Source organism: Neofelis nebulosa, chromosome 3 (assembly GCF_028018385.1).
Source record: "Neofelis nebulosa isolate mNeoNeb1 chromosome 3, mNeoNeb1.pri, whole genome shotgun sequence".
Lineage (NCBI taxonomy): Eukaryota > Metazoa > Chordata > Mammalia > Carnivora > Felidae > Neofelis > Neofelis nebulosa.
Window position 1 is genome coordinate 983857 of NC_080784.1, and position 71400 is coordinate 1055256.

The following is a 71400-nucleotide window of genomic DNA, read 5'->3' on the forward strand; positions in this document are numbered from 1 at the left end:
GTCTTATTTATATCTCACTGATTACTAAATGTTGCTAATACAGTTGTGTTTCATAGACATGTCCCTGTCAATTAGTTTTCCTCCTTGGCTCATTTTTCATGTAATTTTACATATTTCATATTCTGTAGTTTTATCACGCACACAGTCATTTACACAAACGTGCACTTTGATCTATTTTAGTTATAATTTTTATACATTGAAATATAAATCTTCATGTTATCACCTTTATCTTCCCCTGTTCTGTTATTATAAAAATATTCTGTTGATTTTAGTCTGAGTATTATATCATTTAATATACTTACACGTTATATTTTCTTGATGAACTCATCTCTGTGTCGACACATAATAGTCTTGTTTCTTGTTACAGCTTTTGAGTTAAAGTCCATTTTATCTGATAAAAGTATAGCTACCTCTGCTGTCTCAGGATTTCCATTGACATGGACTATGTTTTTCTGTTTCACCACTTTGAGTCTGTGTGTGTCTTTAAAACTGAAGTGAGGGGCGCCTGGGTGGCTCAGTCGGTTAAGCGGCCGACTTCAGCTCAGGTCATGATCTCGCGGTCCGCAAGTTCAAGCCCCGCGTCAGGCTCTGTGCTGACAGCTCAGAGCCTGGAGCCTGTTTCAGATTCTGTGTCTCCCTCTCTCTGACCCTCCCCCATTCATGCTCTGTCTCTCTGTCTCAAAAATAAATAAATGTTAAAAAAAAAAAAAAACTGAAGTGAATCTTTTGTAGGTAGCATATATTTGGATATTTTTTTAATGTTTATGTTGAAAGAGTGTGTGTGAGCACGAGTGGAGGAGGGGCAGAGAGAGAGGGAGAGAGAAAGAATCCCAACAGGCTCCATGCTGTCAGCACATAGCCCAATGTGGGGCTCCATCCGATGACCTCGTGACCTGAGCCCAAACCAAGAGTCAGATGGTTAACCGACTGGGCCACCCAGGCGCCCCTGGGAATTGTTTTTAATCCAGTCAGCCAGTATATGCCTTTTTATTGTAGAATTTAATCCACTCACATTTTAAATAATTATTATAGGCAAGGTTTACTAATGCCATCTTATTAGATCTTTTCTGGATGTTCTGCAGTTCTCTTGTTCCTTTCTTCCTGTCTTTGTGTACTGATGATTTTCTGTAGTGGTATGCTTTGATTCCTGCCTTTTTATCTTGTGTATTTATTGTTGCTGTGTGGTTACTGTAAGACTTACATAAAACATCATTTAGATGTAAGTCTAATGTAAGCTGATAAGCAACTTAACTTTCCCCCTCATGTTTTGTTTTCAGTATCATAATTTCTTTTCATATTGTGTGTCCTTAAAAAGTTATGGTAGCTATTGTTATTTTCAGAACTTTTGTCCTTTAACCTGTATGCTGGAAGTAAGTGGTTAGTGAGTCACTGTATAACTGTATAACTGTATACAGTTAGAATTCTGTATTGTAGAGTTCTGCATTTAACTACATTATGTGCTTTTTTGCTTGTTTGTTTTTTGTTACTAGTGTCCTTTCCGTTTCAACTCCCTTCAGCGTTTCTTGTAGGGAAGTTCATGGGTGATGCATTGCCTCAGCTTTTGTATATCTGGGAATGTCTTTCTCTCTCCTTCATTTAGAAAGAAACCTTTGCTAGGTGAAATGTTAAGTTTGGCAGGTTTTTTTCCCCTCAGTACTTTGCGTATGTTAGTCTACCCCCTCCTGGCCTACAAGGTTTCTGCTGAGAAACTCTCACAGTCTTGCTGGGGCAGGGGCTGCCCCATTCAGTGATAAACTTCTTTTCTTGCTGCCTTCAATATTCTCTCTTTGCCTTTGATGTTTGGCGTCTTACTATAGGAGGTCTTAGAAATTTCTTTGGTTAGAATTTTTTTTTTTTTTAGGGATTTATGAGCTTCATGAACTTGGATGTCCTATTCTCTCCCTAGATTTGGGAAATTCTCTGTCATTATTTTCTTAAATAAGCTGTGTGCCACTTTCTCCAACTCTTACTGTGGGACTTACATAAAGTCTTAATGGTACCCTGTGTTAATATATTCTTTCTTTACTCTTTTTCATTATTTTTGTTTGGTCTCCTCTCATTGGGTGATTTCAAATGACCTCTCTTCTACTCACAGATTCTTTCTTTTGCTAGATCCAGTCTGTTATTGCTGTACCCCATTGCATTTTTTATTTCGTTTATTGTATTCTTCTCCAACGTTTGTTTAGTTCTTAAAATTTCTGTCACTTTAACTTCCCAATTTGTTCATGTACTGATTTCTTCATTCTGTTGAATTGTTCTGTGTTTTCTTGTAGCTCACTGAGATTCCTTCAAACAACTGTTTTGAAGTCTTCTAATGGGAAACTTGCACATTTCCATTTCTTTGTGGTTGTTGCTGGAAAACTATTGTGTGACTTTGGGAGTTTCATGTTTCCTTCATTTTTTATGTTCTTTTACATCTTGTATTTGCTATATCCTTTCTCATACCTTTTCTGTGTATAGTCCTGCACTGCATTTCTTGTCCCCTGTTGTGGGAGCGGGGGTGGAATTCCTGATTGTATGCCTTCTCTTGATACTGCAAAGCCAGGTCACGTGCAGAGAGCCTCCCTGTTGCTTTCCCTAGTATGGTGCTAAATGCTTTAGTTTTGTGTTGACTCACAACCCCATAGAGTTGGGCCAGTCTTGTCTGCTTGTCACTAGTCATCTGCAAGTGCTCACTCTGGACACAGTTGGGAGTGCACTCAAGGTAGTTAACCACATGGTTTGGAGTTGTGTACTGAGCACTGGGGGGAACTCTTATATCAACTGGGGTGTCTAGAAGTGCAGTGTCCCTGGCAGCTTGTGGACATGCTTCCTGATAGAGTCTGCTATGGAGTTAGTAGGGTCCACACCTCTTTGAAGTCTTCAAAGAGCTCCATGTGCTCTTCTCACAGGTGCTTCCCAGTTCCAAGTCATGCAGCACATCCCAGTACTGTAGAAAGAACTGGGTTTCTTTGGCAGCATCCCACACAGCTAGAGGAGCACGTCACTCACATGCTGTCCCTTTCCCCCATGGGAGAAGACATGGGCCAGGATGGCCTCTTGGCCACTGAGATGTGCCATCCTGGGGAAGGGTGAAACTTTGGGCTCTTGTCCTTTTTAATGCACCTAGTCTTCTTTTTTCTTGCTCCAACAGTGTGCTGGAGCTTCTCCACTGGACTCCTGGATTTCCACACAGGCCCTCTCATCCATGGATGATTGTCCAATCAGTGTTCTTTAAGAGGAAGACAATAGAAAATTATTCTGGCATATTGATGAAGTCTGTTTTCTCAGAAAGTGATATCTCATAACAACAAAATAGGGAGTCCTTTCACAGGAAGGCAAAAAAAGAGGGTACGAAGGAAAGTTTTTATGTTTGCATAAAATTATAAGTAAAAGATCCAGAAAACCCTGAAAAGTCTGCTACAGAAATGACTTTATGCAATCCATTAATCATGTTGAATGTTGAGCTTACTGTTTATTAAGTCCGAAGATCCCATAAGGAGAGGAAGGATGGTGCTGAATATTAGAGTAACTGGTTAAACAAGGTTTTACTGATTTATATAAAAAATCTAATATCCTTACACCCTGTATATTGAAATGATGCAAAATTGTTTAACAAGGACTGAAGAATATTTCCAGTATATTATACTGAAAAACACTGAGTGCTTTTCATGTGACACAATAAATTTTGAGGAAGAAGTAATTTAGAACAATTTTTAAAATGTAATGATTATGGCATCCACCCCCTTTGTCCCCTGTGCTGCTGTTGTTTAAGGCCTGCTTCTATTCTGTCCTCTTCTATCTCTGTTCTTCCCATTTTTACCTATTTTCATTTATCCCACTGATTCTTGTCCATATCACTTATTTTTTTTTTAATGTTTATTTATTTTTGAGAGAGGCAGAGCACGAGTGGGGGAGGGACAGAGAGAGAGAGAGGGAGACAGAATCCAAAGCAGGCTCCAGGTTGCTGTGCTGTCAGCACAGAGCCCGATGTGGGGCTTGAACCCACGAACTGCGAGATCATGACCTGAGCCAAAGTCGAACACCCAACTGACTGAGCCACCCAGCTGCCCCATCCAGATCACTTATTTTGCTCCCATTATATCTTCATGAGTTCATTGGACCCACTCTCCCCCACCACCCAACCTTTATTTTACTCTCTTTCATTCCACCTCACTTTCTCTGACTTATTCTGTCTCACTTGTTTTCCCTCTTTGATATGTTTTTTCTTCCTTATCCTCACATGCAACTCAGACATCTGTATGGATGTACTAAAGATGCCCACCTCCTGGGAAGAGTTCACTTTCCAGTGAAACACTGGGAATGTAAACACACCATGCCAGGCACAGCAAGGAAGGTGAAGTTTGGGACAGGACATGGGATGTCAGGAGAGGTTGGTGACCTCCCCTGTCCAAGGCTCAGGGACCTCCTTTAAGGTAGACTGAAGGGAGGGCCTAAGAAGCAGCCGGGTGCAGCTCCCAAGAAAAAAGGGGTCTCAGGAGAGGACTAGGGTCTGCAGAATCCTAAGACTGGGGTTGGCATGGCATCTGGGGGGTGGTCTTAAGTGCCAACAGGTTTGATGGGTGGTGAAGGGCAATAATCCATTTCCCTTAATTGTGACCTGACATTGATTGGGACAGGAGTCCATGAAAAGCTGAAAGGCAGAAAGTGCAGACAGGGATAGCTTCCCATTACTTCTTAACCAGAAACAAAATGAGTCCTACCTGGCAGCAGAATGACCAGTATCCTGAGCCTCTCAGGATGATGTGGGCCTCTCTGATGATGGTATGGACAGGTACATGGACTGTGATGTCTGCAGGGACCCCTGCAACCAGATGTGGAGAATGGGTGGGGAGGGGGCCAATGGATGCAGGATTTGAATCTCAAAGACAGGAGCACCTGGTCCACCCCACTAGAGTGGCACCTTTGCTCCAGGAAATCTGCTTCTAGCTCAGCAGGAAACTGTAGGGCAGGTGGTGTTGGTCAAAGAGGGGTGTGGCCAAAGATCCCTCCTCACCCAGGAAGGGGCAGGGACTGTGAGGCTTGGGTCAGGTGGTGCTGGGCCTTGAGAAACAAATGGCCAGTGTCAGCAGTCCATGCCTCATCTACCCTACTCAGGTGTTTCTGTACCTCCCCCTCCTTCCTCTAACACATATCACCTCACATTTTCACCTTGGGATTGTTGCCTCAAAGTGGCCTTGGTCCTTTCCCCTGGTGGAGAGTTTAGGATCTTTGATCCCTCAACCTATAGGCTTTCCACCACATATCTTCATAACTCAGTCCCCAACGTTGTGTCCAAACTCAACAACCCTCCCACTCACAGCCCCCATCACAAGTGCACACAGGTTTCCCCAGCTCTGAACCATTCAGATCCTGGATTCTAGTTTTTCACTGGTCAGGATCTGGCCTTCCCTTCACCACGGCCCCAGTAAGTTTCACAGGCCTGCTGCCACAATGCTAGTTTCACTTTGTTTAAGCAAAATATTGAGGCTTCTGCTTCCAGGTAATATGTGTGAGTAGAGAGACAAGACACACAAGAGGAAATTAAAGATTCAAATAAAAGTTATATTGTTCCAAATTCAGAGATTTGTGGAATCAGAGAGGGCTGTAAGAACCACAATTCCAGGAAGAGAAGAGGTCATCTGATTTCCACACCTGGGTGAATTTGCTTAGTACACACAGTGAAACTCATAGGCAGAAGTTCACTACCAGGGAATAACAAGTAGATCGATATGTAAACATGTGGGCTGGCATAGGCTGATTGAAATATAGAGAATGTCCAATACTGTGATCCTTTTCCCCATAGATTTTTTAGGTGGGGACACAGAGGAAAAGAAAGCATTTTAGCTTCTCAGTTGATAGTACTTAAGAAGGTGTCTTCAATAAGTTTAGAAGAATGACCTGAAAGGCATGGATGTTTGAATAAAATCAAAGCTGTAACCTAACCTGAGTGTAAAGTTTATTTTGAGAGAGAGCGAGCGAGCGAGCATGAATAGGGGAGGAGCAGAAGAGAGAGAATCCAACCAGGCTCCATGCAGTCAGCACAAAGCCCGATGTGGGGCTCAAACTCACAAACTGAGATTATGACCTGAGCTGAAACTGAGTTGCATGCTTAACCAGCTGAGCCACCCAGGTGCCCCGTTTTTATGACTATTTCAATTCCTGAATGGAAGAAATGATGTAAGAGAATAATAAACTTCTCTAGGTAAAACAATATCAACTTCAGCCCCTTCCTTTTTTTAAGACCACGTGTGAAATCAATCAAACAAACAAAAAAACAACAAAAAGATCACTGCAAAACAGGAAAGGTAATGGAAAAATAAAAAAGACAAAATGAACAAATCCACATGTATCTTGAGACTGGAGTTAGGAAAATTTTATATTACACTAAAAAGAAGTTATAAGAAATATGAAAAGATGGAGAAATTTAGTAGTTCTAGGTTTCAGAAATTATGTCCTCCGACATTAATGGAGTTTAATAGACTTTACACACTGAAAACAAAAGTCAGTTTGAGGACACAACAATAATATATAATATTCAATCCAAAGAACAGAAATAAAGTGGGGGATTGAAAAGGGCATTGCATACTCCCTCATAATAATATTATAAATTAATAATAAGCATCTACATTCTCTTTTTTGCCACTGTGAAGCAGGATTACTAATCATGTTCAAATGAGTACTAATGACTTGGCCTTCTCTTGTTATCCTGGCAGTAGAGAAGCACCAACTACTTTCCTAGCTTTCTGCATTTGCATGTGGGAGGTGCTGGGACTCCCAGGTCTCATTCTTACTTGGTGATTTGTGGATTTGCAGCTGTTGTGATGGGGATATAGGCAAGGTCAGATTGTCTTTGCTTCTGCTTTCAGCTTTGCCAGTGTTTTTTGTCACTACAGAGATTATTGTAAGTATATGAGGCACTCAGGATACTCCAAAATGTCTTCAGCCACTTTCATGTCCTACTTCTCACTGAACAAAACCCTTTGGCAACAAAATTCTCGTCTTCCCGGTAATGATTCTTTCCCACTTATTTCTTGTTTTAGCAGATACACATCACTGAGTTTTCTTCTGCATGCAAGTGTGTTGCTCAATTGAATGAGTACAAAGTGATTACTGATCTAGAATCTTTCCTGTGCAATTTATTTAAAGGATAAATGAAAAGTATTTCTACATTGATTACTGACATAGATTTATCTCTGACATGTGACTTCTCCACTTTAACAGAACTGTGGATGAAAATTCTTCCACACTCACTTCATTTACATTCTCCCAGGTCATATATTGACTCCCAGGTCAGTCCATTATCGAAAGGCTTTGTCATACAGATGGCCCATATATGGATTCTCTCCCATTTTGGATTAACTTCAGTTGAGTGAAGTCATAAGGATGAATAAAGGCTCTCCCATACATATTACAAAGTGTTTCTTAGGTGTTTGGGCCCTCAAGTGTGTTTATAGTTTGAAGCTATAGGTGGCGAATCTTCTGCATTTATTACCTTTACATGTGTTTTCTCGTGTTGTCTAAGGTTAAAATATTTACTGAAGGCTTTCCCACATACATAACATTTATATGGTTTTTCTCCAGTGTGGATTCTCTTATGCAGTCTAAAGTTATAGCTTCTATTGAAGGCTTTCCCACATACATTGCATTCGTATGGTTTCTCACCAGTGTGAGTTCTCTCATGTCGTCTAAGGACAGAAGAGTGATTGAAAGCTTTCCCACATAGGTGACATTCATATGGTTTCTCCCCAGTGTGAGTTCTCTCATGTCGTCTAAGGACAGATGAGTCAGTGAAGGCTTTCCAACACAGATGACATTCATATGGTTTCTCTCCAGTGTGGGTTCTCTCATGTCGTCTAAGGACAGAAGATTCAGTGAAGGCTTTCCCACATAGATGACATTCATATGGTTTCTCTCCAGTGTGAGTTCTCTCATGTTTTCTAAGGTGAGAACAATGAGTGAATGCCTTCCCACAGAGGTGACATTCATACGGTTTCTGTCCATTATGAGTTCGCTCATGTTGTCTAAGGTAAGATGTTTTACTGAATGTCTTCCCACATAGATGGCATCCATATGGTTTCTCTCCAAAGTGAGTTCTTTCATGTTTGTTAAGGTCAGAACAATGAGTGAAGGCTTTCCCACATAGATGACATTCATGAGGTTTTTTTCTAGTGTGAATCATCTCATGTCGTCTAAGGTTATAACTCTTACTGAAGGCTTTCCCACACAGATGACATCCATATGATTTCTCTCCAGTGTGAATTCTCTCATGTTTTCTAAGGTCAGAACAATGAGTGAAGGCTTTCCCACATAGATGACATCCATGCGGTTTCACTCCAGTGTGAATCAGCTCATGTCGCCTAAGGTTAGAACTTTTTCCAAAAGCTTTCCCACATTCATGACATTCAAATGTTTTCTCTCCATTTTGAGTATTATTGGGTTGTCTAAGGGCAGAGCTTTGAATAAAGGCATTCCCACCTTGATGACATTCATATGGTTTACTTGTAGCATGACTCTGCTTATGTATATTAATGGATGTCAAATAACTGCTGTCTTGTCCACATTTGTTGCCAATATAGGGATTCTTTCCCATCTTAGGTACCACATATTGAGTCCACGTTAATATTTCAGTAAAATTTTCTCCAAAATCATTGCATTCAAAAGGATCTTCTTGGGTGTGAGATTTCTGGTTTTTGAAAGGAAATGAGAGACTGTTAAAAATTTGCTCATATTTATTCCTTCCTTCATTTCATCTACGTATAAATTCTACAGTCATCATTCAGTGACAGTCCTACAAAACTTTTTATATTAGTTACGTAAACACAGGGTATTACATTCCAGCAAGCAAAGAGATTTTTGTAGCATCCCAAATGCACAGATATCATTATTAGGTTTCAACTGTTAGGTATAAGTCATGATTATGCAGCTATCTCTTTACAAGAACTCAAGTATGGTTTTGACCTCAGATTAATTTCTTCCCTAAAATCAAACTAACCAAAACTTCCTACTGTGAAAGCCCTTGATTCCAATCTCAATTATGGTTGCGTAACTATGCCCAATTCCTTACTTATTCAATACCCAGATCATTTGTAAGAACAGGTCCACACCCTTAAAGCTTACCATTGCACTGATTAATGTTGTGTCCTTCTTGTAGATATGTTGCATGAATATTATTTCTTGTTTTTTAAGATCATCTTCCCTATCTGAAAAGATTGGGGAAAAAATTGCCACAGTGACATTGAGGGAATTAAAATGCTGAAGACACTAAATGCTCATTTGAATAGGTTTCAAATACTAACAGAGATGGGAAGGAAAAATGCCAAATTAAGGAATACTTTAAGAAGAAACAATTATAGGACATCAGCAGTTGACATTTTCAGGACTGAAATATGAGAAACATAAGATGGAGATGACAATTTGGGAATGAAAAGAGAGGGAAAATCTTCATAGAAGAAAGAAACAGGGACATTTTTGTGAATTGTAACCAGTAAGTACATAACTATTACCCTCCCCGAGCCAAAGACAGAATAGAAATTGACACCTATAAAGTATAATGTCAACATCTGAAGAAATTTCCCCCATCACATTGTCTATCTTAAAAAAAAAGTCACTAAATTTCATTTCATGATTCTTAGGGCCTACTCACTCACTGACTAGGCTCTTCATGTAGCTCACCTAGACTCTGGCATTGCAGCAAACCTATCCCTTCTGTGGAGAGTTGCTCTCCTTGTTCCAAGTGGAAAATTGTATCTGATTTGTAGAGTTGTTTGCCTGTTAGTAGAAAAAAGATAATCAAATTTTGGGTTTTGTGCCCCAAACAGTACATGATCATCAATATAGGGCCAACTAATGAGAAAGAATAAGATAACCTCTAAAAGTCATCCCAGGGAAGAATATGTTGGAAACAACATGGATAGTCCTTCACCAACAAAAGCTTAACTCTTCACTTGTTCCCAAAGACATTAAGGACCTATTACTGACACCCAACCAAGTTCAAAGACAAACCGTGCAATCTTCGATATTTTAATACAGTGAGAAGATACAAGTTCTCACAGTGTTTGAATACTGTATCCCAAACAAATCCAACAGATAATAACTCCACCAGAAACATCTAGATTCTATGTGGAAAAGTTTTTTGTTTTGTTTTGTTTTTTTTAATACTGTGGTCTGATCTAACCACAGCCCCCACAGGAAAAAAATTCTTTTTTAAAAAGTCAATACATTTAGCTATCAATTCAAAAATAATGAGTTCTCACCACTGTTTGAGTGTTCTGGAGATTAAGTAGCAAGAATGGCATGAAATTGTGTGAGGAAGATTACATTCTAGTGGGATGACAAATTAAAGTAAAACGTGAAGAAGACTGCTGTAAGGTAGTTGTGAGAGTTAAGAAAGAATCAAGACAGAATCTGCGGTGAGAAATGAGGAAGCTCTTCTACATGGCTGTTGAATGAATGAGTGAATGGATAAACGTATACATACATGATAAATAGTAAGAGACTCACCAACTGAGACTAGATGACTTATGTTCTCCAGCATCACATCTCTGAAGAGTTTTCTCTGGGACCAGTCCAGTAGGGTCCACTCTTCCTGGGTAAAGTCTACAGCTACATCCTCAAAGGTCACTGATTCCTAGAGCATTATGGACATTGTTTTCAGACAGGGCCATTTCTGCCAATATTCAGGGGAGGGTGGTATATGTAACAGCACTAAGGAAGTGGGGGCTGCAGGTACAGAACATTCAAATAGGATGCTGGGTTCGGTCATCATTTGCAGTGCACACCTGGACATCTGACTTTCAGATAGACCCACAGGCATACACATTCTAAATACATAACTTTCATTATAAAGAGATACCAAATGAGATGTGGCATAATATAACCTGAGAATTTCCTAATAAACTTGTAATTAAGATTTCCAGTTCGGGTTACCCAGGTGGCTCAGTTGGCAGTTTTGTGAGTTTGAGCCCTGCATCAGGCTCTGTGCTGACAGTGTGAAGCCTGCTTGGGATTCTCAATCTCTCCCTCTTCTCTCTTCCCCTACCCCACTTGTGCTGCTTCTCTCTGTCTCAAAATAAACTTTATTTAAAAAAAAAAAAAAAGGCCTTCACATCATGAGTATAAAAGTTTCTCCTGAAAACTTAAAACACTATTCTCCACCAATTTCAAAAAATCTATGGACTCATTATATACAACCTGCCACTTTTTAAGTACTACGATTAGATTATTCCTCTTTATGACTTCAGTTTCATCATCCATGAAATGGTGTAGTGACCTTTTATGAGTTCTTAAAGATCCAATGACATAGCAAACTGCTAATGAACAAACATTTCTTTTTTTTAATTTTTAGAAATTTTTAAATGCTTTTGAGAGAGCATGTGCACGCACACATACGCACGTGAGTGAGTGTGGGAGAGGCAGAGAGAAAGAGAGAGAGAGAGACCAAAGTGTGGAGCCTAAACTCAGGTCTGTAAGATCATGACCTGAGCTGAAATCAAGAGTTGGATGCTCAAGTGACTGAGCTACCCAGGCACCCCTAGCAAATATTTCACTAAACACAACTTCTAGTTTTATTATTCAATAAATGTCAGATGATATTGAAGCACTGTCCATAATTCTGCAAAACTGAAAAGAATTCATACAAGATGGGAGATCAGCAGGCACATCCTTTAGCCTTCACATAACTACATTGTTCATTATAAAGTATAAAGCTAAATGGTTCATGAGCACAAGCCAGAGGCTCTGAGACTTGTGTAATGAAAGATAGTATTTCCTGACCCTTCCTATGGCCTGAGTCCTCCCAATAGCAGTTAACACTGTTTTTTGTTTCTTTACCTTGTGTCTCAGTTCAAGCATACTTAAAGCCAGTATTGTTCTTGTCTCTTCAACTCATCAAAAGTTTCCAGAGGTCCTTAAATTTTATTTTACCTCCTATGCTCCTTTTACTGAATTACAGCCAAAACTAAGAAAACCATACTCCCTATACATTGTTTCCAGTTACCAAATCTGAACAGAGGGAAATTACAAAGAGGGGAAAAGTAGGATTTGGTACATGAGAAGTAATGAGAATTTGTTTTCTCTTTCATAAATTTCAAAAAGTACAAATACATTGTATCAAAACTTTTACAAGGTTTAAATTTGGGGGAAAAAAAGAGAATGACTCCTCATTCATCTCCCCTCAGTATTAATTAGCACTCCCTGCAGCAAGCACATAGGATACTGCACTGGAGCTCACCTGTGGGAACAGCTGCCTCCCTATTGGGCTGTAAGGTTTTGCTCTTAATCATCTTTATCACCTGCACTGACCTCAATCCTAAGCCCAATATAGTCAATAAAATGGTTAATGAGTGTATTTTTGGTGCCAAGAACGCCATGGGATGGATATGGAAAAAGAAAATCTCTGATACCTGTCTGGTAAATACCCGGCATTAAACTAGGCTGATATCTTAGTGTAACATTGGGAAGGAAATTACCACATGAAGAATCCTTAATTTCATAGTTCTTGGAAAACTTCAAGTTCAGATTCTTGAAAAACTTGAGTGTACTTAGAACATGAATGCTTGTAGGAGATACATAGCCATATGATGGCAATGGACATGATATTTCAGTAGAAAGAATACTTCCCTACTCACTTGTGATTCCATTCTGTCTTCTGGGTTTTCACTCATATAGTCCAAGCAACAGGAGGCAAAGCTGAGGAAGGAGAAAGGAGCCATGAAACTCCAGTTGCCCACATTTTCCATACCCACTTGTTATGAAGCCCCAGTTCTTTACCTGGAAGTGATCCCCAGCACAAACGACAGAAACATGCACTGTACTCCAAAGGAAATGGGGTTGCAGGGGGATGGCTCTCCACTACCAGGGAAAAAGTTAAGGCTCTGACTCTTGTTGCTTGGAGAGAAGATAGAAGTACCCTCAATTTAGGAAGAATGTGCAAACCCACTTCCTCCTGATTCCAAAATAGGATTTCTGGCATATGTGGAAGTTCTCAGGCTGAGGTATTAGTTTGTGTACTGACTAGCACTTTCCTTGGCTCCTCAGCCCTCTGGTATCTCACTCCATTCCTATTCTTCCCTCCCTCAGCCCTCTGAATTCCGTATCAATCATGGTCTCCTCCAAGAAGGGTCTCCAGCAATATCACTCCCTCAACATTTACCTTTCGATTTGTTCTGAATGGGTTTGGTTATGAAACAACAGAATTAAGAATGCATTTTATGGTAAGGTTAATCAATTCAGCGACTTACTTCATTTTGAGGATCAATGACACCCATGCCACATATTTAACCCTTAAAATCCCCTGCATCAGAAAACCGTAGGAACATGTGGGTTATGGCATTATTGTCATGTCTAACAATCTTTACAGGGTAGTACTCGCAGAAATTATACAATGAAAGGATTTTAGGAGGGCATTTATTTACTCCAACTAAAGTTTTAGAAAATTGTTCACTGAAATCTGCATTAGATACAACTTTCCTGAATTTCATGGTTTGATTTTCTGTATGTGTATATCTCTGAAAACATTTGTAAATTGTAAGTCCTCCCCCTAAAACATCCATAGTAAGTATATTTCATGGAGAAATGATAATAATAAGTCATAAACATAAGTGGGTTCAACTCACCCATTTGTATCTCACATCAAGACAAGGTAACAATAGTTTTAGTTTATGTGACTTTGTGCTTGGAAATTTACATACAGTTGTTCATTTATTCCTCAAAATAATTCTGCTAGTTATGGTTTTGTTATTAATTTATTAATCAATGCCGTCATCATCAGTCCAGGAAACTTTAGTCATAGGACACAACTACACACGCACCAGCATATACATACACATAAGCATACGTTAGAAAGTGATATAGGTAGAATTTGAATTTTCCTTTCCTGCCTCCTAATATCAGATTCTTTAAGGGTTACACATCCCACCCAGATTTTACCTGGAATAGTACCCCTAACATTAGCGATCAGAGGTGCCACCCTGTTTTTATCTTACTCTCTAAAATCTGCCCATGTGTCCATGTTTTCTACCACGTAAGAACCATGGCACTGCCAGAATTCCTAAATGTTAGCCTCCAGCCCTCCTCATTGTTACTGCCCAGTTTAATTCTGTCGCCCATTTCGATAGATATTTGCCCAGACTAACGTCATTTATGTCTTTTTCATTATATCTGCTCATCAAGGCCCCAACAGAAAGGAACTCCAAATACCTGCCTGTTCCATGACTGTATCTGGCAGCACAGCATTAGAATGCTGACCCTTCTCTATATGTGAAGTCACAACTCACAGTGGCATCCACATATATCTGGCAACACTGTTCTTGTTTGGTAACTAGTAACTCTTCCATGTTCCTTAAATATTTCAAATCTTCTCCATGCCTTTGAACTCTTTGATTTCTCCCCTCACTTTCCAAAAATGAGATTTTTCCACTAAGTAAATGAATTATATAACTTGATGTTTTATTTCCAGAGTGAACAATCACTGTAAGAACTGATTTTACTATAAGTAGGATATTTTTCTATTTTATTTTATTGTGGTAAAATTCATACATTTACCATTCTAATCATGGTTTTTTAAGATTTTTAAACAATCTTTACACCCAACGTGGGGCTTGAACTTACAACCCTGAGATCAAGAGTCACACGTTCCACTGACTGAGCTCTGCTCTAGTCCAAGTGCCCCTCATTCTAATCATTTTCAAGTGTATGATCCAGTGGTGTTAAATACATTCATAATGTTGTGTAACATCACCACCATCTATCTCTACAACTCTTTCCATCTTCTAAACCTGAAACCTTCTTCCCATTAAACCACTCCCATTCCTCTTCCCCACCTTCACCCTCTGACAACCATGGAATTTCTACTGTCTCTAAATAGTATATATTTTAAACTGATGGCAAAGGAATAAAAATTTTAAGATATTAAGACATTCCTAATAGAATATATTATTTTGGAGGAAAAATCATACAATGTATTTTCCTATCAGGTAGGATGCCATAAGAAATACTTTGTTGTAGGGGCGCCTGGGTGGCTCAGTCGGTTGAGCGCCCGACTTCAGCCCAGGTCATGATCCTGCACTTCATGGGTTCAAGCCCCACGTTGGGCTTTGTGCTGACAGCTGGGAGCCTGGAGCCTGCTTCGGATTCTGTGTCTCCCTCTCTCTCTGCCCCTCCCCTGCTTGTACTCTGTCTCCCCAAAATAAATAAACATTAAAAAAAATTAAGAAAAGAAATACTTTGTGGTTTTCTAAACATTTTAATCTTATGACAGCAAAAGATCTTTAGTATATATAATTTTAGTAGAAAACCATTAGTTGACGAATGTTTTGATTTTCATGTATCTTTTATATGTTCTGTCTTTTCAACCTATTTACTGCAACATCTGAGTCTTTGAGAAAAAAGTGATGATCTCCTTTTGTCCTTAATAAATATGTTTCAAGGGGCACCTGGGTGGCTCAGTCAGTTAAGCATCCAGCTTTCGCTCAGATCATGATCTCACAGTTTGTGAGTTCGAGCCCTGCGTCCAGCTCTGTGCTGACATCTCAGAGCCTGGAGCCTGCCTCAGATTCTTTGTCTCCCTCTCTCTCTGCCCCTCCCCCACTCATGCTGTCTCTCTCTCTCTCTCTTTCAAAATAACTAAACATTAAAAAATTTTTAAATAAATATGTTTCAAGTCAGACTATACCAAACAATGAAATTACATGGACGAATAAAGCAGAGAGATCATCTGTTCTTGAGGAGTTGTCTAGTTTAGAACTAGAGATTTTTAAAGAAATAATGACAAGGATATTCTATATACATATACTAAAACATTTCATTTGCGGAAGTGGGGAAACACTCTTAAAATGCACATATCATTTATCTGATACCTTAAAATTTTACTTGGGAAAGCATTAGAAAGTTCAGCAGAGATACAAATAAGCTCACCCCTGTACCTGCACCCTCCCCACCCTCATGAGGGAGCAAACGTAACACTGTAGACACACTGCAGTGCCCAGGGTGCCCAGGGAAGGAGAACATACTGGCAGGCAGCTGAGTAATGGGATGAACCTGAGATGGTGGCAGGCAGGTGGATTTCAGGGCCCAAAGGTCATTGTAATTGGACTCTTCTTTCAATTTTTAAAGCTAATGGGAAGCCACTGGAGAATTGCAAGCAAGAAATAGGAACAGATATTTGTTTGCAAATTAGTCTTTGCTGAAGAATGCAGTAAAGCAATCAGGAAGGGTTTGATTAATCTTCATACTTAGGTATTTGTCTGGCATAGGGTGTTGACAGTGAAAGCAGTGGAAGCATATGAGAACAAAAGAAAAGGAAGTACAAAAATAATACATTTTTAAGTTTGTCAGTTATTATCGATCGCTAATTATGAGTCAGACTTTGTGTGAATCATGAGTCAGGCTGTGTATGTACTTAAAAAAAAATGTTCCTCCTTGAATGCATTTAAAATACAATAAAGACATAAATATTAAGTTGCAACACTATGTTACCATATAACCTGAAGATATTTTCTTAGAGATGTAACCTTTGCATTTGGTTGGCCACAGTGTAAAGCAAGCAAGAATTGCTGTACATTTTAAGCCTCTGGAGAAGAGTTAAAGCCAAAACCTTCAGTGAGTTTGAAAACACTTATAAACCAAGAGAAGAAAAAGGAAAGAAGACTTTTCAGTTTTCAGATGTTCACAAATAAACCACATATTTATAAAAGAAGAATAAAAAGAGTAAATAAAGAATGAAATGAAAAAAACAAATTTGACAGGAATTAATAAAAAGTCTGCACAGTGAAATCAAGCAATTACAAAGGACTTATGAAAAAAATAACATTGGAAAATAAAATAGACCATGTATTCATTTAAAAGCAGTAACTTAAATGTAAGAAAAACAGGAATTATATTGTTATTGTAAATATAGGAGAAATTGGTTAATTTCCAAGAAAATGTTATGAATATTCATCCACAAAGAAGAACAATGCCATCAGCCAATTTTAATACATAAACTATATATATCAGATTCCATCCATACAATGGATTTGTGATTTCTCCCAAAGCACTTATACAACATTGTCAAGTGTAGTTTATTGCAATAATGAATGCTTCAATACTAGAAAACATATTACCTTCATTAAATAATTTTAAATACCCCAATAATTAGATCACATCAATAGACCCTTAGAAAAACATATGACCTTTCAAAATAATTTCAAATCTTTAAAAATCATGTCAAATAGGGGGGAATAATTCTTGCTAATCAAGAAAAGCTCAGCAAACATATTCAGCAGCAGAGAAAGAAGCAGTCTCACTAAAGTGAAGGCTGAGAAAGGAGGGCTGGTGAGGGCTGCAGCCATTCACCACTGCACAGGACGCTGGATTCAGGGCAAGTAAAAGAGAAAGAGAAGAGCCAAAGAACCGGAACAGGAGCTGTTCTTTGAAGACACGATTTCAAATTCCAAAAAACAGAAGGCTTTTTAATGATCATACTTAATACAAATATTTTAAAAAGTAGACAAAGCTATTCTTAATATACTGAAATCAATACTGCTTAGTTAATATAATTTAAAAACTAAGCAAACACACACACACACAAACACACACACACACAAAGTCTACTTACAACAGCAAAATATTATGGCTTCCATTTGAAATAATCTCGTAGACCCACATAAAAATGTCTTGAAAACTTTTTGAGGACATAATATGACAGGAGTAAAGCTGCCAAACCAATTCTTAACCTAGAGGACATCATGACATAAAAACCTCAGTGACTACAGAAATTCGGTGCAATCTAAATGTAAAAGTTTTAAATTTTTAAAAATTTACATTTTTAAATTTAAATTTAAATTTTATGTATTCACATACAAACTGAGAATTATCTTAAAAGTCAATTTTGTGTCAATTTTGATTTTGGGTGGGGCTATAGCCAAAACAATTTGGAACAGAAAAAACATGAAAGCAGGTCAAATTCTATCTGAAAATACATTATCTGAAACTTTAATGTTTATTTTTGAGAGAAACACAGAACATGAACAGGGGAGGGGCAAAGAGAGAAAGACACACAGAATCTGAAGCAGGTTACAGTCTCTGAGCTGTCAGCACAGAGTGGGGCTCAAACTCACCAGCTGCAAGATCGTGACCTGAACCAAAGTCAGACGCTTAACCAACTGAGCCATCCAGGCATTGCTACATTATCTGAAACTTTAACACAATTGAAATGAAGTACTTAAAATAAACAATATTCAATGATATATTACAACTGAATGGGACATAACACTTTTAAATGTGAAATAGGTGATGCCTTCCACAGGAAAAATAAAAAGCATGAAGAAAGGATTTTGGCTTCACCACAAAAACATAATACCAAAGTGTGTAAGTGCCTGTGTGTATATCGTTAAACCACAAAATAAAAAATAGTATGTAAATGCACATCAAAAATGAATTAGAGGGGTGCCTAGGTGGCTCGGTTGAAGTGTCTAACTCCTGATTTCAGCTCAGGTCATGATTTCATCGTTTGTGAGAGTGAGCCCCACATCAGGCTGTGCTGACAGCATGGAACCTGCTTAGGACTCTCTCTCCTCTCTTTCTGCCCCTCCTCTGCTTGTGCTCTTTCTCTCTCTCTCTCTCAAAATAAATAAATAAAGAATTGGAAAAACAATTAATTATACATAGGTCTACAAAAACGAAAAAAAAATTACACGTCTAGTGAAATGAAAATAAAAACAAAGGGTTGTCATTTCATCCAAATCTGTATGTATGTATGCACGTAATGTATATATGTAATTAATTCCTGGGTTTTGCAGGGGGGGGATGCCTCAAGAGTTGGTCACTGATAAAGATTTCCTTGCAGTTTGGGCGGGGGGTGGGGGGGGGAGTCACTGGGCCAGAATCTATCACAACGTGAAAGGTGCTACTTCTTGGCCCAGCAAACTCCTACTTACCCAGAGTGTAGAAACCCTCAGCCATCAAGAGGCGTTGATTCTTTACAGATCCTTGAACACTAAATCTCACTGGGATCGATGTGCTGTTAACAATTTAAAACCCTCTTTATGTCAGACATTTAGGTTGATTTTAAGTAACAATTAGTGAATAAAGCACTCATCATGTGTGAAGTGCCGAAGTATTTTGTCATGGCTATTGGTTTGTAATCTCTGCCTTCTATTGCAAATTGTTAATAGTTTTAGCTCAAATGCACACATTCACTTTGTTAAACTTCAAATACATTACACAACTGGGTGCAACAAATTTCCCCTTATTGGTATTCTTTTCCAGGATTTTTCAGGCACTCCTGAGATTCACTACTACTGTGTGCACTTTCTTTAATCCTGGTGTGTAAAGAGCTAACAGTACATCCAGATTTGGTGCACAATATGTATTGGCAAACCTCACTGATACCATGGTGTCCAGTCCTTTCCCTACTTGATGTCTGGGCATGAAGCACTTCTCACAAAGACCCCCTAAACAGAGCCACTTCACAAGTTCTATGTCACTGGCTCACAGAGAGATGGAACTGGTCTGGAGTGGGGAGAATTCTGAGGGAAAGTCGTGGGTGAGTGAGGAAATGTGTCAGGCAGGATACCTGAGGGTCAGAGATCAGAATGTCCTAAGAACACCATTTCAGGAAGGAGAGGGTAATAATCAGATAAATGAATTTTCCAGTTTGGAAAATATGCCAATCAGGTCTTTGAATAACTTGTCCCATTCCTGGGCTACGAGCACTCAAGTGGGGAGGAAAATCAGCACGTGGAATAGATGGTCCTCTACTCCCTACTAAGCCACCAGGGAACAGGGAAAATAAACTTGTCAATGGAGAGGAACACATGGTACCTTGTGCTTCACAATACCCTGAATCCTGGTGAAGCCCACACGCCACGTGGTAGCCGTGGGAATGTGAGTCTTTGTGTCCCATTCAAGTCACAATCCTTGCACTCTTGTAGTGTATGTGGAACACAGGACCACCACGGAAGGATGTGCAGGCTTTTCCTTTTCTCCAGTCTCTGAGCTTCCCAGGCTCCCTTCCATCCATTAACATCCCAAGTGCTTTGCCTTTCCATCACAGAGCCAAGTCTTACCTCCTCACTAGAGAGATACCTTTGTTCAGCGATTATTTATAAAATTCTTGGGCTTTCCCTCCCCAGCTTCCCTGTGCTGTGTGTGTTTTGGGCCAGGCAGAGATGTGAAAAGGAGGCCAGTGGAGGTAACCATTACTGGCCTTATACACGAGTCGGACTGCATTTGATAGTGGTAAGGCTTGCCCTTCTCACCCCTGCTCCTGAAAATTCCTGCCCCTATTTCTCCTGAGCAAGAGCAGCTTCTCTATTTCATGGTTTTACTCATACTGATTAAAAGCTTTTAACTTCTCTTTTTACCAGAACATCACATTTATACATCAAAACTGGAATATTAAGACCTAATTATTGGCATGAGGAAACATACAAGGTCAGGCAGGTATGGAAGTACCTTGGAGCAATGTATTTATCATGATGAGACAAGTTAGAACAAAGGTTCCAGGACTATGCAGCCCATCCCACGATATTTGGTGAAAGAATAACAACAAAAAAGGGCAAAGGGAATTCAAAGAAATCATAAACTTAGTTGGAAACCTTAGCTCTCAGACCATATAATTAAAATATCGAGAAAAAGGAAGATGTTGAGTATTAGAATACCTGTTTAAACTTTGTTTTGAATGTCAAGACAAAAATCATCAGTATCTCCAACAACTGCACACAGAAATATTGTAAAATTATTTACTAATCAGCAAAACACTTTCAGTATATAGTGGACAGGAAAAGCACTGTGGCCTCATAGTTTGAATGTGACAAATAATTTAATAGGGAAAGCAATTTAGAAATTAAAAAAAAATTAATGAGACTGCAATCCAGCCTCCCATCGCCCAATGCTACTGTTGGTCAAAGTCTGATTACATACTCTGTCCCTATTTCCGTACTGATCTTTTTGTCTCTTTTCACATCCTGAACCATTTTCTCCCCAGGTCACTTTCTCTCTGTCACTGTTCCTGTGAAAGTCCACTGTAACCACCCACCTCCCACCCTCCACTTGACTCTCCCTTACTCCCTCCATCTCTATATTGTGCCTCTTGTATCCTCATCCTGCGGACACAACTGGACATTCAAAGCGATGGGATCACAGTTGATCTCTGCCCAGGAAGAGCTCCCTTTTCCAGTGGGATGTGGACAGGGCAAACACAGCGTCAGACACAGCCAGCGGGAGCAGGATTGGGACGTTAAGTACACGGGGGTTCCTAGCACGGGATCGGTCTCTACCGTCAGGCCGGGGCCCACGGGCGTCGCTGAGGCGGTGACCGTGCTTCCGGCCGCGGGAGGACGAGGATGGCGAGGGTTTCAGAAGAGGACTGGGTTCTGTGGGAGGCCTCCGAACGACTTCAACCGGAAACGGACACGGACCAGAGGACCGAGGAGCGAAGGGATCGACGTCCTGAGCGTCTCAGGGCAACGCTGAACTCCCCCCAGGACTGACGGGCGGCTACGGGGCCTGAGGCGGGGACCAGTAAGTGGCAGGAATCCGTGGGCCCCGGGTATGGAGAATGGGGCCGGGAAGGGGCTGAGGTAAACCTCAAACACCACAATTCACTTACCGAGCGATACCTGCTCTTCCGGAAATCCGCTTCCGGGTTAGTAAGAAATTACGCGAAGGGCGTGGCCTGGGGGAGGAAGAGAGGGGGCCGGACGTCTGCGGAGGGGCGGGCCAGCGTGGGGCCGCACTGAGAGAGGGTGAGCGGAGAGCGGGGACCACACAACAGTGGAGGGGCAGGGCCGGTGTAGGACGAGGCTAGCGTGGGGAGGAGCTTAGGGAGGGTGAGCGGAGAGTGGACGGAACGTCACGAGGACCGTGTAGGACGTGACCAGCGTGGGGCGGGGCCTAGGGAGGGTGAGTGGGGTGGGGGTGGGGCCGGTGCCGGACGTGGCCAGCCTGAGGCGGGGCCTAGTGAGGTTGAACTGAGACCGAAAGGGGCACAAGCGGAGGGGTGGGGCCCGTGTAGGGAGGATGAGCAAAGACCAGAAGGAGACGTAAGCGGTGGGGCGGGTTCGGTGCAGGACCTGGCCGCGTGGTTCGGGTCCTAGGTAGGGTGAACAGGGAGGGTGCGTCTCCGGAGGGGCGGGGTCGGTGTTGGACGTGGCGAGGGTGGGGCGGGGCCGGGTTGTGGTGTGGTCGCGTCCCCCTCCCTCCCGCCTTTCCGGTCCTGCTCCTTAACGTCCCACAGGACGCGGGCTGCGTGTTCAGGTGAGTTTGGGGGTGTTTGGTGTCCGAGAAGCCGGCTGCCTGCAGTGACTGTTTCGGGCAGTTCCAGGTGAGACTTAGAGCCCCGAGGCCTCTTAGACTGTACGCGCCAGTATGTCCGCGCTAGGGTGACAGGTTTGTGCACAGCCCCGGTTGACTGGACACGCCGGGCTGGAGGCACGGGTGTCGCGGGACCCCGGCGGCCGCGCTTGGCGCTAGTTAGTGGGCCGATCAGGACAGTCGGGGTCTGTGCTGTTGGCGGAGAGCCGGCGGGAGAGGCGGGACGTGGCCCAGAGCAGGGGGTGCTCAGCGGGAGGCTGAGTGTCCAGGATTTGGGGAGAAGCGTGGGTGCCACCGAGAATCGCTTTGGGTCGTTAAGTCGTCGGTGTTGCAGCTTCACGTTTTCCCGGGGAGACTCCCAGAGCTATCTCAAAGTGTGTAATTGTTTAAGAAAAAAATCAGGGGCGCCTGGGTGGCGCAGTCGGTTAAGCGTCCGACTTCAGCCAGGTCACGATCTCGCGGTCCGTGAGTTCGAGCCCCGCGTCAGGCTCTGGGCCGATGGCTCGGAGCCTGGAGCCTGTTTCCGATTCTGTGTCTCCCTCTCTCTCTGCCCCTCCCCCGTTCATGCTCTGTCTCTCTCTGTCCCAAAAATAAATAAAAAACGTTGAAAAAAAAAAAAAAGAAAAAAAACAATGACGTTTGTTAAAGCACAGTTACGGATACTTTTTTCAGGCAGCGGGGCTATCTCCACAGTGGGATTTTGTAGTGCAGAGGGGGAAATTGGACTCAATTCTGAATACAGCCTGGCGGTGTAGCTAAGGAGCAAAGGCAGGGCGTCAGTGGGTAGAAAATAAATAAGATGAAATATGAGGGTTAAGGGGGATTGTGACAACAATGACTAATAGGTTTCTTGCTGAAGATCGTCCAGGGCGATCATACATCAGCTGTGGGTTAGTGGAGGATACGGGATCTGGCCAGATATTGTGGGGGCTAGGGGCAGCCTGCTCCAAAATGTACCACAATGACATATTGATTATTTTAAGTAAAAATCCCTTTTTTAAAAGTTTATTTATTTTGAGAGAGAGTGCGAGCAGGGGAGGGGCAGAGAGAAAGAGAGAGAGAGAGGGAGGGAGAGAGGGAGAAATCCAAACTGGCTCCATGCTGTCAGCACAGAGCCTGATGCAGGGCTCAAGCTCATGAATGGTGAGATCATGACCTGAGCTGAAATCAAGAGTTGGATGCTCAACTGACTGAGCCACCCAGGTGCTCCTTAAATAAGAATTACTTGGGAGACAGGCTATGCTAGGATACTCAGACCCTCCTCTTTCTCCCTGGAGGCAGGAATTAAATCTGGTATGCGAAAGGTATCATCGTACTGATGAGACGAAAACTTTCTAAAGGGCTAATATACAAAGGAAACCATTTTAGATTTCTTTCTAGGTCAGCATAACTGTACATAAACTTATTCAAACCCCAACGCTGATTCCACCACACATGGCCTGTACATCTGCTTTGCGAACATGGCCTAAAGCCTAAAGGAAAACCTTCTTGTCCTTGCGATATGGATCAACACTTCCTACTCCCTGCATTCCATTACGATAAAACTTGTGATTCCTATCTATGTGTTCATCTTTAATCTGTTGACCTTGTATAAGATGTAAAAAGTGTATAAACCTGTAAAAACTGTTCATTCTCTGGAGCTCTTTCTTCCCTGTGAAGAGTGTGTTTCCCGGGTAGCTGTCCTAACTTGGGCTGGAATAAAACTCTTTCTTCTAGAGATTCTAATCGGTGTGTTCACTTTGCATCCACATTTCTTGTAGTCAGCAGGGTACAGCGCTTGATTCCAACCCAGGCCTTTTGTGCCCTTCTAACTTCTCTGCACCTCATGGGCTTATCAAGTGAGTTCTCATGATATCCCAACCTCCTCAATTTAGATTGAGGGTCCTGACTCGTATTCCAGTTGTTGAAGGTGGCCGGTACTGTTCTTTAGGTAGGAATAACCTAGAGAGATTGGAGTTGGTGGGTTGGTTGTTTTACTTTGGCATTATACTAATTGATGATATAAGGCTTAAGGAAGTTTTCTGGCTAGAAATATGAGTGACTGAATCATTCAGCTCAGAAGAGAAGGGACATTTGCTCCTTCTGGTCAAATGACACTTTGAGGAGCCCAGCAAAGAGAGACACCTGGGAGACCTTGACTGCTGAAGAAGCCCCGGACCCCTCAGAGGCAGCCAGTCCCCAAAAGGACTGACAGTATCCGATGAAGCCTCAGAAAGCCATTCAGAGTGCCCGCCCGTCACCCTGCAGGCTGTGCAGGTGAACAGGTTAGGCCAGACCTTCATAGGCCTGGAACATCCCTGGCAGCGAACCTAGAACCTATCGAGTATCCTGTCTAAAGGGTGAGTGACTGTGGCCAGTTGAAGGTTGCCGCCTCAGAAAGATTTTCAGTGTGTGGGCTCCCTCTACCTGGGGATTGGACAGATAGACGTGGACTGTTAGTGTTGTGGAAGTTTTTCAGTATCGGCCCCCAAATCTCCCGAATTCATATTTCTGTGTTAGAAAAATGCATGCATTTCGTTCCAGAATGTATTGCTAAAAATGTGTGGACTGCCTTTTCTGTGCAGGACTATGTGGCTGCAAGGTATTCTTCACTATGACACCTGGGAGACTTGATTCTTGGTAAGCCAGTGACCCCATTAGTAGCCACTGAGTTGAAGTACGGACTGCCTCCGAAGAAGCACTCTGGGGTAGGAGGGCTCTCTGCCCTGGTGGCTATTGGGGTGGTTCCAGAGCGAATCATGGCTCCAGTGGCCTGGAGGGTCTTAACTGGCCCCACTGACCTCAAGCGGTCGAAGAAGGGCTGTACCGTGCATCCACGAGCACAAAACCCAGCAAAGCCAGCAATGTGAGCCAGCTGTTGAAGTTGGCCCATTAGGAGGAGAAAGCTGCCTCATTTAAATTTTTTTTTTTTCAACGTTTTTTATTTATTTTTGGGACAGAGAGAGACAGAGCATGAACGGGGGAGGGGCAGAGAGAGAGGGAGACACAGAATTGGAAACAGGCTCCAGGCTCCGAGCCATCAGCCCAGAGCCTGACGCGGGGCTCGAACTCACGGACCGCGAGATCGTGACCTGGCTGAAGTCGGACGCTTAACCGACTGCGCCACCCAGGCGCCCCGAAAGCTGCCTCATTTAAATCACTCATCAGAACCACTGAGCATATTTTCCCTGAGGGCACAGGTGGAGGAATCTAGGCAGCTCTGTTCAGGTTGGGGGGTGTGGGATGTTCTCAGGGACCCTACAAACAGACCCCTGGGAGCCACGGGTGTTAGAGGATCTTTGGGCCCAATCAGGCATCCAGTCCGAAAGGGCTCTGTGTATGGCCAGTTTCAAGCTGCCACCTTTGAAAGCATTTCAGGGAGTAACCAGTCTGGACCATGGTGGTACGTAGGTTTGGGGCACCAAACTGAGCCCAACAGCCCATGAGGTTACCAGCAGACAAAAGCAAGGTGGTAGTGAGGGGCTTGACTGTGCACCCTCAGGCTGAGCCTGATCATCGGGGACCCACGATGAGAGATGTCTGACAGGGCATGAATAGGAGGCCCAGGCCTGAGGGACTGTGTGGAGCTGAAAAGACGAATAGGAGGGAGGGAGAGTCTGGGCCCTGGAGCAGGCTGTGGATTGACCCCTCTGACCTCAAGACAGACCCCAGGGAGCACTGGTTGTGTGAGAAGCCTTGGGACCCACGAAGCCCCCAGTTCCAGAAGGGTCTGTCTGTGCCAGCCTGAAGCTGCTGCCTTTGGAAGAATTTCAAGGAGTAACCCCTCTCCACCCTCGGATGGTGCAGTTTGGGACACAGGCCCAAGCCCAACATTCCCGGAGGGGCTCAGCTGAAAGAGTTGGTAGGGCAGGTAAATGACGAGGGCTGGCTATACATGCAGAGGCTGCTCAGGCCTGAGGGGAAGCCTGGACCTGAGTTGGGAGACCACAGCCCCAGCCCCAGAGCAGGCTTCTAGGGTGCCAGTCTGATCCCAACAGCCCAGCATGGCCCTGACCAGCAGGGTGGCCTTGGAGGCCAGTGATGGGGGCTGAGCACACATGGCCGCTACATGGCTGCCACAGGACCCACATGGCCTGGACCTTAAAGAAACAGCCGTAAGCAGAGCCTAGGCCTGGGACCAAGCTCTCAGTGGCTCGTGGCATCTGCGGAATCCAAGCCACATCCTAGACAATTGCATGTGTCACCCCTGAAGCAGAGCTGGAGGAATCTGGGCTGACTTGACAGGGAAGAGGCCAGGTCACAGGTGCCCCTGATACCAGTCTCACTGGAAGCCTTAGCTGACATGGACGTACATATCTCCTCCCCTGGAGGCCAAGCTATAAGCAATTGCACTGCCTTATCAATACACCAGCTGGCTGGGGTATGCTTCCACAGAAGACCCTTGGGGACCTTGATTGCTGGTGAAGCTGGGGACTCCATTTGGCAGGCAGACAGGCTACATGGGGACTGACTGCCACCTCTGGAAACTTCTGAGGGTTGGCTCAGTATTGTGACCTCAGGGTTGGGATCCTGCTGCCCAGGAGGCTATGTGGGTGCTTTGGGTGTGGGCAGAGCTCCACAGGCAGAGATCCGGCTTCCTCAAAACAGGTGAAAGGGTGGCTAGTGTGCGTGATGAGATGTGCAGGTGCAGGCAGCCAGGGACCGGCAGAGGCAAGTGTGTGGAGAGATTGGGTGTTGTGGGTAGACCTTTGGCTGTCCAAGTCCTCTGCCTGATTCCCAGCTTTGTGCTCCATAGGTGAGCATACTTTTCCTCCCAAAGGTAAAGCCAGTGGAGCGTGGACTGCCTTAGCCAGACAGGGCCGGTCTGTCTGGGCCTGGGAACCCGGATTCCTGGTAAGCCCAGAGCCCCATCAGGGAGGCAGCCAGTTGCGTGGGTACTGACTGTTGGCTCATAAACATTTTGTAGGGGGGTATCTTCTGCCCTGGAGGGTGTTCAGGTGGTGTGAGAGCCCCTTGAGGCCCCAGAGGCCTCAGGCAGGCTTGTCTGGGGGACCCACCAAACACAGACCCCTGGAAGCCCTGGGGCCAGCCAAGTGTGCAGTGCAAGAGGAGTCTGTCTGGCCAGTTTCAAGCTGCCACATCAGAAAGAATTTGGGAGAGAAAGCTCTCTGGACCCTGGGATGTACAGGTCTAGGCAAACTGACCAAGCCCAACAGGCCAAGGGGAAATTAGCAGACTTCTGGGTGTCCTTCACAGGTGGGCCTACTGGGCCTCACTATCTTGCCCAGGGGGGATTTGAAGAGACCGGGCAGGTAAGGACCTTTTTTAGGGGCAGGTTTGAGCAGGAGAACATGTTTCTTTTCTGAGAAACGATATCTGTTATTTCAGAGTGAAGTAAATTTTGCCCCCAGAGGTCCACCCTAGGACCCCAGGATGTGATCTCATTCAGGAGTAGGACCTTTGCAGATGTAAGTAGGTAATAGGAGTCATTAGAGTGGCCCTAATCCTGCATGACTTATGTCCTTGTAGGAAGAGGAAAAGCCATTTAAAGACAGTGATGGAAGGGACACAGCCAAAGAATACCTGGAGTCCCCAGAAGCTGGAAGAATCCAGAAGGACCCTCTTCTGGAGCCTCAGCACTTTCACAGCTGGGAGTTGTGGGTGGGCCTCAGTGGAGGGCAGCGCTGTGGTCCCTGACAGTTCCATGTCCATGTACAGCGGCCGTGGAGCAGCTCCCACAGCCTGCTGACCAGCCTACTGGTTTCCTGGGAAACTAGGGTGCTGCATATCTACACTTGGCTCGGCCATCACAGCCTTCCTCCCAGGGCTCCGGTCTGCACAGGACTTGGGGCCAAACGGATCTGGGCTTTCAGCCTCCACACAGGGGCCTCCAGGGGCCCAGTAATAGTGCCAAGTGTTTCTGCCAGGATGATGGAAAGTACACTTCCATCCATGTGGAATGGGAGCTGGGAGTTCTCCTTACTTACTAAATTGAAAGCAGAGAGGGTGCATAGTATTCAGCTATGAATAGGAGTAGGGTGGACACATGTGCTCAGTGAGAGAAACCAGACCTAAAAGGCCACGAAACGTCCAGGACAGGCAGGTCCACAGATGGAAAGCACCCTAGTGGTCCCTGGGGGCTGGGGAATGAGAGGTGGCCACCTAAGGGTAGGATAATGGGGATTTGGACTGTGGCGATGGTTGTACCACTCTGTGACTCTACAAAACAACACTGAGGTTTACAGTTTATTTTTAATATTTTATTATTTTTTTAAGATTTTTTTTAAGTAATCTGTACACCCAGCATGGGGCTCGAACTCACAACCTGAGATCAAGGGTTGCACGCCCTACCAACTGAGCCAGCCAAGTGCCCCTGAGGTTTATATTTTAAGTGAGTTGGTTGTATGGTATGTGAATTATATCTCAATAAAGTTGTTGTCAGGCAGCAACAGCTAGGGGATTCCAGCTGCACGTCCAGAATCTGTCACAGGAGTTGAGAATGTGGCAGAACCTGCCCGGACCGCTGAAGGTCTTTACAAAATCCCTGCAACATGAAACACGTGGGGCCACAGCGTGTTTAGACCTCAGCCAGCAAGGCTGGATTCTGTGGACTTGCTGTCCTCCCTTACAGACAAGGTATCGCCCCCCAGGAGAAGGTGAGGCGGCTTGAACAGCCCTTCTTTCTTGGGTACATTTCTTCTTTCCCTCCCAGGGATGGTGGCAGCCGAACTTAGAGCAGCCAAGGCAAAAAGTGTGATGCACAAAACAACCGAGAAGTTTGACCAGGCGTGGTGGGCTCCACGGAGTCCAGGAGCCCATGGCCTGAGGTCACAGGAGCTTCCTTCTCAGCATCATTGTCCTGTACCCCCAAGTATGGGGCATTTGCTGACATACTTGAGGGTTGAAGCAGCCAAGGCATTATGATTTCACAGAATAACCTTATATGTTAGAAATTATGTTGTATATGTGGGAAATATAATCATAAAATTGTAATTATGGAGCCGTCATCCAGATCAAGAAATAGAGCATAGATGGTAAGTGCCCAGAGGTGCACGGCCCTCTTAAGCTCCTCCCTGCCATGAGATAACTATTGCCCTGAACTTGGTGGTGACAGTATTGTGGTGCTTGTGGCATGCCCCACATATGCACCCATAAATAAGAAACCCAGCTCTGCCTGGTTTCACCTGTGCGTGTGGGAGGTACTAGTGCAGTCTGATTTATCCTTGCCATTGGCTCAGTATTGTGTCTGTGACATTCTTCTACGTAGATACAATCTTTAAATTAACTTTTGTGGGGTACCTGGGTGGCTCAGTCGATTGAGCATCTGACTTTGGCTCAGGTCACGATCTCATGGTCTGTGAGTTTGAGCCCCGCGTTGGGCTCTGTGCCGACAGCTTGGATCCTGGAGCCTCTTTCGGATTCTGTGTCTCCCTCTCTTTCTCTGACCCTCCCCCGTTCATGCTCTGTCTCTCTCTGTCTCAAAAATAAATAAATAAACGTTAAATAAAATAAAATAAAATAACTTTTATGAATTTTAATGTGAAGTTAAAATTTATTTTATTGCTGTGGAATATTCCATCACAGGCATGTGCTTAATTCATGTCTCTGTTCTGCTTCTGGTTTGTTTTTTTTTACAGAGTGAGTGTGCATGAACTGGGAGAGAGACAGAGGGAAAGAGAATCCCAAGCAGGCTGCACACTCAGCACGGAGCCTGACACGGGGCTTGATGCCACCACCCTGGGATCATGACCTGAGCCGAAATTGAGAGTCAGATGCCCAAAGGACTGAGCCCCCCCAGGTACCCCTCCATTGTGTTTCTGATGGCATTCAGATTGGTTCCAGATTTTGTCTCTTTGTACTGAGAATGTCCGTGTTTGTGTGTCCTAGTGTGTGTGTTCTTGTGTTTGTGTATAACTGAAGGTCAGAGTATGTGCATGTTTTACTTTACTATGTAATGCCGAATTGTTTTCTTTTTTTCTTTTTTAAATTTGCGTTTTAGATAACAATATTGGTTTCAGGAGTAGAATTCAGTGATTCATCACTTACATGTGACACCCAGTGCTCATCACAAGTGTCCTCCTTTTTTTTTTTTTTTTTTAATTTTTTTAACGTTTATTCATCTTTGAGAGACAACAGAGAGACAGGGTGTGAATGGGGGAGGGGCAGAGAGAGAGGGAGACACAGAGGCTGAAGCAGGCTCCATGTTCTGAGCTGTCAGCACAGAGCCTGACTCCAGGCTCAAACTTACGAACATGAGATCATGACCCAAGCTGAGGTCAGCCACCTAACCGACTGAGCCACCCAGGTGCCCCACAAGTGTCTTCCTTAATGCCCATAACCCATCTCACCCATCTTCCTCCATCAACCTTCAGTTTGTTCTCTGTCGTTAAAGAGTCTCTTGTGGTTTGTTTCCCTCTGTTCTCTCCCCCACATATGTTCATCTGTTTTATTAAATTCCACATATGAGTAAAATCATGTGGTACTTGTCTTTCTCTGATTGACTTACTTCAGTTAGCATCATACACTTTAGTTCCATCCATGTTGTTGCAGATGGCAAGATTTTGTTCTTTTTGATCACCGAGTAACATTCCATTGTATATATATACCACATCTTCTTCATCCATTCATCAGTCAATAGACATTTGGGCTCTTTCCATCTCTTGGTCATTGTTAAGAATACTGCTATAAACATCAGGGTGCATGTATCCCTTTGAGTCTGTAATTTTGTATCCTTTGGGTAAAATACCTAATTGTGCAATTGCCTGATCATAGGGTAGTTCTATTTTTTTTTAATGTGGTAAAATAAACATAACAAAGAATGTACCATTTTAGGGGAGCGTCAGTGGCTCAGTTGGTTAAGCGTCCGACTTCGGCTCAGGTCATGATCTCATGGTTCATGAGTTCGAGCCCTGCGTTGGGCTCTGTGCTGACAGCTTGCACTCTGTTTCTCTCTCACAAATAAATAGACATTAAACATTTTTTTAAAAAGAATGTGTCATTTTAATCATTTTTAAGTGTACTATTCAGTGGCATGAAACACATTCACATTCTTATGCAGCTGTCCCCACCATCATCTCCAGAACTTTTTTCCGGTTTTGTAAAACTGAAACTCTGTCCCTATTAAATAGTCATCTCATCTCCAGCCACTGGCGTCCACCATCTTGTCTCTATGGACCTGTCTACTCATGGGACCTCCTATGAGTGGAATCATACAGTATTTGTTCGTTTTGGGGCTGCCTTCTTTCATTCAGCATCATGTCCTCAAGGCTCATCCATGTTGTAGCAGGTGTCAGAATATCCTTCCTTCTCAACACTGAGTATTCTTGCATTGTCTGGATGGACCACAGTTAGCTGATCCACTCATCTATTGATGGGCAGATGTATTATCTACATTAATTTCTCATATCTTAAAATATTTGAATATCTTCAGAAAGTCCTGTGAATCAGGTCTTTTACCATTAACTTTTGTCTTTAACTTTTTATTTTTTAATTAAAAAAATTTTTTTTAATTTTTTTTTTTTTTTTTTGAGAGAGAGGGAGACACAGGATCTAAAGCAGGCTCTAGGCTCTGAGCTATCAGCACAGAGCCCAATGTGGGACTCAGACCCACGAACCATTAGATCATGACCTGAGCTGAAGTCAGATGCTTAACTGACTGAGCCACCCAGGTGCCCCTTAACTTTTTATTTTGAAAACCATCAAACAGGAAAAGGTAGAATTCAAAAACTTCACCTGCATTCAGCAATCAATGCTTTGCCGCATTCACTTTATTCTCTGCATGCGTGTGCATGCGTGTTTACCGGAACCACTTGCAAGGTGGCTGCAAACTGCAGTGGGCCCTCATGCGTCATTGGGATTGCTCCTGTGTGACCGTGCTACAGTCATTGCTCTCCGGAACTTGAAGTGACTGGAAGACAACATCCCAGTGAAGAATCTGTGTGGATTGCCATGCCTGTCTCAGGAATGCCCTTCACACTTTCTTTTTGTCCCATTCAGAGTCCAACTAAGGACCATGTTACATTTAGCTGTCCTGTGCATGGGTTCACTTTAAGCCACAAGCTTGGTGGGTTGGAGAGCCCAGGCTTGTTGTATGGAAGACACCCCTGCTGTGCTTCTGGTCTCCATGTCCCTGAACTTAGTTCCTTCCTTGGGGTCACTCAGCATGACCCTACTCGGACTGGCCCTCTTTCTACAGACAGTCCTCATCACCAGGTTGGGGTCCTGCTCACCCTCTCCCGACTTTAGAATCAGCAGTGGGGGCTTTGCCAGCCCCCCAGCCCATCTCCCTCATGGGAGACCCTGTACTTTCAAAGAGCATGAACCTGGACATGTCTGTTTGGAAGTCTCCTGGAGTGCAGGGCCCACAGCAGGCAAGGTGACACGCATGGCCATGGCAGTAGCCTTGTGGAGGTGTGGCAAGTTCAAACATTTCCAGGTTCTCTGCTCAGAGCGGCTTCTGTGTCATGACCTCTTCACGTCCTTGCCTTCAAAGACGACACAGTGCGTGTCCTGAGTGTCAGCCGTGTATACACAGTGGCCAAACGCCACAGAAGTAGTCTATCAGTGCTCTGTCCCAAGGGCACTGATGTGAAGGTGGACGTGGGCCCCTGCCACAGAGGCAGGGTGTGCATGCTTTTGGCTGCCCCAAGCAGTCATAGGCCCTGGCCCCCAGGGTGGATGGACACCAGCACCTGGTGCCCTGTGCTGGGCCAGCCTGGGCCGGTCCCTGCTGAGTGCCCAGTACATGCAGCAGGTGGGAACACTTCACATCACAGCCACCTCTCTGTGCAGGAGCCCGGTCTGTGCTACTGCAAGTTTCTGGCGTCCCCCTGGATCCTGACCATCAGGTGGCCAGAGACATTGGTAATACTTTGAAATGTTTAAAAATGGGATGGTTCTGTGTATTTTCCTGGTGAGGGTGTGTGTGGGTGGAACCTCAGTGTAGTTTATGTCCTCCTTCCCAGCTCACGGTGAGCTCCCTGCTCATCTAAGAGGAACCATGTGCTCCTTGAGAGAGCAGTGCTAGGCTCGCTTACCTGACCACGTTCTGCAGACATGGTACATGGAGAGCCCACCGTGTCCTGTCTACACTGGGACATTTAGTTCTGACTATGTTCTGTCTTCACAAGACTTGTAGACCTGATTGTGTTCTCTCTATTCAGTATATTTAGACCTGGCCATGCTCTGTCTACACCGAATATATGTAGACCTGCCCAGCGCTGTCTACACTGGGACATTTAGACGTGTGTGTTCTGTCTACAATGTGTCATGTAGGCCAGTGTTCGGTCTACACTGGGCATTTAGTCCTGATTGTGTTCTCTATGTTGTCTATCCTGGTACCTTTACATTTGACCATGTCCTCTGTGCATTAGCCTCTAAATGTCGTTTTGATGATCACAGTTGAAATGACCACAAAGGGTTTCTATAGCTCTTTAAATCCTGCGTGGACATGAGTTAGAACAGAGACTGTTCTAGAGCCCTGGGAAGCTGGCTCCAGCACAACAGTTGCACGTGTCACGGAGGTTGGTGACTCTCTAGGTGACCCTCATATCATTAATTCCCTAACATCTCACAAGTCCAAATCATCTTAACAGTGAAGGCATACAGAGTTTTTCCTCACAAAGTGCACTGAAAGTTTGGAGATTGAGAACAGGCCTTGGAATTGGTTAGACACATGGTTTAACCTCAGTATGGGGAGTTGCACAACCATGGCCTATGTTCAGATTTTAGTGCTTTGAGGTCTGGGGTGCACAACTGAGACTGCCTTGTTTGGGTAGCCTTGCTAAGACCCCAAGTGTGGTCATGGGTCCTGGTGAGGGTGTGAGGTGCACGGGGGTCTTGGCACATGGTGGGGGCTGGGAGGACAGTGAGGTGTGGGGGCCTGGTGCATGGGGGATGGATGCAGGGCATAGGGGTCTCTGTGCACAAGGCAGAGGTGTCCCAAATGCAGCACTGCAAAGATGGGAACTTGCAGGGGTATAGAGGGCTGCACATGGGGATAACAGCATGGGGTATTAGCAGAGCACATGGGGCACAACGTCAGGTGGGCACCTGCTCCACAGACATCCCCTGGGCACCCTGGGTCTGCAAGCTGCCCTGGACCCACCTTCTGGGTTAGCACCTCCAGCTTTGAACTCCCTATGGGGTTCACCTTCCTTTGGGGTCTCCTGCAGACTTGTGACCACAGGTGCAGTGTCTGGGACATCTGGGGGTCTCCCTGTGTCGGTATGGGTGATGGTCCCAGATGCAGGGTGAATGTGGACATGTGATCACCCCAGCTCAGGGTCTGGGGAACTTGGGTCCCCCTCTGTCAATAAGGATGAATGATCCTACGTGCAGGGTCTGGGAGATATGGGGTCACTCTGGTAAGTGTGGACATGTGACCTCCCCAGCTCAGGGTCAGGGAGATTTGGGGGTCCTCCTGTGTCAGGATGGTTTAGTGACCACAGGTGCAGTGTCTGAGACATTTGTGAGTCCCTGTGTGACACTATGGATGAGTGTCCCCAGTTGTGGTGTCTGGGAGAGGTTGGGTCACCCTAGTAAGTGTGGACCTGTGACCACCTCAGCTCATGATCTGGGAGATTTGGGAGCCCTCCTGTGTCAGTATGGGTGAGTGAAGTCAGGTGCAGCATCAGGGAGACTTGGGGGGTCTCCCTTGTCATTATGGGTGAGTGATCCCAATTGAAGCATCTGGGAAATTGGGGGTCCCTCTGTGTCAGTTTAGATGAGTGACCCCAGGTGCACGTTCTGGGACAAGTGGGGCCACCCTGGTGCCTGTGGATGTGTAACCACTCCAGCTCAGGTTTACTGAGGTTTGGGGGTCCACTGTTGTAGCATGAATTAGTGACCGCAGGTGAGGCACTTGGTACAGTAGAGGTCACCATGGTGTGTGTAACTGTGACCACCCTACCTAGGGGTCTGGAAGATTTGGGGGTCTCCCTGTGTCAGTATGGATGAGTGACCCTAGGTGCAGCATCTGGTAGAGGTGGGGTCACCCTGGTGAATATGAACGTGTGTCCACCTGAGTTCATGGTGTGCAAATTCGGGAGGCCCACTTTATCAGCATGTTTGAGTGACACCAGGTGCAGAGTCTGGGAAAGGTGGGATCACCCTGGTGAGTGTGAAGGTGTGACCACCCATTCTCAGGGCCTGGCAGTTTTGGGGGTCCCCCTGTGTAAGTACTAATGAGTGACCCCAGGTGGAGTGTCTGGGAGATACGCAGGCCCCTCTGTTTCAGTATGGATGAATGACAGGAGTTACAGGGTCTAGGAAAGATGGGGGTCACCCTGGTGAGTGTGGACATGTGACATCCCAGATCAGGGTCTGGAAGATTAAGGCTCCCTGTTTGTTATTATGGTTGAGTGACCCTAGATGTAGGTCTGGGAGGTTTGGGGGTCCCCCCATTTCAGTATGGATGTGATCCTTGGTGCAGATTCTGGGAGAGGTGGGGTCACCTTGGTTAAGTGTGGACGTTTTACCACTCTAGCACAGGTTTTGGGAGTTTTGGGGATCCCCTGTGTAAGTATAAATGATTGGTTGCAGTTGCAGTGTCCTGGAGATGTGGGGTCACCCTGGTGAGTTTAGATGTGTGACCACCCCAGCTCAGAGTTGGGAGATTTGGTGGTCCCCCTGTGTCAGTATGAATGAGTTATCCCAGGTGCAAGGTCTGTGAGAGGTGGGGCACTCTGGTGAGTGTCACTGTGTGACCACCCCAACTCAAGTTCTGTGATATTTTGGGGTCTCCTCTTTCAGTATGAATGAGTGACCCCAGGTGCGGTGTCTGGGAAAGATGAGGTCACCGTGGTGAGTGTAGATGTGTGAGCACCCCAAATCAGGATCTTGGAGACTGGGGGGTCCCCCGGGTCAGTACAAATGTGTTACACCAGGTGCAGGATCTGGGAGACGTTGGGTTACCCTGGTGAGTGCGGACATGTGATCACATCTACTCAGGGCCTGTGAGATTTGGGGGTCCTTTTGTGTCAGTATGGATAAGTGACTCCAGCTAAAGTGTCTGGGAGATTTGGGGGTCCCATGTGTAAAGTTGAATAATTTACTCCAGGTACAGGGAATGGGAGAGTTTGGGTCACCCTGGTGAGTGTGGATGTGTGACCACCCCAGCTCAGGGTCTGGCAGATTTGGGGGTCCCCCTTTGTCAGAAAGAGTGAGTGACCCCAGGTGCAAGGTCTGTGATACTTGTGGATCTCCCTGTGTCGGTATGGATGAATGACCCCCGTGGCAGAGTGGTGGGTTCACCCTTGTGTGTAGACATGTGACTACCCCATCTCAGTGTCTGGGAAATTTGGGAGTCCTTCTGTGCTAGGCTGGATGAGTGACCCCAGATGCCGTGTCTGGGATATTTTGTGGCTCCCTTTGTGTCACTATGGATAAGTGACCCAAGGGGCACAGTCTCAGAGATTTGGGGGTCTCCTGTGTCACTTTGGTTCAGTGGTACAGGGTATAGGGTCTGGGAAATTTGGTGGTCACCCTGTGTAAGTATGAATGAGTTACCCCAAGTGCAGGCTCTGGGAGAGGTGAGTTCACCCTGGTGAGTGTGGATGTGTGAACCACACCAGCTCAGGGTCTTGGAGATTAGGCTGTACTCATATGTAAATATGTATGAGTACCCCAGGTGCAGAGTCTGGGACATTCTGGCGTACCCCTGTGTCAATATGGATGAGTGACCTCAGCTACTGGGTTGGGGAGAGGTGAGGTGACACTGGTGCATGTGGATGTGTGACCACCTTGCTCATAGCCTGGGAGATTTGTGGGTCCTTGTCTGTTAGTATGGATGAGTGATCCCACGTGCAGTGTCTGAGAGATTTGGTGTTCCTTCTGTGTCAGTATGGATGAGTGACCCCAGGTGCAGGGTATGAGAATTTTGGGGGTCCCCCTATCAGTATGGATGAGTGACCCCAGGTGAAAACTCTGGAAGAGGTGGGTCACCCTGGTGATTGTGGGTGTGTGATAACCCCAGCTCAAGTTCTGGGAGTTTGGGGCATCCCTCTTTGTTAGTATGGATGAGTAACTCACTTTAATGATCTGGGAGATTTGGGGGGTCCCTCTGAAGCCGTATAGATGAGTGACCCCAGGTTCAGGGTCTGGGAGATTGGGCATTCCCCCATGTCATTATGGGTGAATGACTACAATTGTAGGTCTGGGAGATTTGGCGGTCCCCCTTTGTCATTATGGATGAGTGACCCCAGGTGGAGTATCTGTGATATGTGGGGTCACCCTGGTGAGAGAAGATGTATGACCACCCCCTATAAGTATGTGGGAGATTCGGGGGTCCTCCTGTGTCAACATGGGTGGGTAACACCATTTGCAGTGTTTGGTAGATTTGGGGGAGCCCTATATCAGTATGAATTTTTATCACAGGTTCAGGATCTGAGAGACATGGAGTCACCCTGGTGAGTGTGGACATACGACCACTGCAGCTCTAGGTCTGGAAATTTGGTGGTCCCCCTTTGTCAGTATGGTTGAGTGACCCCAAGTGCAGGGCCTGGGAGAGGTGGGGTCACTCTGGTGAGTGTGAACATGTGACCACCCCAGATCAAGGTCTTAGAGAAATGGGAGTTATTCTCTGTTAGTGTGGATTATTGACACCAGGTGCCAGGGTCTGGAAGATTTGGAAGTCCCCCTTTATCAGAGTCAATGAGTGTCCACAGGTGCAGGGTCTGGGAAAGGTGGGGTCACCCTGATGACCTTGATAAGTATGGACCTGTGACCTTCCCAGATCAAGTTCTGGTAGATATGGGGGCCCCCTTTGTCAGTAGGGATAAGGGACCCAGGGTAGGATATGGCATATTTGGGGGTCCCCCTGTGTCAGTGTGGATGAGGGACCCCAGGGGCATGGTCTGGAAGATTAGGAGTCCCAGAGTGTCATTGAATGAGTACCAAGATGGAGGGTCTGGGAGATTAGGGGATCCCCCAGTGTCCTTATGGATTAGTGACTCCAGAGGCAGTGTGTTGGGGAGATGCTGGGTCACCCTTGATAGTGTGGGTGTGTAATGACCCTAGCTCATGATTTGGGAGATTTAGGAGTCTCCCTTTGTCAGTATGGATGAGTGACCCTAGATGCAAGGGCTTGGAGATTACAGGGTCCTCCTGTGTCATTATGGATGAGTGACCCTAGGTGCAGTTTCTCAGATAGGTGGGGTTAACCTGGTAGTGTGGGCATGTGACCATCCCAAGTCAAGCTTTGGGATAGTTGGTGATCCTCTTTTGTCAGTATGGATGAGTGATATCAAGGTGCAGGGTCTGGGAAAGGTGGGGTCACCCTGGTGAGTGTTGATGTGTGACCACCTCATTTCAGGGTCAGGAAGATTTGGAGGACCCCTCTGCTGGTATGAATGAAGTGACCTCAGTTGTAGGGTCTAGGAGATGTGGGGTCACCCTGGTGAGTGTGGATGTGTGACCTACACAGTTCAGGGCCTGGGATATTTGTCAGTCCTCCTTTGTCAGTATGGATGAGTGATCTCAGGCAGAGTGTCTGGGACATTAAGGGTCCTTCTGTGTCAGTATGAATGAGTGATCCAATTTGAAAATCTGGGAGATGTGGGGTCACCCTGGTGTATGTGGACATGTGACCACCCTGCTCGAGGTCTAGGAGATTTGGGGGTCCTCTTGTGTCAGTATGGATGAGGGACTCCAGGTGAAGGCTCTGGGAGAGGTGGGTCACCCTGGTGAGTGTGGATGTGTGACCACCTCAGTTCTATTCTGGGAGATTTGGGTGGCCCCATTTGTCATTATGGATGAGTGACCCAGGTTAAGGATATGGGAGATTTGGGGGTCCCTCTGTGTCAATATGGATGAGGGACTCCAGGTGCAAGTTTTGGGATTTGGGCTCCCCTGTATCAGTATGGATGAGTGACCACACAGGCAGGTGCTCAGAGATTTGGAGTTCCCTGTGTTAGTAGTGTTGTGTGACTTCATACAAGGGTCGGGAAGAGGTTGGGTCACCCTGGTGAGTGTGGACCTGTGAGGACCACAGCTCAGGGACTGGGAGATTTTGGGGTCACCCTTTGTCAGTATAGGTGTTTGACAACCTCCTAGACTCTGGGAGATTTTGGGGCACCCCCTTGTCATTATAGATGAGTGATGCCAGGTGCAGGTTCTGGGAGGGGTGGGGTCAGCCTGATGAGTGTGAACATGTGACCACCACCACTCAGGGTCTGGGAGATCTCAGGGTTCCTCTTTGTCAGTATGGACTACTGGCCCTAGGTGCAGGGTCAGTGAGATTTGGAGGTCCCACTGTATCAGTATGGATGAATGACCCTATCCAGTGTCTGGGAGAGGTGGGGTCACTGTGGCGAGTGTGGATGAGTAACCACCCCATCTCAGTGTCTGAAAGATCTGGGGGTCCCCTGTATCAATATGAAGACAGACCCTAGTTGCCATGTCTGTGAGATTTGGTGGTTCCCTTGTGTCAGTATGGATGTGTGAACCCAGTTGCAGGGCCTGGGAGATTAGGGGGTCACCCTGTGTCAATATGGATGAGTGACCCCCGGTGCAGAATCTGGGAGAGATGGGGTCACTCTGGTGAGTTTGGATGTGTGACCACCCCAGCTCAAGCTTAAGGAGGATTGCAGGTCCTGTGAGTAAGTATGGCTGGATGACCCCAGGTGCAGGCACTATGAGAGGAGTATTCACCCTGGTGAGTGTGGACATGTGACCACCCAGGCTCAAGTTCTGGGAGATTTCAGGTTCCCCCATGTCAGTGTAGAGGGATGACCCCAGGTGCAAGGTCTAGGAGGTTTGGACTTCCCCACGTGGAATATGGATGAGTGTCCCCAGGTCTGGGAGAGTTGCGGTCACACCGGTGTGGATGTGGGATCACATGTCATCCAGGCCCCGTGTGCCCTCTGAGGTCATTTTCCACCTCATTGATAAGTGCCAGCTGTGGTTTACTGGAGTGATTTCACAGCTGGGAAGGCCCTGGGGCATGCACAATGCTGTCCAGATGCTGAGATGTGTTCTCAGATGTTGGATAATTGATTAGGGGATCTCACTGTGCACAGTTGTGACTTGAAAGTGACGTGACACATGTCAGCTCTTGTAGGCCCTAGCGCCTTAGCCCATTTTCAGCCACTAGTCACCCTATGTCTCCTGCCTTGAATAACCACTCCAAGGGAGATTCCCTGTGAGCACTGGTGTCCAGCCCTGTGGTCACAGCCATGTACTGCTTGTGGCCATGAAGCTGCTGAAAGCGCTGGTGAGTGAGCCAGGACACCTGCATAGGTAGGCTCACAGCCCAACAGCTGTAAGAGATCGAGCATCCCAAAACTCTAGGGCAGATGCAAGTACTACCTGGAGCTTCTAGGCCTGTGGAGGTACCAGGTGTAAGAAAGGTGGGTGTGGGTGGAAGAACACACAGGGACACTGTTGGAGGGAGTGTCCATGAGAAGAAGAGGGGAATCAGGATGTCACTGTGTGCAGGGAAGGAAGAGAGGGTCCACCTGATGAGGGGAGAGGATGCAGGTATGAAGAATTACAATGTCAGGGGAGGGAGTGTCCACAATAAGGTGGAGGGTAATTTAGGGTGGTATAAAGACGTCACTGGGTACTGGGAGGGGGAGGGTACCAGGAGATGAGGAGAAGGGATGCAGGTATGAGAACATCACTCTATGGAGGGAAGGTCCACCTGAGATGAGGGGAGGGGATGAAGGTAAGAGGGTATCAATCTATGGACATCTGAAATGAGGGGAAGTGATGAATATATGAGGATATCACTCTATGGTAGAAGGTCCACCTGAGATGAGGGGAGGGGACACAGGTATGAGGACATCACTCTATGGAGGGAACATCCACCTGTGATGAGGTGAGGAGACGCAAGTGTGAGGGCATCACTCTGGAGGAAAGGTCCACCTGAGATGAGGGGAAGAGATGCAGTTATGAGGACATCACTCTATGGAGGGGGGTCCACCTGAGAAGAAGGTACGCAGAGGTATGAGGACATCGCTGTATGAAGGGGTTGTCGACAGAGATTAGCGGTGTTGACCCAGGCATAAGGACATTACTCTATGGAGGGAGGGTCAACTGAAATGAGGGGAGAGGATGCAAGTATGAGGACATCACACTATGGAGGGAGGATTCACCAATGATAAGGGGGAACGAAGGCAGGTATGAGCACAGAACACTATAGAGGATGGTACACCTCTGTAGAGATGTAGGGGAGATGAGGCAGTTATGAGGAGTCACACTATGAATGGAGCTGAGTGGAGGGGACTTAGGTATGAGGAATTCACTCAATGGAGGGAGGGTCCACCTGCGATGAGGGGAGAGGAGGCAGGTACAAGGACATCACTATATGGATGGAGGGTCCACTTGAGGGGAGAAGATGCAGTTATAAGGACATCAGTGTATGTACACCTGAGATAAAGGGAAGTTATGCAAGTATGAGGACATCACCCTGTGGAGGGAGCATGATCTGAGATAAGGGGAGGGGAGGCCAGTGTGAAAATATCACTTTATGGAGGGAGGGTCTACTGGCAATGAGGAGAAGGGATGCAGTTATGATGACATCACTTAATGGATGTAGGGTGCACTCGAGGTGAAGGGAGGGGACCCAGGTGTGAGGACATCACTGTATGGACAAAGGGCCCACCTGCATTGAGAGGAGGGGACACAGGTAGGAGGACTCCACTCTAAGGTGGGAGGGCCCACCTGAGATTAGAGGAAGAGATGCAGATAGGAGAACATCACTCTATGGAGGGAGGGTCGACCTGATGTGAGGGGAAGGGATGTAGGTATGAGGAGTCACTAAATGGAGCAATGGTCCACCTGAGATGTGGTGAAGGGATGCACACTCACTGTGTGGTGGAACTGTTCACCTGAGATTAGGGGAGTAGACCCATGTGGAGGACATCACTCTATTTTTTTAAATTAAAAAAAAATGTTTAATTTTTGAGAGAGACAGAGTGTAAGCAGGGGAGAGGCAAAGAGAGAGGGAGACAGAATCCAAAGTAGGCTTTAGGCTCTGAGTTGTTAGCACAGAGCCCAATGTAGGGTTTGAACCCATGAACTGCGAGATCATGGCCTGAGCCACGTACTTAACTGAGCCACCCAGGCATCCCAGGACATCACTCTTGAGAGAAGGTTCACCTGAGATGAGGGGAGAGGACGCAAGTATGAGGACATCACTCTATGGAGGGAGGTCCACTTAAGAGGAGAGGAAGGGTCTCATGTATGAGTACATCACTCTATGGAACAAGGGTCCACCTGAGATGAGGTCAGGGGACACAGGTATGAGTAGTCACTCTATGGAGGGCAGATCCACCTGAATGGAGTGGAGGGAAAGAAGGTATGAGGATATCCCTCAGTGGAGGTAGGGTCCACCTGAGATGAGGAGAGGGGACAGGTATGGAAAGGCACTGTGTGGAGGGAGCAGAGGGGAGAGAAGGGGACGCAGGTATGAGAATACAGTCTATCAAGTGAGGGTCCACCTGAGATTAGCAGAGGGCACGCTGGTATGAGGACATCACACTATGGAGGGTGTGTTCACCTGAGACGAGGGGACACAGATAGGAGGACATCATTCAATGGAGGGTGGGTCCATATGAGGTGAAGTTGGGGTATGTAGGTATGAGGACATCAGTCTATGGAAAAGGGGTCCACCTGAATTGAGGGGAAGGGAAGCAGTTATGAGGATGTCACTGGAGGGATGCCACCTGAGATGAAAGGAGTGGATGCAAGTATGAGGACAACACTCTGGAGGTGTCTACTTGAGATAAAGAGTGGGGACACAGGAGTCACTGTGTGGAGGGAGCTTTGGGGAGGGGAGGAGAAAAAGGTATGAGGAAGTCACCCTGTGGAGGGAGGTCCACCTGAGATGAGGTGAGGTAACACTTATATGAGGAGTCACTGTGTGCAGGGAGAGGAGGGGAGGGGACACAGGTATGAGGACATCACTAAAGAGACAGGCTACTGAGATGAGGGGTGTGGAAGCAGGTATGAGGAAATCACTCTATGGAGGGAGGGTCCACTGAGATGAGGGAAGGGGATGCAGGTTTGAGGACATCACACTACAGAGGGAGGATCCACCTTAGAGGAGTGTAAAGGACATAGATAGGTATGAGTACATCTCTCTATGGAGGGAGGTCCACCTGAGATGAGGGGATGTGACAGGTATGAGTCACTGGGTTGAGGGAGTGGAGGGGAAGGGGCACAGTTATGAGGACATCACTCTGGGTGAAGGGTACACCTGCGATGACAAAAGGGGACACAGGTATGAGATCACTCTTTGGAGAGTGGGTCCATAGGAGATGGGGGGAGGGTACACAGTTATGGGGAAATTCCTCTAAGGAGGGTTAGGGTTTAGGGTTAGGCTTAGTGTTACGGGTTAGGTCCCGGGGGGCACCCGGGGATGAACCCCCAGCCATGCAGTGGTCTCCCCCGAGGGCTGCAGTAGGGCGCATGTTAGGGTGCGGGTCAGGCTTAAGTCTTTGGGTTCAAGGCACAGCCTATGGTGTAGGCTAAGCTTAGGTTGGACCTCAGGATTCCCACCTTGTTCAGCTCCATCCCTGCTTTGCAAATGGCATGGCGATTTTCCAAATTCCATGGTGAATAATCCTGTACCGCTTATAGGCTCCAAATCTGTTCTGTTCTCAGACCTAGGAATTAGGCCCCCATAGGGAAAAAGCTGTGGCTAGGGTTAGGGTTGGGTCCCAGGAGGTTTCAGGGGCTGAACCATGATCACTAGTGCAATGGTCTCCCTGGAGGACTGAATTGAGGGCAACTGTTAGGATGCGGGACAGGCATAGGGTTTGGATGCAGTGGACAGCTGATTGCGTGTTCCAGGCTGAGGTTTGGGTCCTGGATCCACTTCTGAAGCTCCGTTCATGCCCTCTAAATATCATGGTCAATTCTGGGTTTCTCACTAAATATTTTGGCACCCTGCATGGGCCCCTGGTGGTCTGTTCTTTTCTCAGACCTAGGAGGTGGGTCCCCTTTGAACCAGAGCCATGGGTAGGGGTAGGTTTGGCAACAAGTAAGTGCCAGGGGCAGAACCACCAACAGTGCAGTGATCTCCCGGGAGGGCTGAGTGAAGGGCACATGTTCAAGTGTGGGTCAGGCTTAGGGTTTGGATTCAGGAGCCAAAAGATGGTGTGGGCCAGGTTAGGCAAGGTCGCAGGATCCCCTCCTGCAGCACCATCCTGGCCATGGAAATGTCATGGTGAAATTCTGGCTTCCATGCTGACATATTCCGTGTTGGTCATTGGTCCCAAATCCATTCTTTCCCAGACCTCAATAGTGGGCCCCCCGTAGGGCCAGAATCCAGGCTAGGGTTCGGGTTAGGTCCTGAGAGGCACCAAGGGCTGAACCACTAACAGCACAGTCCTGGAGGACTGAATTGAGGGTGTGTGTTATGGTGTGGGTCAGTCTTGGGCTTTGGCTTATTGGGCCAGCCAATTGTGTGGGCCAGGCTTCCATCCCTGCCTTGGAAATGTTATCGTGTCTGGGTTCCTTGCAGATTAATCCTGTGCCAGTCATGGGCCCCAGCTGTGTTCTTTCCTCAGACCTAGCAGGTGGGCCATGTGAGGAAAGCCCTGGGCTAGGATTAGGGTTAGGTCCCTGGAGGTGCCAGGGCATGAAGTAACACCAGTTCAGTGATGTCCCTGGAGGCCTGAGTTGAGGGCGCCTGTTAGGGTGTAGGACACCCTTAGGATGTGTGGCGAGGGGGTGGCTGGTATGTTCCAGGCTTCGATTTTGGTCCTGGATCCCCTTCAGCAGCTCCATTCTTACCCTGGAAATGTCATGGCCGACTCCTGGGTTCCTTGCTGAATAATTGTGCACCGCTCATAGGTCCCAAAGATTTTTCCCCTGTCATAGGATGTGGGCCCCCTTCGAGAAAGAGCCTGAGCTAGGGTTAGGGTTAGATCCCCAGAGGTGTCAGGGGCAGAGTCACTGGCAGTGCAGTGATCTCCCTGGAGGGTTGGGTGGAGGGCGCATGGTAGGCAGCAATTCACGCTTAGAGTTTGGGTTCAGGAGCCAGAAGACTGTGGGAGAGGGTTAGGTTGCAGCTCAGAATCCCCTCCTGAGAAATGAGGGCGTCCATGCTGAAAAACACACTGGTTTTTGGCCCCAAATCCATTCTTTCCTCAGACCTCAATGGTGGGCTGCCTTAAGTCCAGAGCCCTGGGTAGGGTTACAGTTAGGTCCCAAGAGGTGCCAGGCGCTGAAATTGCAGCAGCTCAGAGGTCTCAGAGGGCTGAGTTGAGGGTGCATGTTAGGGTGCAGGTCAGGCTTAGTCTTTAGGTTCAAGTGCCAGCCTATGAGGTGGGCCAAGCTTATGTTTGGCCTCATCATCCCCATTGTGCAGCTTCATTCCTCCTTTGGAAATGGTATGACGACTTTCCATGTTCCATGCTGAATAATGCTGCACCAGTTATAGGCTCCTATGGACATTTGGGCTCTTTCCTGCATTGGTGAATGGATAAAGAAGACGTGGTAGATATACACAGTGGAATACTGCTCAGCAATCTAAAAGGATAAAATCTTGCCATTTGGAACAATGTGGATGGAGGCAGAATGTATTATGCTAAGGAAAATAAGTCATTCAGAAAAGATAAATATCATAAGATTTCACTCATATGTGGAATTTAAAAAACAAAACAGATGAACATAGAGGAAGGGCAGGAAAAATAAGATACAAAGAAAGGCAGGCAAAACATCATAGACTCTAAAACACAGAGGGTTGCTGGAGTGAAGGTGGGTGGAGGGATGACCTAAATGGTTGATGGGCATTAAAGAGGGCACTTCTTGGGATGAGCAGTGGATGTTATATGTAAGAGATTAGTCATTGGATTATAGTCCTGAAGCCAATACTACATTGTATGTCAACAAATTTGAATTCAAATTTTTAAATGTTTTTATCTTTGAGAGATAATAGACACAAGGCGAGCAGGAGTGGGGCAGAAAGAGAGAGAGTGACACAAGATCTGAAGCAGGTTCCAGTCTCTGAACTTTCAGCACAGAGCATGACACAGGGCTGGAACCCAGGAACAGTAAGATCATGACCTGAGCCAAACTTGGATGTTTAAATGACTGTGCCACCCAGGAGCCCCCCTTAACTTACTTAGGTCACGTGAAGGAAATTTATTATTCAAGCTGGTTAAACAGAATTTTGACTGTTTATACAAAAATAAAAACTAGGGGCACCTGGCTGGCCGCGTCAGTTATGCTTCCAACTCTTGATTTCAGCTCAGGTCACAATCTCCCCATCGTGGGATGAAGCCTCAATTCGGGCTCTGCACTGAGCCTGGAACCTGCTTGAGATTCTCTCTCTCCCTCTCTCTCTGCCTGTCCCTTGGTCACGAAAGCGCTCTCTCTCACACAAAAATAAATAAAGCTAAAAATATAAAAGTCACTATCCTTAACACATGCACACTGAAACAGTGTAAAATTAAGTTCCAAAGAATATTTTCACCAGAAAGAGCAGGTAACTGTTGACGCCTCATACCTGAGTATGACACAGTAAATGTGGAAGGTAAAAAACTGTAAAGATGTTGGCACCTATCTTCCTTTCCTTCCGTCTCCCCTTCTCCTAGTCTCCCCACTCCCTGACTACGCTAATGCCCTTTCCTTCTGTTCTCACCGAACCCACTGCTTCTTGCTCACTTCACCTGTCCTTTGCTATCCAAGTGTGCTGTCAAGACCAGGGGACCAGCATGCTCTGCAACCTGTCACCCCTCATGACCCCCACGCCGTCCATCCTCCCTTCCCCGTGCACACCACGGCGCTGACAGGGACCCTTCACACCTCTTCGCCCCCTCCCCGGCCCAGACCCCGCGCGCGCCCACACCTATGTGCACAGGGACCTGTCCCCCCTCTTCACCCCCGCCCCCGCCCGGTTCCCCGCCCTCAGGTTCACAGGGGCCCATCACCCCTCCTCACCCCCTCCCCCATCCACCCTCCCTTTCCAGCGCGCGTCACCACACTCACAGGGACAGTCACCCCTCCATACCCCCTCCCCCGCCCGGTCCCCTCAGTCCCGCTCCCACCCCCGCGTTCATAGGGACACAATCAAGACAGTCCCCCGAGGGGAGTGTTCCCGGCCGGAACGTAAACACACCCTAGCAGGCATAACCAGCGGCAAGGCATCCGGGACCCTCGCCTCTCCCAGCCCAGGACTCAGGCGGGATGGGGCCGCGAAGCGCGGAGCTCAGCCAGAGGCTACAAGCTCACACTCGCGAGCAGGTGCGGTCTTGCCAGAGAGGGCCTCCGGGTCGCGGGGTCGCGGGGTCGCGGGGTCGCGGGGTCGCGGGGTCGCGGGTCTTGGTGAGCTGAGGGGGCGGGGCCCGAGTGTGCGGTCTCGGCACTTCCTTCCGCTCCGGGCGCGGCATTTCCGGTCCGTCCCGTCCCGTCCGGCGCGGGGAGTCTCAGGGCGTCCACGCAGGTGTACGGGGCCGCTTCTGTTCTGCAAGTGAAGTACTTCAGCTACTTTCAAGCCAAAGCGTGCAGTTAGGAGGACACGTAATAAGGGCTGAGATGTTTCTTTGTCAACCGCTTGGAAAGGGTTTATGTCACAAACTGCCTTTTCTAAGTGTTTGCTGCGAGTGGGTTGAGAGCAGCTGGGTTTGGTAGTCGGGGACCCTGATGGGCGGGGGCGTCGAGCGGATGAGAGAAGGGGGGCTGTGGGGACCGGGGACCCGGATGGGTGGGGCGTCGAGTGGACGAGAGAAGGGGGGCTGTGGGGGCGTGGGACCCGGGTGGGAGGGGGCGTCGAGCGGATGAGAGAAGGGGGGCTGTGGGGCCCGGGGACCCTGGAGGGCGGGGGCGTCGAGCGGATGAGAGAAGGGGGGCTGTGGGGACCGGGGACCCGGGTGGGTGGGGGCGTCGAGCGGATGAGAGAAGGGGGGCTGTGGGGGCCGGGGACCCTGGTGGGTGGGGACGTGGAGCAGGAGAAGCAGGGGGTCTGTGGTGGCTCGGGACCCCTGTGGACAGGGGTATCCAGCAGGAAGAGCGTAAAGGGCTGTCGGTTGTGGCCTGGGCCACGGGGGCACCAGGGGTAGAACAGGGGGACATTGGTGGCCACAGCCAGTGGGCGAGGGGATGGAGCAGGTAGAGCGGGAGGGGGGGCTGGGGGGGGGTGGGAAAAGCCAGTTTGTGAGCACACCCGCCCCCCCCCCCCCCCCGCAACCCTCCCGTCGGCAGCCCAGGCTGAGAGACTGTGGAACCAGACTCCGTGTCCACGCAGGAGGCAGAAGCACTGCCCGGGGCTCCTACATGGCCTGGAACTCCTTTCTTCTTTACATTTGCTTTATCCTGTTTAGAATTTGTACAGGTGATGGGGTGCTTGGGTGGCTCAGTTGGTTAAGCTTCAGCCTCTTGACTTCAGCTGATAATCATGATCTCTCCGTTTGTGGGTTGGATACCCTCATGGAGCTCTGTGCTGATAGTGCGGAGTCTGGTTGAGATTCTCTGTCTCTCCCCATCCTCCTCTCCTTCTCCCTCTCCCCCTGCCCCACTTGTGTGTGCACACACATAGCTCGCTCTATCGCCCTCAAAAATACACTTAAAAAAAAGAAAAAATGTATTGAAAAAGAACTTGTACAGATGACTTATGAATTCTAAATGAGGAATGATGATGGCATTCCACAATTTGCTTGAACCAGTCTAAAGTATTTTAATCTTTTCATATCTTTGCTCGCATTATTATAATTTGAAATATATGAGATATTTATGATTTTTTCTCTATTTCTGAATATTGTGTGTCTCGTATGGAGACATTGAAAGTATGTATTTTTCAGGAAATAAGTCACTCTGTTGTTAACTAAGGAAACATTAGCTTTTCAGTAGTTCAGGCATAGTTGTTATGGATGTCTATTCTTTTACATGAACATTTCAAGGTTTTTTTGTTTTTTGTTGTTAAATTTTTTTCAATGTTTATTCATTTCTGAGGCAGAGAGAGACAGAGCATGAGTGGGGGAGGGGCAGAGAGAGAGGGAGACACGGAATCGGAAGCAGGCTCCAGGCTCTGAGCTGTCAGCACAGAGTCGGACACCCGGCTGGAAGTCACAAACCGTGAGATCATGACCTGAGCCGAAGCCGGACGCTTAACCGACTGAGCCACCCAGGCGCCCCTTCAAGTTTTTTTTTAATGTTTATTTATTTTTGAGAAAGAGAGAGGCAGAGTGTGAGTGGGGGAGGGGCAGAGAGAGAGAGAGGGAGACACAGAATCCAAAGCAGGCTCCAGGCTCTGAGCTGTCAGCACAGAGTCGGATGCGGGGCTCGGACCTATGAGTCGTGAGATCATGACCTGAGCTGAAGTCAGACGCTTAACCGACTGAGCCAACCAGACCCTAAAATGCTTTAACTCCAGTGGTCGTTAAAAGATTCCAGAAGGGAGAGGAATTTCCTGTGCTTTTCCAGACGCTTTCATTATTGCCCGAAATGAAGAGCCATGCTACTTTGTTTTTGCGAAAAGCTGCGAAACGGTAATGAGGCAGGATTTAGACGACGAGAGCACGGTCTAGCACGAAAAATAAACAGCCCGTGACCCAAGCAACGTGGGGACTGGACCATTGCATGGGTTACAGTGGATTTGGGGCTGGTCCAGCCTTGGGTTTCTTTCCTTTGCCCGTGTTTTTCACGGACGTTTTCTTGTTCTACAGGAGGCAGCCTGCACTCGATGGACAAGATTCCCGTCCAAAGACCAAAGCACCTTTGAGGTAAGTGCTAGACAGGGAGGAAGGAGAAGTTACTTGCTCTTCAGAAGGAAATCCTTGTCATCCAGAGCCATACAACTTTTCTTGATGCTCGTTAGGGATTTTCCAAAGTTGGAAAATATAGACAGCATGCGTGTGCTGCAGTATTTTCACCACCAACTCCAGTGGTTCTCCAATTTTGCTGCCCGTAACCATCATGTGGAGACTTCAAACCTCAAGGCCCAGGCCTCAAAACAAACCAACAAACAAACCAACAACAAATGATTGGTATCTTTAGGGCAGTGCCTAGGGAACAAAAAGTTTTAAAACCCAACAACTGTTTGCAATTTGAGAAAACCTGCCAGTCGGTTTGCACACAGTGCTTTTCACAATTTAATATACGTAAGATCCACTTAGGGATATTGTTTATATGCATATCTTGATGCATTGGGGCTGAATTGTGCCTAAGGTTTAGTGTTTTTAATAAGACACAGGTCCTACCAAGCTCCTTTTTATTCTCAGATAAATAAACTTTGATGAATGAAAATGATTTACAAAATGATCTCCAATGCTTCAAAGTTAAAATACTTGTACAGTGTATCGTATTTGTAAGAATTTTATTGATAGTGAAATAACTTTTAAAGGACACAGTTTCAATGGTGTTTAATAATCAAAATGTACCAGACAGTAGAGTATTCCCCACCATGGTTTCCACTGAAACACTTCAGCAGAGTCAAAAACTCTTGTCTCTGGAGAGGACACTGCTGAAAAGATGCACACCATATAGATGGGTCCTTTTCCCAGATTGTATCAAAATTTAATCATTTGCAGACCACATGCAGGTGAATTTCATAGTATTCTCTTTACATTACAGTTGAAACCCTACTCACACAACTTGACTCATTTTTAATAAAATTCATTAATTTAAAAATAATTTATATGCCAGTTTAATAAGTTCCGTTTACATACATACAATTTAAGTTTACGTGACTAAATATGCAGTGTCTGTGTGTGTGTCCCCCAAGCATTATCTGCAGTGTCCCGCCATTTGCACACATACCGCAGCTGAGGAAGCACTGAACAACCAGAAACAGCTGTTCGTATATCTTCCTCCTGTCAACTCGCTCACAGTCCCCTCGAGTCACTCGCTCCCAGTCCTTCTGAGAGAGGAGACCAGAGGTCTTCACAGAGGACCCTCGAGGGGACAGAGGGACAGTGTCTGCAAACAAGAAACTGAGGGCTCCTGCTTCCCAGGAGGATGGAATGAGAGCCGCCATTGAATCTGGAGCTCCATTAACCATTGTCTTATCCAGTGAAGACCATCCTGAGGGACGGCCAAGAACATGGCTGGGTGGCGAAGGAGGAGGAGGCACGGTACAGGTATAGACAGCATTCAAGGGGAGGCCTTGTTGCCTGGAGGCCAGAGGTCAGTGATCAGGACCTGGGCTGGTGTCTTCCTGGTCATGTGGGGTGTTGCTTTTGGTCCAAGTCCATTTGTAGTGGACAGAAACTGGAGAGTCTGGACAGCCTCCAGATCAGGTCTCTGAGTGCTCTCCTGGGTGATCTGGCATGGAATGTGTCTTACTTTATTTGGGGGCTTAAGGCGCGTCTCTGGACGGGCATCTGGTCAAATCTCTTGCCGGATGCCTCGAGGCTGAGCTTAGAGTCCTGGCCCCGTATACATGCAGCAGGATGGGAGTTCAGTGTTGAGGGCATATTATGACACTTGATTTGTGTCTGTTGGGTTACAACTGGCTCAGGCTATGTGGTTTAGAGGCAGCCAGGGGAACGTCACGGGAGCAAACTTGAGGCCTGTTGTGTGTCAGCATGATGATGAGGGCAGGATCCTGGCCAAAGTGCTTGGATGCTGGCAGAAGGGCATCAGTGACAGCCACTTCCTGTCTTATTTTTTTGTCCCTGAAGTGAGGTGAAGCTCAGTTCAGGTTTTTTGATGGGAGACCCTGTAGGGCGCATGGGTCTCATACCGGGTTTCTTTCCCGGCAGCTGACTTGTGAGAATAGGGCCCAGGGTAGATGTCTTCTTGGTTGCATAGACAAGCACAGGCCTGTTTGGATGCTGTGGGAGGAGACCCCACACGTACACGCAAACGTGTATGTACCTATGTATGTGTGTACGTATGTGTGTACACACACACAGTCGACCCTTGAACAACACAGGTTTGAATTGCATGGGACCACTTATTCGTGGCTTTTTTTCAATACAGTAAAACGTTGTAAGTATATTTTCCTTATGTTTTCTCAATATCAATTTCTTTTCTCTAGCTTACTTCGTTGTAAAAATACAGTGTGTAACACACATACCCTACAAATACGTGATAACTGACCGATTATGTTATCGGGAAGGCTTCCAGGCAACACTAGGCTATTAGTAGCTCAGTTTTGGGGAAGTCAAAAGTTCTACTCGGATTTCCAACTGGTGGTCTGTGTGTTAATTAGCTTGACTGTGGGAATCCATCACAGTATATATGTATGTATATCAAAGAGTCATGTTGTAGATAGATTTTAACATGATATGGGGGAACTTGGCAAGGGTGTGCCCTTTCACTGCGCATTTACGTGGGGATCCTGGGCTTGTGGCCTGGGAAGAAGCGGTGCTCCATGAGAGGGACCCTGCAGGGAAGTGGGCTGGTTATGGGCAGAATGTGTCCTGGTCTTGTCCATGTCTGTAGGCTCTGTAGAGAATATCTGGACTGCCTAGTATCAGTAGTTTGGTTTTCTCTCCATTTCTGTTCCTTAGCACGTTTGCTACCGGTTTATGAATATTATTATTAACCATAACAACTTCCCCCTCGTTTATTTTTATATTGTCTCTTTCTGTGTCATTATTTTATCCTCTTTATTATGTTCTTACTTCTGTATTATTCCAGCGTTTGTATTTTTTTTTTTCTTACTTCCTGAGAAGGAAACCGACATGACGGATCTGAGTCTTGCCTGTATTCAGCCGTGTCCATGTCAGTCTCTAAATGGACGCCTAAGCACTGATTTAGTTGAGTCCTATGTCTTCCCTCTTGTCTCCTCAAATCCTGTGCCTGCCGGCCGTGTGTGCCCTCCGGGGCCTCCACCCCATGTGCCCGCAGCCCAAATCTGTTCTCCAGTATCGCCACGCCATGTCCTCCTCTGTGTATTTACAACCCCTGTGCCTGAGACCCATGTCCGTCATCGTGTTTTTCTAATCCCTCTGCCAGCAGTTCTTGACAGTCTCAAAAGTCTGCGTTCCCTGTGCCTGCACCCTCTGCCAGCCCACGTGATGCTTCATCCCTTTTCACAGTCCCATCATGGAACTCATTTCACCGTCTCTTCATCCCCACGGCCCAGGACAGTTCATGTGTTTCTCCTGGCAGGAGCTGAGCTGACCTTGGGGAGAGACATCTGAGTTGCCAGGTGTCAGAGTAGCAGACAAAGCCTCAAGTCAAAAATGAAAGAGTTAAGCCTATAATGACTTATTGTGGTGGCACAAGCAAGAGCCTTAGCCACAGAAGTTCTGACTCCCCCACCCCCTACCCCGTTCTATTCCTCATCACCTGGGATGTTGTACAGATCACGGATCGGGTGAACACAAACGTGGGCTTGGTCTCACTGTTGAGGAAACCCCAAACAAAAGGTGTGGCATTTTCATAGACCCTTGGGCTGGAGGGAGAGTGACAAGTGCTAGGGGCAGGAAAGCACTGGGCACTGTGTCAGAGTTGGACAAGCGTTTTCAGGGTTTTCCCGTCTTCTCCCCCTGGGAGGGGATCTCAGCAGAATCAACTGGAGAGGAGCTCATCCCCAGACGCAGATGAAGAGAAGCATGTGTGTTGTAGGAGATGCTGTCCTTCCCCGAGGTTTCTTATGCTGAAATCCAAGCACTTGCCAAGCACCAGATTCCTGAGTGGCACCATCATTTAATTATGAATGGAGAAATGGGATCGCACAAAGAACTTTAGGAGAATTGGTCCACAGTGACCACCCGCCATCTGCCCCACCTCCTTGGAGGTTCACGTCAGCCTTCCCTCGGATACGGATTTCTGGATTTCCTGAGTCTAATGAAAAAGGACAGACATTCACACAGACACAGGACTCCTTCATGTGCCTTCTTCTCCCAGGAGGCGTGAGGGGGAGCCATAACCACCAGGTCAAACAGAGTCCTCGCCCTGTGTGACCTCTCCTTCCTGCCTGTCCTGCACACTCTCCCGAGGACCCAACCCCAGGAGGGCACCCTCAGGCAAGGCAAGTGAGGTGGTCTTGAACGACTCATCGGGGAGACTTCCATGAAGCCTGTCACAATGTACTCCGGAAGCAAAGTCACACAAAGTCCTAACCCCGACGGACACCAGAATCGATGCTATGGCAACACCCTCTGTGGCACACAGAGTTGAATGTGGAAGAGGAAGTATGATGAATTTCTGGGGCGCCTGAGTGGCTCAGTCAGTTAAGCGTCTGACTTCGGCTCAGGTCATGATCTCGAGGTTTGTGAGTTTGAGCCCCGTGTAGGGCTGTGTGCGGGCAGCTCAGAGCCTGGAGCCTGCTTTGGATTCTGTGTGTCTCTCTCTTCTCTGCCCCTCCCCTGTTCGTGCTCTGTCTCTCTCTGTCTCTCAGAAATAAATAAATGGGAAAGAAAATTAAAAACAACATCTGAATTTCCCATTTGACACAAGAGGAAGCCATTTTCAAGTACAAATTTACTTCCAAAAACCTAGGTTCTCCTCTACTCAATTGGAAGCTTCCCAACTGAGGGTCTGAACTCTTTTTACTTAATGTTTTCTTTTCAGGGCCCCACTCTGAACCCACAAGGATCTTAACTTCCAGTAAACGAGCTAATACTTCAGGCTTTCAGTCCCCACAGTGAAACTGAGCTGGATGCTGTCACTGCTCCTTCATGACCCCACACAAATCAGACTCTGGGGTTCCGTTCCTTTGGAATTTGAACCTCATGTCATCAGGAACATTTAGAGCCCATGCCTTTCATCCTTCTCTGTTGTCAGAATACTGTTCAGCACTAAGGAGTCCTTAACCTGGTGAGTAAACGCACATCACAGCATCAATTTCCTCACTGTCCTGTTTCTGTGACGGCTAAATGTGAGGCTCAAATTGTCCAGAAACCTGCCTGAAATGCGCATGTGCTCCTCCTGTCTGTCAGTAGAGGCTCAGACAGGTGGGAAGCAGGCAGACTCCAGTGGAGGAGACTCAGCGTCCAGCGTGCCCGAGGAACGGTCAGTAAGGGACACTTCCCTCCCTCCCTGACCCAAAGTCACGTGACCTCTCAGGCACTTTAATCCAGTCAGCTTTGTGGTCCTCACTTGTAGACACTAGGAACTAATCCTTGTGCTTTAGCGTTTTCATGCGTTTTTAAATAGTGTGTATATGGAGATAGACTTTTCAGAATGCTCATTTACTCTAGGAAAAATAGACATGTCTGTGTATGCCTGTTTCATTCATAACCTAGTTTTCCTTGTTTACCTACACAGAAGTGTGGGGGTCCCCTGGCATCATGTACATTCACACTGTTGTCAGCTCATCAGCACCCTCCATGTCCAGCCTTCTCATTTTGAAACCATGTGTCCATGGCGTATTTCCAGTGTCCTTCACTACACACCCTGCCCTCCATGTTCCCCCTTCTGTCTCTCAGATGTTGACTATGCTAGGACATTCAGAGGAATGTTATCCTATGCTAGGTGCCCCCTTGGGACTAGCTTCTTTGGCACTTTGTCTTGTGACCCAGTCATTGTTCCGGCCAGTGCCCACGTTGACCCGTGGGGCTCTGTGTCTTCTAGTCTCCTAGTTTTGGATCCATTCTTCCATCCCTGGCCATCAACTAGGACTTTCCCTTTTAGCCTTTCCTCCCATTGTTTCATATTGGTGTGATTTCCACCATGTCCTATGGCCTGCCATCAGCCATGGACGGTGTCAGGCAGATGTCTCTGTGATCTTTAAGAGCCAGTCCACAATGGAAAGGTGGAATCCTATCATCTGGGCATTCCTGACTGTAATCCATGCGAACATCTTTCTTCCAGAGCTGTCCAACAATTAACCGCCCCCACTAGCCTAGGTGGAGGGCCTCCATTTGCAATGCCGTCGGCACTCTGGGTAGTTTCCCTACTTGAAGGTTGGCGTGTATTGGACGTCGTATGGACTTTTGAATCTGCCTCGCCTATCTTCCCCAGGGGGCTGCTCCCGTGGCCTCTGTCCATGTCCCTAAAGCCACGGCCCAGTCCCAGCCTGGTGCCTTCCAGCCCCGCCCACAGCTTCCTCCAGCCTCAGCCCGGCCTCACTCAGTCTCCCAGGCACGAGGCCACTGCCACACCCTTACACCCACCATCCTCTTCCCTGTCCCACCCATCATCACACCCATTCCCAATCCCCTAATGCCTCAACTGGCTGCACCTCACCCCCAGGCAGGCTCTCCCCTCCCACCTGGCCAGTGTGGCACCATTCACTCTCAGGGCCTCTCCCCGAGTAGAGTAGAGCAGAGCTGATACTGGGGAGCAGGGGGGTCAGTGGGGGCCAGGGAAAAACCACGTGTTTCGCTGTTCTTAAAATATCCATTGGCACACAGCAAGTTTGGACATGGTTTTTCAAGGATTACAGTTTCCATTAGGCTTTCCTCTTTTCCTATAAAATTGCTGGGTTCTAATGGAAAGTTTTCGACATTATTTGAATCTCTGACATAATTAGACTGGGGTAACAGATTGCCCTCCTCAGTGTAGTGACCTCAGCCAGTCAATTCGAGGCCTTTCTGGAGCAGAAAGCTGACCCATCTCCCAGGACTAGACACCTGCTCCTGTCTGAATGCTTTGGTACTGACATGTCCGTTCCTCCTGGGTCTTGAGACTGCCGGCCTTCATACTGGAATGACACCCCAGGTTCTCCTGGTCTCCTGTCGCAGACTATGAGTCTGGAGTTCCCTCTTGTCCGGCAAGAGTGGGGATGCAGAATCGAATACGAGAGACGCTAATGTCGGGAGGAGACAAGAGCCCCTAACAGGGCTTTCGTTTCGTCGCCGTATTTATTGAGCTCACAAGCTATCACCCACGTGGTGAACGTGAAGAAAACAAGATCTCACGCACGTGAACGTGGAGAAAACAATCAGACAGTAATCGTTAACTTGTGTGTGTAAGAAGCAAAGGGTCCGGGGGGCGAATGGTGTTTGTGATCAAGGTGCATTGGCGCCAGATGGAAAGTAATTTCCTGCAGGTGACATAAAAGTTTTTTTGTGATTCCATTACACCATCTCTCCAGCTGTCCTTGGGCGTTTTCGCCCCGTGGTGGCAGCTTTCCGCTCTAAGCCTTTTTCTAACGCGTTTGTGTAAGTGGAACCTATTTCCCCACAGTCTCCAAAGCTCAGACCAGCCCAGGATCTTCCAAGTGGGTTGTCAGGCTGGCAAATTGCCTCAAAAGGACCGTTTCGCCACCTATTTCTCTGTCATCTCTGTCTATGTGTCTATCATCTATCTCTCCTGTCTTCCTCGTGTATCTATTGTCTACTTACGGAGTGTCTTCCTCTTACTTATATTGTTCCATCCTCCTCCATACTTTGTTAGTGATATGTAAATTCAAATGCCTTTGAGTTAAATGTGGATCACATCCCATAATTGTTTAGTTTTCTAAGTATATTTTAAGTTCACGGTTGTCATGTTTGTATCCTGGATTCTTTGACAGATTATGTTAATTTTGAAAATAGAATGTAGTTTAACTCTTTTACCTGTTTTTTGCTCTCTCCTGAATATTTTGTTTCAATTGCGGATTGAAAGCTATGTCAAAGATGCACTTTTTAGGAAACACATCATTTTATTTTAATCTCACGAACAATGAAATGTTCGCTATTTTCAGGCATAGTTTTTAGGGATGCGTGTGCGCTCACATGAACATGTAAAAATACAGACATACTGCTTTTTCTGTAGCCTCATTAATACCCTTATAAATTGAAGGGTGGAATCTGTGAATTAAGATTTCCCTGAGAAATCCAGAAGTTTAGTTTGGCTGGATTTGGCAAGGCCAAGTAACAGCGTTCCTATTGCCGAAATTGTCCCATCATCCTCTCAAGTGAGGGCACCTACTGGTTTTCCCATATGCAACCTCAGTTTGCTAATTGTCAACATTTTGATTATTTAATATCATGACTGAATTGGATTTATGTTTTGGAAGAAAAGTTTCTGTAACAGTGGGAAAACATATCACCAGCTGCCTGAGCAGCTCAGTGTTCTCTACGTTAGCTCAAAGTCCAGAGTCCAGCATGGCCAAAATTAAGAGTCACAAGGAGGGAATCCTGGGCCCACCGGACCTTCTGTAAATGTTCATGGTACCCTTTATGCCCCAGAGAATGCCCAGGCTGCAGTGCAAGGCATAGAGACTCAGACCTGCCAGGCTGAGCAACTGCCCAATGTCAGGTCCTCCTGGAAGCCTATGTAATGCCTGTGCTGGCCAGTGACGGCCCCTTCTGGTCAGAAAGCACCGTGCAACACTCTGTCTTGTGACCTCCCCTGTGAATTGCAAAGCCAGGTGTGTGGACTTCCTCGGGTGTGGGTGGAACACATGGCAGAAGGTCAGCCAGGAGGAGCTGGCCATAGTCGTCCTGGGAGCTCAAAGGATGCTTATGGATGCCATCATGAGATCCAGCTCAAAGTGTGTGTGTGTGTGTGTGTGTGTGTGTGTGTGTGTGTGTGTGTGATGCAGATGTCAATCCAGGAAGAGAAGGTTGGATACCAAAATCACAGGTTGACCTAGAGTGGTTATTTTTCTGAGGCTTTTCCCTTTATGGCTCTGGTGCCCATACACTACTGTTTGCATTTTACCTAAGATTCTGCCCAATTAAGAGTCAAATCAAAAGTAAAAATGGATTTCATTGGTTAAAGTCATTCAGGCTCTAACATCCATTTAGCCCAGTTGAACTCTTTTAATTAAAGAGTGAAGCGGCATCACTCATATGTGAAATAAAAAACAAAACAGAAGAACATAGGGGAAAGGAAAATAAAGTAAGATAAAATCAGAGAGGGAGGCAAACCATCAGAGACTCTTTTCGTGTTTTCTTTTTAATTTGTAATGTTTATTTTTGAGAGAGAGCGTGAGCAGAGGAGGGGAGACACAGAATCTGAGCAGGCTCCAGGCTCTGAGCTGCCAGCACAGAGCCCTATGCGGGGGTCAAACTCATGAACCCCAAGATCATGAACTGAGCCAAAGTCAGACGCTTAACTGATTGAGCCACCCAGGCGCCCCCGGAGGCTCTTAACTATAGAGAACAAACAGAGGGTTGCTAGAGGGAAAATGGGTGTGGGGATGGGGTAAGTGGATGATGAGCTTTCTGGAGGGCATTTGTGGGGATTAGCACTAGGTGTTACATGTAACCAGTGAATCACTGAATTCTACTCCCGAAACCAAGACTACACTAATTATTAACTAACTTGGACTTAAAATTTTACAATATATTATAAAAAAGAAAAAAGAGTATCTTTTTACCTTTGTCAGCTATGATATTTGAGAATCTAGAATTAAATAGGATTTCCTGTACAAAGTTCAACTGCTGACATTAGTTTCTAATAAATGTGACATCTCTATGTTTAACACAGACTGAACAAAGCAAGTGTTTACCTTTCAATGCCCTTGTCAAATGACCAGATTGCTCCTATGTGGCCCCACTCACACAGGAGGAATTTAAGGATCATGCACCAATTCCCCATTCAACAACGTATTTAGTCATTGTCTCTCCCAAGAAATATAATTATGACTTAGAACATCCATCCATACCTTGACCTTAAATACCACATCGCTGCCTAGGTGTCCATTTGGGACTGTTTTTCTGAGGTGTACAACTGAGGACCGAGATTGTAATGGAACCGACTGGAAATCCCCGTGCCTCCTCCCATGTGTAGGAGATTGTCAGATGGGGGATGGTAGCAAACTCTGCGGGACAAGATACAGCTGCTTGGTGGCCGAGCGATTACAGGTGGGAGAAGGTTCCTTTCCACCATCTTCTCTGCAGGCTCATGGGAGGGTGATTGTTAAGGGAGCCTAATTTAATCAACACGAGCCAATAAGGCTTCACCCACTTATCTCCTGAAAAACAAGCATTTATTTGCTGCTTACCATTTCCAAGCAATTAGCCAATGTTCACGTTGACATGTGTAGACTTTACAGAATATATATTATTTATGCAAGTAAAAACTTTGCACAATTAACCAATTGCTGTTTACTTCTGTTCCTCCCCTTTCACACAAAAACTTCCTGAAAAGTCTGTCTGCCTTCAGTTGGAGCTGTAGTTCATCCAGTTTCTTGGTCGTTTGTCATTTCTCTGTGTGGAAGCACTGAGTTTGTTTCAAACTCCTTCTTCTGTTGGTGCATGTTTGGATATTTCCAAACGCATCTTTACCTAACGTCCACACGTGAATATCTTTGGGCAAATGTACTTTAGAAATAAACAGAGAGTAAGGGATGGGATGATAGAACCGTGAGTATCAGGCATTTTCACAGGGACTCCAGGTGCTCAGCCTTGTTTCCACCCTTCATGCCCGACTGGCCACTTCCTCTGGCCCTTTCAGGCTCCCATAGCTCCCCAGTGCTCCTTGGTGCTGACGGAGGAGGGAAATCCTCCAAATATCCAGTAACAAACCTAAAACTCTCCAACAACATCATCATAGACAGCCAGCCTTATAGCTCAGTATTCTTCAGGTCAAGTTGAATGCCATATGTCATGAACACAGCCAGATAGATGGCCCCTCCACATGTCCAGATCACACATAATGTTCTACAAGGGGCCATGAGTGAATGTTTGTGGCTGAGTGTGTATGTGTGCAGGTGTGTGCATTAAAGCCTGCACTCAGATCCCTGGACTGCTTCCCAAGACCTCTGTCCCTTCTTGTTCTTCCTCTTGGTAGCTCGGGCTCTGCCTGTGAGACAAGGGACTTTGCCGATGTTGGTTGCCCTCTGAGGTGGGATGTCCCTGGCTAAGTTGTTGAGCCGGTAGATGTTTTGTTCAGGATGATCCTTTTCCATCTCCTCTCTGTATTTGGACTGGTGAATTAGGACTGCGTGGGCGGGAAGAACAAATTCTGTTTTCCTGAGGTTGAATTCAGACTTGGGATGGTGGCTTTCTTGGAAGACTCTCCACTGGTCTAACGTGATTGGTTGCACTGGTGTCTCTTCCACGTGGTCCTCCACCTCTGGAACTTTGATGCTGGGGTCTGTGTGAGCCCCTCCCCCACCCCCCCTTGGGCCACAGCCATGTCTGCATGGTCAGCCTGGAGTGATGTGGTCTCCCCACTGCCTGGTGCACTCCCGTGGTCTCTTTCCAATTCACTCGTCTGGGTGTCAAAGAAGACATAGGCATGTTGGCTCAGGGCAGAAGTCACATCACTGGTGTCATCCATTTTGTACCACTGGCCATTCCCAGCTTTGATGTAACAGAAGTGATGTCCGCTGTGACATTTCGTCCCCGGATGCACCGGCGCGGCATAGAGCAGGTAAATTATCAATCCCGCCTTCTGCTCAGACACGCACTGTCGCAGGTCAAGGCGCACAGGATATTGCACTTCCTTAGCCAGTTTGCTGCCTGTGGAATCTGAGAATTATTTCAATACCAGCATTAGGTCCTTGGGGCAAGTGTACAAAGTTAACGTCTTGGGAGCAGGTACCTTGTCTAGGCAAGTACTACAATGATAGGCATTTTCACCATCCAACTTTTCAGGCTTCCCCAACTGGAGCAAAGCTTGGCTCACACTCTGAGCTGCCCTGCCATCCAGGTAAGGGTCAAAAGTGCTGGAAACGCCAGGGCAGTGGAGACACTGGATTTGAGACCTCCAATACCCTCCAAAGATTTGCCAGATGAGGGTGAGGTCCTCAGACAGTGGGGCTCTTGAAGTCTTGTCCTCACGCAAACGCGCTTGCTGCATTGGATCCAGAGTGAATATCAGAAACTCATGGGTATCTTCCTGCTTGTGTGTGTGTGGAAGGCAGCCAGCAGTTCTGGCGGGGCCGGATCACATCTCCAGGGCAGCAGAGGGCCCGGGTCACGTGAGCCTGCGGAGCACACAGCACGCAGAATGTCTGCTTCCCACAGCTTTGGGAGTGCTCCTTGGACAGCTTATAGCTGGCGAGGGGTGGTGTGTACGTCAGACACTGCAGGGCCGCATTCGCATAGCACGTGTTCCCCAGGTTCTGCAGTCCAGCCCCAACCACAGAAGGTCTCCTCCAACTCACAGGTTTCTTTGCGGGGGGCAGACCTATTGACATGGGAGCCCAACCGTTAGGCAGGTTGCAGAGTGTCTGCGATGATGGTGATGGCTTCTGAGGTAGAGTGGGTCCCCTGTGGACTTCAGCACCACCTATATTTGAGCAGCAAGATTTGAGTTTGGGAAAGACATTGAACTGAAACTCTTCTTGGCAGTAGGACAAAACAGCCCTCATGTCTCCAGAAAGAGCTTTCATAGGATCTCCCATGTGGAGCCTCACATTGCAGAGCGATGCTTCTCTCAGGAGACCTGTCTCAGAATGATAGCTGTGGCCCTCTCCCCAGCCCCTTTATTGCTCGCCCCACCCACGCGACTAGGAACACGTCATCCAATCAGCCACAGGCTCAAGGTGGGATTAAGGGTTTTAAGGTGTGGTCACTCTTCTGCAGAGAGACCACTCAGCCCAGCCTGTCTCCTTCCCCTGCCTCCCTCAATGGATAGACACACATTTCAGCACTTTCTCCACCTCCCTCATTTCCATTGCTCCCTTTCTGCACAGACTGACTTGAGAGTTTCCAACTTCCCCGTGGAAGTCCTTTTTGAGTGTCCACTTTGCTTTCAGAGTAATATCAAGTGAGTCAAGCACTGATGGATATTATTTTTCCTAGGATGTGGAAGATCATTTTGCAAATTGAGCTCGGGTGTCATGTAGGAGGACTTCTTCCCCACCAGCCAGAATGTGTGTGGCACCAGCAAATTATTTGGGGATGATTGCTGTCCATCACTGTGCTTCTAAACTTCCTGAACTCTCTCCATATGGTCCGTATGTACAACTATCATGAAGGTTTTTATCAACACATTTGTCTATCAAGGTGTGGCCTAGAAATGCTAACAAGAGACATCCTGTGGCTGGTTTCATGCTTTGTAAAATCTTTTTTTTTTTTTTTTTTAGCTCCCTTCCCAATATGAGTACATATCCTATATCCATCGTTTATTTGCCAAATTTTAACTGGTACTACTGGGACATTACACTGCAAGGTAGTTTTAGGTTCACTTGTTTCAGGACACGTTTGTTGTGGATTTGTGACATTGATACACAGTTTGAGGTTGGAATTTGGAAATGCAGGGAACAGTGCGCCCTCATTTAAGCTGTGGCTGTAATGTGTCAGTATCTCTCACTCAACCAGGTGTCAGAACGGCAGGGTCCACCGAAATTGTGTTTTTCCCCCTCTATTGTTTGTTTGTTTTTATTTTTTTACTGTTTGTTTATTGAGAGAGAGAGAGAGAGAGAGAGAGCCCACGTGGGCAAGCCGAGGAGGGGCAGAGAAGAAAGAGAGAGAATCCCAAGCAAGCTCTATGCTGTTAGTGCAGAGCCCAACGTGGGGTTCAAACTGATAAACTGTGAAAACATGACCTAAGCTGAAATCAAAAGAGTTGGATGCTTAATTGACTGAGCCCTCCAGGCTCCCCTTGTTTGTTTGCTTTTTGACTTCAAGTTTTTATTTAAATTCTAGTTACTTAACATGTAGGGTGAGATTGGTCTCAGGATTAGAATTTAGTGATTCATCACTTACATACAACAGCCAGTGCTCATCACAAGCGCCCTCCATAATTTCCATCACCCATCTAGCCCACCGCCGCCCCCCCCACCTGCCCTCCATCAGTTAAGTTTGTTCCCTGTAGTTAAGAGCCTCTTAAGGTTTGCTTCTCTCTGTGTGTCTCTATCTCTCTGTCTCTCTGTCTCTCTTTCTCTCTCATCCCTTCCCCTGTGTTCTTCTGTTTGGTTTATTAAATTCGATATATTTTTGAGTGGACAAGAGAATTCTTTCACACATGTTACGATGATCAGGTCCTTTTAGAAAACGAGCAATGCTGGTGCACCATGTAATTTGCAATGACCAAAAAAAAAAAAATCATATCTGGAAGTCATAACACTTGGGAAGAGGAGCTATAGCTTAAGAAGAGAAGACACCAAAGTCTGTTTCTCCTCTTTGGTAAATAGAGGCCAAGAAATATAGGAGGACTTTGCCTGGCCCTTGTCACTGACTTGGCCTCAGAGGGAATGTGGCCTGAATAGCATCTTGATTTTGACTTCTCATCTCCAGACTGTGAGAGAATAACGTTCTCTCCTTTGAAGCCACCAAGTTTTTGGTAATTGCTTATACAACCTCTGGAGATCAATAAGATGTCTTAAGTGGAATACCCTTCATGATATTTCATTTTTGTAATTGAAAGAGTTCAAATTGACTAAATGGATTTTGGATCTTGAAGACTTAATCAAAAGAAATTAGTTTTACTTTTTATTTTATCTAAATTGAGCAGAATCTTAGGGAAAATGCCCACAGAGCAGTGCACATTAGCCATAAAGGAAATAGCTTCAGAAATATCCACAAATATGAGTCAACCTGTAGAAATATTGGTATCCAACCTTCTCTTCCTGAATTGACATCGGCATCACACACACACACACACACACACACACACACACACACACACACACTTAAGTGAACTAAACCTCATGTTCCCAGATGGCAGAACAGCATGGAAGTTCTCGGCTTCTCTCATCCCTGAAATGCAGCTAGGTCAGCACCAAACCATTTTGGGCACATAGGTAATTGATCTGAGGATTAACACAATAATCTGCACAACTTGAGCCACAGAACTTGGCGGGTACCTGGTGTGAGAGGTGAACTGGGGGAGAGAGAAGCCACGGAGGGTAGGGAGCTGTTTTTGTGGAGAGAGGACAGAGAAGGGGCGGGGGATGGGGGGAATGTAGAGGGAAAGCACTCCACCCAAAAGTAGCTAGAGAGAAAGAGTAGAAACACTCACCAGTGACTGAACAAGAAAAGGAGAAAGGAGAGGGTTTTAATACCATTACGACTCTATAAACAGGGGCGTGCAGAGTCTGAGGTTTCAGAGGTCAGTGCCTGGCCATGCTCTGGTGGGGAGGAGGGGCGAATCCCCAGGAACAGGCAGTTGGCTCCAAGGAGTCTGTGGGCCACAAGGGGAGAAGTAGTTCCCCTGCTTGGAGGGCATGTGGTAGAGGCCATATGGCTTTCCCACAGGCAAAGATCCCAGTGAGCCCCGGAGAACAGCCACGTTTGCTGGTATTAGAACAAAAATGCCAGAGTTCAGTAAAACCTGGTGCGGGCTGTGTGTCGTGAATTGCCACAATCTCTGAACCTCTGCTGCTGTGCGATTGCATGAACTTTTTCTGGGGCAAGCAGGCACCTGGCCACAGTCTCTGAACCTCTGCTGCAGCGCAATCACACAAATGTTCTCTGGGGCGAGGTGGCACCTGACCATTGCTCAGCAAGACCCTGCCCCAGAGAGTCAGAGTGGGTCCAAGCTGCAGGGGCCTCAGGAGTTAAGGGTCTGGAAACACAGCCTCATCTGAGGTAAAACTCAGGAGGGAGGTCCTGCCTGGCAGGCTGACAGCTTGGACATGGGCAGTATAGAAGCAGGGAGTGGACGGAAGCTGGAGACAGAGAAGGGGTGGTTGATTGAGGGTCGGTGAGAGCGTAGAGTTCCTGTGCCAGAAACTAGGAGGCTGGGTGAAGCCATTTACACCTCTCCTGTGCATGTGCATACATGCGCACACGCACCACACGGGTCCGCAGCAGTAAGCTAAGCAGCGCCTCCTAGTGGAGAACGGAGCAGTTACACCGAGCCCCGCCCAACTGCACCGACCAAGCCCTGGAGGACCACCAGAAGTCACTCCCGCTGCTTAGTGTACGGACTATAGAGTGCTTCATAGTTTGAGTCCTAGGGGAAACCTGAGGTAACTTCATTTGGGTTTCATTCTGTTTACTGGTCTATTTGTGGGGTTTTTTTCCTGCTTTTGTTTAAATTGCTATTTTTTCCCCCTTTTCTTTTTCTTGGATAAACCAAGAGAAAAGCTTCTTTTCATTTTTCTTTAAATTTTTCTTGAAATTCTTTTTACTATGCTTTTTTATGTTTTGGTAATTTTTTCTCTTTCTTCATTTCATTTTATTCTATTTTATATCCTTTTTGTAGTTTTTAAACTTTTTCTTACTTTTTTTTTTCTTTCCCTTTTATCTCTATTTTGTCAAGCTTCTTTCAGCAACCAGACCAAACACACCTAGGGTCTAGATTCCTTTATTTGATTTTTTGTGTTGTTTTTAATTTTTAACTTTTCCATTTTATTAATTCTTTTTCTTCCTGCCAAATGACAAATGAAGGAATTCACCCCAAAAGAAAGAGGAAGAAATGACAGCCAGAGGCTTAATCAATACAGACATAAGCAAAATGTCTGAACTAGAATATAGAACCACGATAATAAGAATACTAGCTGGGCTGAAAAAAAGCATAGAATCCTTTTCTGCAGGGGTAAAAGAAGTAAAAGCTAGTAAGGACGATATTAAAAATGCTATAACCGTGGGGCACCTGGGTTGCTCAGTCGGCAGCTCAGGTCATGATCCCACAGTTCATGAGTTGGAGCCCCGCGTTGGGCTCTGTGCTGACAGCTCATAGCCTGGAGCGTGCTTTGGATTCTGTATGTCCCTCTCTCTACCCGCCCCCCACCCTCGCTCATGCTCTGTCTCTCTGTGTCTCTCAATAATAAATAAACGGTTAAAAAAATTTTTTTACAGGAGTAACACCCAAATCATAGGAGTCCCCGATGATGAAGAGAAAGAATAAGGGGTAGTAGGTTTTTGTGAGCAAATTATAGCAGAAAACATTCCTAATCTGGGGAAAGACATATCAAAATCCAAGAAGCACAGAGAACTCCCATTAGATTCAACAAAAACCGACCATGACCAAGGTGTATATAGTCAACTTCACATAATATACAGACAAGGAAAGAGTGATGAAAGCAGCAAGAGGAAAAAAGTCCTTAACTGTGGGGAATAAGCTTAGGAATTCCCTGAGCTTACACCAATGGGTTAACAAGGCATAAAGAAATAGAAAGCCACAGGATGAACGCCTCCGAGATTAGGTAAACAAGATTAGGTAAACAGGGCAAAGGCCCCCAGTATAGGACAAAGGTGTAGGAATAGGAAATCTCAAGATGAAAACATCCAAGATTAGGTAAATAAGGTTAGGTATTCAGGGCGGAAGTGCCCCCTGATCTAGTACAATAGCAGAAAGCTGCTTTCACATGAAGGAAGGAAGGAAGGAAGGAAGGAAGGAAGGAAGGAAGGAAGGAAGGAAGGAAGGAAAGGAAGGACAAAAAGAGGAAAACAGGACTTTAGACCACAGAAGGGCAAAATTGCCCAGAGCTGAGCTAATTAGCAAAAGAAAGACGCCTTGTTGACCCTGAGGTAGCATGCTCTGTCTTTCTTATCCCCTAGGCCAGTTTAGGTAAACAGAGGTGGTGCCTCACGTCTGCTGTAAACAACCTTCTGGCCAGTGCCAGGATTTTGTTTCGTATTGACCCAAACCCCTAACAGCACATATCTTCAAAATCCCCTTTCCCTCACACCCATGAGTTAATGTTCACGATTTCATTGTCCCTTTGTGCACATGCATCATGCTTGTAAGCCTCTGATCCTGACAACAATGGAGCAAGGACCCTTACTCGGGGCTCTTGTCTCCTCCCGAACATTAGCCTCTCTCTCATTGTAATCCTGCATCCGCTCTCTTTCTGGACAAGAGAGAACTCCAGACCCAGAGTCTATGACACTTAACCTCTATGGGAAGACAGATCAGGTTCTCAACAGACCTATCCACAGAAACTTGGCAGGCCAGAAAGGGGTGGCAGGACATATTCAATGTGCTGAATCAGAAAAATATGGAGCCAAGAATCCTTTGTCCAGCAAGGCTGTCATCCAAAATAGAAGGGAGATAGAATTTCCCAGACAAACAAAAAATAAAAGAGTTCATGACCACTAAACCAGCCCTGCAAGGAATTTTAAGGGGAACTCTCTGAGGGGAGAAAGGATGAAACAAAACAAAATAGACCAAAAGTAACAAAGACTGGAAAGGACCAGAGAACATCACCAGAAACTCCAAACTCTACAGGCAACACAATGGCAATAGATTCATATCTTTCAGTAGTCACTCTAAATGTCAATGAACTATAAACGCTCCAATCAAAAGAAACAGGGTATCAGAATGGATAAGAAAACAAGATCCATCTATAGGCTGCTTACAAGAGATCTATTTTTTTTTTCAATTTCTTTAATGTTTATTTATTTTTGTCAGAGAGAGAGAGAGAGAGAGACAGAGCATGAGCGGGGGAGGGGCAGAGAGAGCGAGGGAGACACAGAATCCAGAGCAGGCTCCAAGCTCTGAGCTGTCAGCACAGAGCCCGACGCAGGGCTCGAACTCACAGACCGCGAGATCATGATCTGAGCTGAAGTTGGACGCTCAACTGACTGAGTCACCCAGGTGCCCCACAAGAGATCCATTTTAGACGCAAAGCCACCTTCAGATGGAAAGTAAGGGAATGGAGAACCATCTATCATGCTAATGGTCGCCAAAGGAACCCAGAGTAGCCGTACTTATATCAGACAAACTAGATTTTAAAATAAAGACTGTAACAAGACATGAAGAAGGGCATTATATCATAGTGAAGGTGCGTATCCACCAAGAAGATCTCACAATTGTAAACATTTATACCGCCAGTTTGGGAGCACCCAAATATATAAATCAAATAATCACAAGCATAATGAAACTCACTGATAATAAGGCCATAATAGTAGGGGACTTCAACACCCCACTTACAACAATGGACAGATCATCTAAGCATAAAATCAACAAGGAAACAATATCTTTGAATGACACGTGGGACCAGATGTACTTAACAGATATATTCAGAACATTTCGTCCTAAAGCAGCAGAATATACGTTCTTCTCCAGTGCACATGGAACATTCTCCAGAAGACATCACATACTGGGACACAAATCAGCCCTCAACAAGTACAAAGAGATCGAGATCATACGGTGTGTATTTTCAGACCACAATGATATGAAACTTGAAATCAACCACAAGAAAACATTTGGAAAGGCCACAAATACTCGGAGATTAATGAACATCCTACTGAAGAATGAATGGGTTAACCAAGAAATTAAAGAGGAAATTAAAAAGTACATGGAAGCCGGGGTGTCTGGGTGGCTCAGTCGGTTACGTGACCGTCTCAGGTCCGTGAGTTTGAGCCCTGTGTCGGGCTTGGTGCTGATAGCTCAGAGCCTGGACCCTGCTTGGGATTCTGTCTCCCCCTCTGTCTCTGCCCCTCTCCCACTCGCACTCTCTCTCAAAAATAAACAAACATTTTTAAAAAGTACATGGAAGCCAATGAAAATTATAACACGACAGCCCAAAACCTCTGGGATGCAGCAAAGGCAGTCATAAGAGGTAAGTATACAGCAATCCAGGCCTTCCTAAAGAAGGAAGAAAGGTCTCAGCTACACAATCTAATCTGCCACCTTAAAGAGCTGGAAAAAGAACAGCAAACAAAGCCCCAAACCAGCAGAAGATGGGAAAGAATACAGATTAGAGCAGAAATCAATGATATCGAGGAAAAAAAAAACAACGAAAACAAAACCCAGTAGAACGGATCAATGAAACCAGGAGCTGGTTTTTTGAAAGAATTAACAAGTTGACAAACCCGTAGCCAGATTGATCAAAAAGAATAAGGACCCAAATAAATGAAATCTCGAGTGAAAGAGGAGAGATCACAACCAACACTGCAGAAATACAAACAAAAGTAAGAGAATATCATGAGCAGTTATATGCCAGTAAATTGGGCAATCCAGAAGAAGTGGACAAATTCCTAGGAATATCTAAGTGACCAACACTGAAACAGAAAGAAATAGAAAGTTTGAACAGACCCATAACCAGTAATGAAATTGAATTAGTAATCAAAAATCTCCCAAAAATCGAGTCCAGGGCCAGATGGCTTTCCAGGGGAATTCTACCAAACATTTAAAGAAGAGTTAACCCTTATTCTTTTGAAGCTGTTCCAACAAATAGAAATGGAAGGAAAACTTCCAATCTCATTCTACAACACCAGCATTACCTTGTTTCCAAAACCAGACAAAGACCCCACTAAAAAGGAGAACTACAGTCCAATATCCATGATGGACATGGATGCAAAAGTTCTCAACAAGATACTAGCCAACCAGATCCAACAGGCATTCAAAGAATTATTCACCAGGATCAAGTGGGATTTATACCTGGGATGCAGGGCTGGTTCAATGTCCACAAATCAATCAATGTGATACATCACATTAATAAAAGAAATAATAAGAACCACATGATCCTCTCAATAGATGCAGAGAAAGCATTTGACAAAGTACAGCATCCTTTCTTGACCAAAAAAAAAAAAAAAAAAAAAAAAAAAACCCTCAAGAAAGTAGGGATAGAAGGATCATACCTCAAGATCATAAAAGCCATATACGAAAGGCCCACCGCTAATATTACCCTCATGGGAGAAAAACTGACAGCTTTCCCCCTAAGGTCAGGAAGGCGACAGAAACGCTTTCTCCCTAAGGTCTCACCACTGTTATTCAACATAGAGTTGGAAGTCCTAGCCTCAGCAATCAGACAACACAAAGAAATAAAAGGCATCCAAATCAGCAAGGAGGAAGTCAAATTTTCACTCTTCACCGACAACAGGATACTCTATGTGGAAAACCCAAAAGACTGCACCAAAAACCTGCTACAACGGATCCATGAATTCCGCAAAGTCGCAGGATTTAAAATCTTGGGGAAATAGATTCTATTTACGTAATGGGATAGAAAAATGCTTAGGGAGGAAAGCCACCACCACGGGGCGAAAACGCCCGAGGTTAGCTAGTGAGATACTGTAATGGGATCACGAAGGAAACTTGTTATATCACCTGAAGGAAATTACTTTCCATCTGGTGCCAATGTACCTTGATCACAAACTCCACTTGCCCCCCAGACCCTTTGCTTCTTACTCACACAAGTTAATGATTACTATGTGACTGTTTGCTCTGTGTTCACGTGTGTAAGATCTTGTTTTCTTCACGTTCACTACACGGGTAATACCTCGTGAGCTCAATAAATATGGAGACGAAACGCCTGTTTGGGGCTCTCGTCTCCTCCTGGACATTAGCCTCTCTTGTATTCACTTCTGTGTCCACTCTTCTGCTGCACAAGAGAGAACTCCAGACTCATAGTCTGTGACAAAAATCAATGCACAGAAATCGGTTGCACTTCTAGACACTAATAATGAAGCAGCAGAAAGAGAAACCAAGGAATCAATCCCATTTACAACTGCACCAAAACCCATAAAATACCTAGGAATAAACCTAACCAAACAGGTGAAAAATCTATACACAGAAAACTATAGAAAGCTTATGAAAGAAATAGAAGACAGACAGAAAGACAGACAGACACACACACACACACACACACACACACACACAGGAAGAACATTCCATGGACATGGA

General features: G+C 46.2%; 1 protein-coding gene, 1 long non-coding RNA gene and 1 pseudogene across 12 annotated transcripts; 1 reads left to right on the top strand and 2 right to left on the bottom strand.

Annotated features, from left to right (window-relative positions):
• Nucleotides 1-765: 765 nt before the first annotated feature.
• ZNF596 (zinc finger protein 596) lies at nucleotides 766-21800 on the bottom strand. Of its 5 annotated transcripts, XM_058719770.1 has the most exons (7): nucleotides 21572-21788; nucleotides 19783-20034; nucleotides 12609-12669; nucleotides 10483-10609; nucleotides 9655-9750; nucleotides 9100-9182; nucleotides 7099-8665 (listed from the first exon to the last, which is right to left on the bottom strand). In XM_058719770.1, exons 3-7 carry the CDS (start codon nucleotides 12642-12644, stop codon nucleotides 7421-7423), a joined length of 1587 nt encoding a protein of 528 aa, XP_058575753.1. In that variant the 5' UTR covers nucleotides 12645-12669; nucleotides 19783-20034; nucleotides 21572-21788; the 3' UTR covers nucleotides 7099-7420. The 5 variants fall into 5 exon arrangements, with proteins under 5 accessions (XP_058575755.1, XP_058575753.1, XP_058575751.1 ...); XM_058719772.1 differs by lacking the exons at nucleotides 7099-8665; nucleotides 9100-9182; nucleotides 19783-20034 and adding exons at nucleotides 766-3211; nucleotides 4704-4804 and having other exon boundaries at nucleotides 21572-21800; XM_058719768.1 differs by lacking the exon at nucleotides 19783-20034 and having other exon boundaries at nucleotides 21572-21787.
• Nucleotides 21083-52737, top strand: LOC131506299 (uncharacterized). 7 transcript variants are annotated; one of them, XR_009258838.1, is made up of 5 exons: nucleotides 22161-22285; nucleotides 29853-30013; nucleotides 47228-47409; nucleotides 49827-49883; nucleotides 50885-52737. It is a non-coding gene; the product is annotated as an uncharacterized LOC131506299 (long non-coding RNA). The 7 variants fall into 7 exon arrangements; XR_009258841.1 differs by lacking the exons at nucleotides 22161-22285; nucleotides 47228-47409 and adding an exon at nucleotides 21083-21483; XR_009258840.1 differs by lacking the exons at nucleotides 22161-22285; nucleotides 47228-47409 and adding an exon at nucleotides 21921-22058.
• Nucleotides 52738-59898: 7161 nt separating this feature from the next.
• On the bottom strand, nucleotides 59899-63652 carry LOC131506294 (ubiquitin carboxyl-terminal hydrolase 17-like protein 6; annotated as a pseudogene).
• Nucleotides 63653-71400: the final 7748 nt, after the last annotated feature.

Coding starts and splice junctions, on each gene's coding strand:
- ZNF596 (XM_058719770.1), bottom strand. CDS start 12,644: ATGAGTGAAAACCCAGAAGACAGAATGGAATCACAA. Junction 10,610..12,608: donor AAGACAGAATGGAATCACAA/GTGAGTAGGGAA, acceptor ATAATGCTCTAG/GAATCAGTGACCTTTGAGGA. Junction 8,666..9,099: donor CAACATTAATCAGTGCAATG/GTAAGCTTTAAG, acceptor TTCAAAAACCAG/AAATCTCACACCCAAGAAGA.